A 72089-nucleotide genomic window follows, 5' to 3' on the forward strand; every position below is an offset into this window, starting at 1 on the left:
TGAATTATTAAAATACCCAGTTTTTAAATTGAAACATGAGGTGATTTACGCTGTATTTGGTTAAAAAAAATTGCGAAGGAATTTAAAAAAAGAAAAATATATATATATATAATTAAGTAAAATATAAATATAATTTATTTATCTATCGCTTATCATTTTCTTTTTTATTTTAAATTTTCTTTTCTAAATTTTCCAATCAAACTTAAGAAGCGCAACATTATGTTGACGCAAAAGGAAATCCATGTTTACTTAGTTGATGAATGTGGATTGCGTGGGCCGTGTGAGTTGGAAAAGTGAATGAAGATTGATATAATGATTTGTCCTTTATTCAAATAATCAAAACTACTCGTTCTGCGACAAATGAATTTGAATTATTAAAATACCTAGTTTTTAAATTGAAACATGATGTGATTTACGCTGTATTTGGTTAAAAAAATTGCGAAGGAATTTTAAAAAAGAACGAAAAAATATGTACAATTAAATATATTTTATTTACCTATCGTTTATCATTTTCTTTTTTATTTTAATTTTTTTCTCTAAATTTCCCAACCAAACTTAAGAAGCGCAACATTATGCTGAGGCAAAAGGAAATCCACGTTTGCTTAGTTGTTGAATGTAGATTGTGTGGGCCATGTGAGTTGGCAAATGAATGAAGATCGATTTAATGATTTGACCTTTATTCAAACAATCAAAACTACTTGTTCTGTGACAAATCGATTTGAATTATTAAAATATCCAGTTTTTAAATTGAAACATGATGTGATTTACGCTGTATATGGTTAAAAAAATTGTGAAGGAATTTAAAAAAAGAACGAAAAAATATATACAATTAAATAAAATATAAATATATTTTGTTTACCTATCGTTTATCATTTTCTTTTTTATTTTAATTTTTTTTTCTAAATCTCCCAATCAAACTTAAGAAGTGCCACATTATGCTGAGGCAAAAGGAAATCCACGTTTGCTTAGTTAATGAATGTGGATTGTGTGGGCCATGTGAGTTGGCAAATGAATGAAGATCAATTTAATGATTTGGCCTTTATTCAAATAATCAAAACTACTTGTCCTACGACAAATTGATTTGAATTATTAAAAGAGAAAAGAGTGGTAGCTCGAATACCGTGGCTCGAAAATGGCCCAAATTTGTACACCTTTATTCATCTCTCTCTTTTTTTTTTTTTTTTTTTTTTCTTCTTCGTTCTTCCTTCCACCTCAAGCTGAAACTGATCTATGTGTTATTGATACAGCACTAAAATGTGTATCCCTCATGAATTTTGAAAGTGTTTTAAAGATGAGTCTAAATCTCATTAAGTTATTTGGCAAGGTGTTGAGCCTTGTTTTCAAACTCAAAGTTGGAAAAGACATGGGAAATGAAATGTAACATAGACTTAATGTCATGAAATCGAAATGTGATATATGTGGATGTATCTGTGTTGACCATCTATCAACTGCTAATCTTTTAGTCATTGTTCATGGCTAGTTTAGTGTATTTCTACTGGGCTGTGGCTCACCCTTTATGGGACATCATTTTCAGGTACAGGTAGCATGCCACCTCCAAGGACATAGCTTGGGAGGCTAGAGGCAGATAGACTGCTTTTGTTGTTTGCTTTCTTTTGATGTATTATATGTAAATTCAAGCCAAGGGCTTAATATGTATTAAGTTAGTACTCTTCTCTTAGTAACCAAGTGTTAACTTGGAAAGCTGTAAGCCCGTAGGGCATTTGCTTTTGTTGTTAACATGTAATACTTTTGTAAGAACTGCTCTGATTAATGGAAAGATGGTTGGTTTCTTTGTATCAATGCATGTCTAAAGAGATGGATTTTATGTAATATTTTGAGAGCGTTACAGCTTGGTATCAGAGCTTACCGGGTTCGAATACTTTGGGTACGTAGGAAGTGATTAGTATCATAATGGGTTTGTCTCCCTTGTTAGAGACTTTTGTGTGACATTATGTGTTTATTTGATAACATGTTTATGTGACTACTTGGGTATGTGATTTAGTTTCTAGGATGTTGATTGGATCTTTGGGTTCCTATGAGTCTTGTTGGAAAAGCACTTGATCAATGCTGTTTCTAACTGGAACTCTAGTAACGCCTCGGGACTATCATTATCCGGAAATGAAATTCGTAAGTGCTTATGTGTTTATGTGCTTACGTGGAGTGAATTACAGTTGTCCATGTATTAGGACGCGAGTGTTTAGTTTTGGCACATTTATGAATGTGCTAACATTCTTCGTTACCTTTATTAGGATGTCAGGACGAGGACGTGGTAGACGTGGCAGACGTGGTAGGCAGGAGATGCCTTTACCGGATGATATTCCGGCACAGCAGGAGGGGGTTGGTCAGGCCAATGTGGCCGAGCCAGCAGGTCAGGAAGTTATGGGCGCTTTAGCCCGAGGAATAGCCGATGCTTTGAGGGAGTCTATGGGAATTCTCAGAGCTGAGAATCCAGTTCAGGCTCCAGTTCAGGCCCAGGTTGTTGAGGTAGGGCCTTCCTTCTTGAAAAGAGAGTTTTTTCGGTCCAACCCGGACGAGTTTATTGGGGATCCGAAGGAGCCACTGAAGGCTGACGAGTAGTTAGAACAAATGAGTAAGACGTTCGAGATGCTTGGCATCGAGGACGAAGCGTTAAAAGTGACCTTGGCATCCTTCCAGCTTAAAGGAGGTGCGGGTCAGTGGCGGAAATACATGAGGGGCCGTATTGCTGGCACGTGGGAGGCTTTTGTAGAGACTTTTTAGGAGAAGTATTTGTCTCTAGCAGTCAGGGAAAAGCTGAGAGACCAATTCTGTCAGCTTTTGTAGTTGAGTTCTTCAGTAGCCGAGTATGAGGCTGCTTTCACTAGCTTGTCCAGGTTTGCACCTGAACTTGTGGCGTCCGAGGAACGCCACTGTATCGAGTTCGAGAAGAGGTTGAGGCGCGGCCTCAAGATGAGGGTTGGAGGTTCGATGATCCGAGACTATGGGCGCTTGGTTGATGCTGCAGCCCATATGGAGATCATGATGCAGGAAAAGGAGGGACAGAGAGGCTCCAAGAGGAGCCAAGATGGTCAGGGTGATGGCAGGAGACAGAGGGGTGCTAAACCTTAGCAATGTCAGGGTGGTGTTGCTAGGTCGACCTTTCCAGTGCCGAGTGCAGGCTCGGGGAGAGGTAATTAGGGGGAGTTCACCTGTTACAAGTGTGGTCAGTTGGGCCACAAGGCTTTAGTTTGCCCACAGAGGGGAGGAGGCCAGAGAGCTGCTTCATCTTCAGCTAGACCGCAGAGCTAGAGTCAGGGCAGGGGTCAGTCCTTGTCTTGTTATCAGTGTGGTCAGCCTAGGCACCTAAAGAGGTTTTGCCCACAGTTGAGTGCCACTTCGGGCGCGTCTGGTTCTAGGCAGACGCAGGGTTTTCAGCCAGCTCAGTCTGTGCAGGCCTCGAGGGCCAATCCGGGAGCCTCGTCGTCTCAGTCAGTGCATCAGTCGTTTGCTCCGAGGGGTGAGCAGTTGGATCAGGGGCCTACAGGGCGTGTGTATGTTGTTACCGCGCAAGACCTAGTACCGGCTTCATCAGTAGTGAGAGGTACCTTTCTGTTTTACAACTCGGTTGCTAGTGTATTGATTGATACGGGTGCATCTCATTCTTTTGTATCTGCTGCATTTGCATCTGTTTTAGAATTGGAGTTGGCACAGTTAACATCTTCTATATGTGTAGTATCGCCTGTTGGTGGTGAGTTGATCTTGAAACAAGGTGTTAGAGGTTGTGATATAGAGGTCACCGATCATAGGCTTCCTTTTCCTTTTGTTGTCATGCCCATGAAGGGTTTTGATGTTATTTTGGGTATGGACTGGCTATCATCATACCGGACTGTTATTGATTGCTACCGCCAGAGGGTCACAATTTGTACCTTGAGCGGGGAGTGTTTCCATTTCTTGGGGGATTGGGTTGGTAGTGTGTTACCACCGATGTATGATCTGCGAGGACGGAATAAGCTTAGTGGTCTACTTGCTAGCTTTATGAGTGGCGAGTGTGATGAGACCTAGATTGTATTGCCGAGGGTGGTTTGTGAGTACTCAGATGTTTTTCCCGAGGATCTCGTTAGTTTGCTACCTCACCGAGAGATAGAGTTCTCTATTGATTTAGTGCCCGGCACAGCGCCGATTTCTATGGCACCTTATCATTTTTCCCCAGTCGAGTTTAGTGAGTTGAAGATTCAGCTCCAGGAATTGCTAGATAAGGGTTTTGTTCGCCCTAGTGTTTCGCCGTGGAGAGCACCGACCCTCTTTGCTAAAAAGAAAGATGGTGCCTTGAGATTGTGTATCGACTATCGAAAGTTGAATCGGGCTACGGTTAAGAATAAGTACCCTATGCCCCGTATAGATGATCTGTTTGACCAGTTGAAGGATTCTCGTTGTTTCTCTAAGATAGACTTGAGATCGGGTTACCACCAGTTGAGGGTTAGGGAGGAAGATATTCCGAAGACGGCATTCCGTACGCGGTATGGCCATTATGAGTTTCTGGTGATGCCATTCGGGCTTACCAATGCACCGGCAATTTTTATGGACTTGATGAACCGGATCTTCCGGGAATTCTTGGATAGATTTGTAGTCGTTTTCGTGGACGACATTCTTATCTATTCGCCTTCTGAGGAGGAGCACGAGGAACACTTGAGAGTAGTGCTTGAGTTGCTTAGAGCCCATAGACTGTATGCCAAGTTTGGGAAGTGTGAGTTCTGGCTAGGAGAGGTCAAATTCTTAGGCCATGTGGTATCTGGGGAAGGGGTGTCTATTGATACATCCAAGGTAGAGACAGTGCAAGATTGGGCACAGCCTAAGAGTGTGTTTGAGATCCGCAGTTTTCTGGGATTAACTGGGTATTACCGTCGGTTTGTGAAAGATTTCTCCAGGCTAGCTTCGCCGTTGACTAGATTGACGTAAAAAGGGATCAAGTTTGTGTGGAGTGAGACTTGCAAAAAGTCGTTCCAAGAGTTGAAGGTTAGATTGACCACCACTCCGGTCTTGATTATTCCGGAGAGAGGGTTGGGTTATGTAGTTTATTGTGATGCCTCACGAGAGGGTTTGGGTTGTGTGTTGATGCAAGAAGGGAAAGTGGTAGCTTATGGCTCATGCCAGTTGAAAATACACGAGAAACATTACCCTACACACGACCTAGAGTTAGCAGTAGTGATCTTCGCCTTGAAGATTTGGAGGCAATACCTTTATGGTGAGAGGTTCGAGGTGTTCTCGGACCACAAGAGTTTGAAGTATCTGTATACACAGTGGGACTTGAATTTGAGGCAGATGAGGTGGATGAAGTTCATTGAGGACTATGATTTTGAGTTGCACTATCATCCGGGGAAGGCCAATGTTGTGGCCGATGCCCTTAGTAGGAAATCCATTAGTGATGTAGCTTGTATAGCCATCCGGGAATGGGAGATGTTGGGTGCACTTGGCGAGTTTGATTTGCTTCTGGGCGAATCTGTTGAGGCTGAGGCCTTGTTTTCTGTTGTTGCTCAGCCTACACTTGTGACCCGAGTGTTAGAGGCACAGAGAGGTGACCTTGAGGTAGAGTCCCTCCAAGAGAAGATCTCCAGCGGGAAGGTTGAGAAAGGTTTGACGGTGTATCCCGACCCGATTGTGAGATTCCGAGACCGTTTGTTTGTGCCAGAGTCTTGCCAAGAGGAAGTACTCCGAGAGTTTCATCATTCGCGCCTTGCGGTGTATCCGGGAGGCACTAAGATGTATCGGGATTTGGGTCGCCAGTTTTGGTGGCGGGGTATGAAGAGAGATGTGGCGATTTTCGTATCAAAGTGCCTTACTTGCCAACAAGTGAAGGCCGAGCATCAGAGGCCAGCGGGTTTGTTGCAACCCTTGCCTATTGCCGAGTGGAAGTGGGAGCACGTCACTATGGACATCGTTGTAGGTCTTCCGAGGACTCAGCAAGGTAGTGATGCCATTTGGGTAGTTGTAGACCGGTTGACTAAGTCAGCGCACTTCATTCCTATGCGCCTGAGAGATTCGGTAGATCATCTCGCTGACTTGTACATTCGGGACATAGTGAGATTGCACGGGGTCCCAGTGACGATCGTCTCAGATAGAGATCCTCATTTTACTGCTAGGTTGTGGCAGAGTTTGCAGAGTGCTTTGGGCACTAAGTTGACCTTTAGTACGGCTAATCATCCTCAGACTGACGGGCAGTCCGAGCGTACTATTCAGATCCTTGAGGATATGCTTCAAGGTTGTGTCCTTGACTTTAGTGGGACGTGAGAGAGGCACTTGCCCTTGGTGGACTTTGCCTACAACAACAGTTTTCAGTCTAGCATCGGTATGGCACCGTTTGAGGCCTTGTATGGCCGACCGTGTAGGTCTCCAGTGTGTTGGGCCGAGGTGGGTGATGCACCTTTGTTGGGTCTGGAGTTGGTTAGGGAGACGACGGAGAAAGTTGAGCTTATCCGTAGGAGGCTTGTTACAGCCCAAAGTCGTCAGAAATCTTACGCCGATCGCAGGAGGTGACCTTTGGTATTTGAGGTGGGTGATCATGTCTTTCTGAAGATATCACCTAGGCGGGGATTGATAAGGTTTGGGAAGAGTGGAAAGTTGTCCCCTCGGTTTATTGGCCCTTTTGAGATCCTTGAGAGGATTGGCGATGTTGCCTATCGTTTAGCTTTGCCGCTGCAGTTGCCCGGAGTTCATGACGTGTTTCATGTGAGTATGCTTCGGAAGTATGAGCCGGATCCATCGCATGTGTTGGATTGGACCAACTTAGAGATTGATGAGGATACCTCGTATGAGGAGAGACCGGTTCGAGTCTTGGATAGGCGGGATCAAGTCTTGCGTGGCAAGACCATTCCCTTGGTAAAAGTCTTGTGGAAACATCACGGAGTGGAGGAAGCCACTTGGGAACGTGAGTTGGGGTCCGAGAGAGATATCCGGATCTATTTATGGATGTTTGAGCATGTATTGTATATTTTGCAGTATTGTTGAACCTTAAGAGTATTGAATATATCTTAAGTTGTAAAACATGGTTTATGTTTTGATTTAATGGAAGTATTTTCAAACTTGCCTCAAAATGGAAGTTTAATGTAACATTGCATATGTTGGATGTATTGTAGAAATGGAAATATATCATGAATACTGAATATGATATAGAATTGTGGAATGTAGTATTGAAATTTGTGAAATTTTAGGGAATGCATGACTATAATGCATGTTGTGGAAAATGTTGTAAACTGCCTCTTGAAAAGAGATGAGATGACCGGTAATGGGTCGAGTTGTTAAAATTCGCATTGTGATAATGTTGGGAATTGAGAAAATCTTGTTTTTGAAAAACTTGTATTTAATTTCGGGGACGAAATTCTTTAAAAGGGGGAGGTTATAGCGATCCCGGTTGTCCCTTTACTGTTCTGTTGTATTCCGGACTCGGTTCCGTGGAGTTGGTAGTTGTATCTATCTTGTTGTCGTCCTTTAATTCCATTTGTTTGAGTTTTAGGATGTGTTGGACATGTTTCGAACAGGTGGGTTGAACCTTGGTCTAAAATCTTGTTGCCAGGTTTTTGGTCGTTCCGCTCGAGCGGGCCTTGTTGCGCTTGAGCGGAGATTGCACACTCCCAGTATTTCTTGTCTCTGCAAAACTTCTGCAGGTGTGATTTTTACGCTCGAGCGGGTTTCTTTACACTTGAGTGGTCACGCTTGAGCGGGTACTCTGGCGCTCGAGCGGGTAGTACTTTTTAGTGTAAGTTCTGGGAGGGAAAATCCACGCTCGAGCGGACTGGTTTTCGCGCTCGAGCAGATGTACTTTATTCTTGTGTCTTGGCGCTCGAGCGGGCCTTCTTGCGCTCGAGCATACCTAGTTTTTTGTTCTTGACGCTCGAGCGTTGTGCTCTCCGCTCGAGCGGGAATGTCGTATATCAATCACTTTCTACATTCTCTCTCTTTCTCTCTTACTTTCTAAAAAGATATTTGAGAGCTCCTCTCTCTAGAAACTCCCTTCTCTCTAGGGTTTGATCTAATTAGAGTGTCTCACTATCCTCCGGTCTTTGTAAAAAGTGTGTTGATCGTCAAGGGCTTCGTTTTGATCCGAGAATCGTGGTGTTTGGAGCATTTTCACTTTCTTCTCCTTCTCCGTTAGAGCTCTAATTTCGAGGTAGGGATACCCTACTCCTCTTTATGAGCTTTGTCTTTGAATTTTAGCATTTAGATATGTTGGGGGTTGTTGGGTAATTTTGAGAAAGTTTGGGTCTTTGTGTAATTTTACAAAAGATAGGGTTTCATTTATAATTAAACCTATATGCATGTTTGGCATAGAGAAATGATATAGATGATGAACTATGGATGAAAGTGGAACCTTAGGGTTGTTATGTTAATTATGGGAAAATGCCCTAATTAGTTGGATAAATTAATTTGTATATTTAATTTTGAGAAATGAAGAATTGAATTGATAGTATTCAAATTGAAAAGATTATGGGATTAACGGGTGTGGTTGGATTCATTTAATCGCTCACCCAGGTTGAATGTTGATGATATATCCATTTGGTGCATTTATTGTCGGTTTAGAAATAACTGCTTTGGGTTATCGGTGGAGGATAGTCTTGATTGTTGTAGACAATGCATGATGATTAGGCAAACTAAAACTAATCAATTAAGTAAGCCATTGAATATGGTGGTCAGTACAATACAACACTAAAATGTGTGTTGATAGATTGAATTTGTATATGATAATTGTTTACATACATTGTATTGTGTGGGAGGAGAAAGGGGCTGTACTCCACGGTTTATTGGAAGAAAGGGGTTGGACCTCTAAATCGAATTTTGTGTGACAGTGATACAACACTACAATGTGTATCAGGCTGCGAATTAGAAGTGTTTTTGTTTCATTAATACAGCACTACAATGTGTATTATTTGAGACTTATGGAAGTGTTTGAATTGATTTGATATAGCACTAAAATGTATATCGTTATCAATTGTAAGGTATAGAAGTGATTCTATGTTATGTTGATACAGCACCGAAATGTGTATCTTTCGCAAAGTGTGGGAATGGTTTATGTGTTATTGATACAGCACTAAAATGTGTATCCCTCATGAATTTTGAAAGTGTTTTAAAGATGAGTCTAAATCTCATTAAGTTATTTGGCTAGGTGTTGAGCCTTGTTTTTAAACTCAAAGTTGGAAAAGACATGGGAAATGAAATGTAACATGGACTTAATGTCATGAAATCGAAATGTGATATATGTGGATGTGTCTGTGTTGACCATCTATCAACTGCTAATCTTTTAGTCATTGTTCATGGCTAGTTTAGTGTATTTCTACTGGGATGTGGCTCACCCTTTATGATACATCATTTTCAGGTACAGGTAGCATGCCACCTCCAAGGACATAGCTTGGGAGGCTAGAGGCAGACAGACTGCTTTTGTTGTTTGCTTTCTTTTGATATATTACATGTAAATTCAAGCCAATGGCTTAATATGTATTGAGTTAATACTCTTCTCTTTGTAACCAAGTGTTAATTTGGAAAGCTGTAAGCCCGTAGGGCATTTGCTTTTGTTGTTAACATGTAATACTTTTGTAAGAACTGCTCTGATTAATGGAAAGATGGTTGGTTTCTTTGTATCAATGCATGTTTAAAGAGATGGATTTTATGTATTATTTTGAGGGCGTTACAACTTCTCACTTTCTTTTTTATTTTAAATTTTTTTTGTAAATCTACCAATCATACTTAAGAAGCGCATCATTATGCTGAGGCAAAAGAAATCCGCGTTTGCTTAGTTGATGAATGTGGATTGCGTGGGCCATGTGAGTTGGCAAGTGAATGAAGATTGACTTAATGATTTGTCTCTTATTAAAATAATCAAAACTACTCGTTCTATGACAAATGGATTTGAATTATTAAAATCCCCAGTATTTAAATTGAAACATGATGTGATTTAAGCAGTACTTGGTTAAAAAAATTGCGAAGGAATTTTAAAAAAGAAAGAAAAAAAAAATATAAATATATTTTATTTCTCTATCGCTTATCATTTTCTTTTTATATTAAATTTTTTTTCTAAATCTCTCAATCAAACTTAAGAAGTGCAGCATTATGCCGAGGCAAAAGGAAATCCACGTTTGCCTAGTTGATGAATGTGGGTTGCGCAGGCCATGTGAGTTGGTAAGTGAATGAAGATTGATTCAATGATTTGGCCTTTATTCAAATAATCAAAACTACTCATTCTGAGACAAATCGATTTGAATTATTAAAACACCCAGTTTTTAAATTGAAACATAATGTGATTTACGTTATATTTGATTAAAAAAATTGCGAAGGAATTTAAAAAAGAAAGAAAAAAAATATAAAATTAAATAAAATATAAATATACTTTATTTATCTATCGCTTATCATTGTATTTTTTATTTTAAATTTGTTTTCTAAATCTCCTAATCAAACTTAAGAAGCACCGTATTATATTGACGCAAAAGGAAATCCGTGTTTGCTCAGTTGATGAATGTGGTTTGCATGGGCCATGTGAGTTGGCAAGTTAATGAAGATTGATTTAATGATTTGGCCTTTATTCAAATAACCAAAATAACTCGTTCTGCGACAAATGGATTTGAATTATTAAAATACCTAGTTTATAAATTGAAACATGATGTGATTTACGCTGTATTTAGTTAAAAAAATTGCAAAGTAATTTAAAAAAGGAAAGAAAAATATATATAATTAAAGAAAGAAAAAATATATAAAATTAAATAAAATATAAACATATTTTATTTATCTATCGCATATCATTTTCTTTTTTATTTAAATTTTTTTTTTCTAAATCTCCCAATCAAACTTAAGAAGCGCAGCATCATGCTGAGTCAAAAGGAAATCCGCCTTTGCTTAGTTGATGAATGTGGATTGCGTGGACCATGTGAGTTGGCAAGTGAATAAAGATCAGTTTAATGATTTGGCCTTTATTCAAATAATCAAAACAACTCGTTCTGCGACAAATTGATTTGAATTATTAAAATATTCAGTTTTTAAATTGAAACATGATGTGATTTACGTTGTATTTGGTTAAAAAAATCGCGAGGGAGTTTAAAAAAAAAGAAAAAAATATAAAATTAAATAAAATGTAAATATATTGTATTTATCTATCGCTTATCATTTTCTTTTTTATTTTAATTTTTTTTTTCTTCTAAATCTCCTAATCAAACTTAAGAAGCGTAGCATTATGCTGAGGCAAAAGGAAATCCACGTTTGCTTAGCTGATGAATGTGGATTGCGTGGACCATGTGAGTTGGCACGTGAATGAAGATTGAATTAATGATTTGGCCATTATTCAAATAATCAAAGCTACTCATTCTGCGACAAATCGATTTGAATTATTACAATACCCAATTTTTAAATTGAAACATGATGTGATTTACGCTGTATTTGGTTAAAAAAATTGCGAAGGAATTTAAAAAAATAAAGAAAAAATATATTAAATTAAATAAAATATAAATATATTTTATTTATCTATCACTTATCAATTTCTTTTTTATTTTCATTTTTTTTTTGAATCTACCAATCATACTTAAGAAGCGCAACATTATGCTAAGGCAAAAAGAAATCCGCGTTTGCTTAGTCGATAAATGTGGATTGCGTTGGCCATGTGAGTTGGCAATTGAATGAAGATTGATTTAATGATTTGGCCTTTATTCAAATAACTAAAACTACTCGTTCTGCGACAAATTGATTTGAATTATTAAAATACACAATTTTAAATTTGAAACATGATATGATTTACACTGTATTTGGTTAAAAAAATTGCAAAGGAATTTTAAAAAAGCAAGAAAAAATATATAAATATATTTTATTTATCAATCGTTTACCATTTTCTTTTTTATTTAATTTTTTTTTCTACATCTCCCAATCAAACTTAAGAAGCACAACATTATGCTGATGCAAAAAGAAATCCGCGTTTGTTTAGTTTATGAATGTGGATTGCGTGCGCCATCTGAGTTGGCAAGTGAATGAAAATTAATTTAATGGTTTGGCCTTTATTCAAATAATCAAAACAACTCGTTCTGCGACAAATGAATTTGAATTATTAAAATACTCAGTTTTTAAACTGAAACATGATTTGATTTACGCGGTATTTGGTTAAAAAAATTGCGAAGGAATTTAAAAAAAGAAAGAAAAATACATAAAATTAAATAAAATATAAAAATATTTTATTTATCTATCGCTTATCATTTCTTTTTTATTTTAATTTTTTTTTTCTAAATTTCCCAATCAAACTTAAGAAATGCACCATTATGTTGACGCAAAAAGAAATCCACGTTTACTTAGTTGATGAATGTGGATTGCGTGGGCCATGTGCCTTGGCAAGTGAATGAAGATCGATATAATGATTTGGCCTTTATTCCAATAATCAAAACTGCTTGTTCTTTTTCAAATGGATTTGAATTATTAAAATACCCAGTTTTTAAATTGAAACATGATGTGATTTACGCTGCATTTGGTTAAAAAAGTTGCAAAGGAATTTGAAAAGAAAACGAAAAATATATACAATTAAATAAAATATATTTATATTTTATTTATCTATCGCATATCATTTTCTTTTTTATTTTAATTTTTTTTTTCTAAATCTCGCAACCAAACTTAAGAAGCACAGCCTTATGCTAAGGCAAAAGGAAATTCGTGTTTGCTTAGTTGATGAATGTGGATTTTGTGGGCCATGTGAGTTGGCAAGTTAATGAAGATCGATTTAATGATTTGGCCTTTATTCAAATAATCAAAACTACTGGTTCTACGACAAATTGATTTGAATTATTAAAATACCTAGTTTTTAAATTGGAACATGATGTGATTTACGCTGTATTTGGTTAAAAAAATTGCAAAGGAATTTTTAAAAAAAAGAAAAAAATATACAAAATTTAATAAAATATAAATATATTGTATTTATCTATCGCTTATCATTTTCTTTTTTATTTTAATTTTTTTTTCTAAACCTACCAATCATACTTTAGAAGCGTAGCATTATGCTGAGGCAAAAGGAAATCTGCGTTTGCTTAGTTGATGAATGCGGATTGAGCGGGCCAGGTGAGTTGGTAAGTGAATGAAGATTGGATTAATGATTTGGCCTATATTAAAAAAATCAAAACTACTCGTTCTATGACAAATGGATTTGAATTATTAAAATACCTAGTTTTTAAATTGAAACATGATGTGATTTATGCTATATTTGGTGAAAAAAATTGCGAAGAAATTTAAAAAAAGAAAAAAAAAATAAAAAAAAATAAAATATAAATGTATTTTATTTATCTATCGCTTATCATTTTCTTTTTATTTAATTTTTTTTTTTCTAAATCTCCCAATCAAACTTAAGAAGCGCAACATTATGCTGAGGCAAAAGGAAATCCATGTTTGCTTAGTGGATGGATGTGGATTGCGTGGGCCATGTGAGTTGGCAAGTGAATAAAGATCGATTTAATGATTTGACTTGTATTCAAATAATCAAAAATACTCGTTCTGAGACAAATCGATTTGAATTATTAAAATATCCTATTTTTAAATTGAAACATGATGTGATTTACTCTGTATTTGGTTAAAAAAAGTGCGAAAGAATTTTAAAAAAAATAGAAAAGATATATATAATTAAATAAAATATAAATATATTGTATTTATCTATCGCTTATCATTTTCTTTTTTATTTTAATTTTTTTTTCTTCTAAATCTCCCAAGCAAACTTAAGAAGCACAGCATTATGCTGAGTCAAAAGGAAATCCGCGTTTGCTTAGTTGATGAATGTGGATTGCATGGGCCATATGAGTTGGCAAGTGAATGAAGATTGACTTAATGATTTAGCCATTAGTCAAATAATCAAAACTGCTCGTTCCGCTACAAATTGATTTGAATTATTAAAATATCCAATTTTTAAATTGAAACATGATGTAATTTACGCTGTATTTGGTTAAAAAAATTGCAAAGGAATTTAAAAAAAGAAAGAAAAAATATATAAAATTAAATAAAATATAAATATATATTTTTTATCTATCGCGTATCATTTTCTTTTTTATTTTGAATTTTTTTTTCTAAATCTCCTAATCAAACTTAAGAAGCGCAGCATTATGTTGAAGCAAAAGGGAATCCACGTTTGCTTTGTTGATTAATGTAGATTACGTGGGCCATGTGAGTAGGCATGTGAATGCAGATCAATTTAATGATTTGGCATTTATTCAAATAATCAAAACGACTCGTTCTACTACAAATGGATTTGAATTATTAAAATACCTAATTTTTAAATTGAAACATGATTTAATTTACGTTATATTTGGTTAAAAAAATTATGAAACAATTTAAAAAAAGTGAGAAAAATATATAAAATTAAATAAAATATAAATATATTTTATTTGCAAATCGCTTATCATTTTCTTTTTTATTTTAATTTTTTTTTTCAATCTCCTAATCAAACTTAAGGAGCGCAGCATCATACTGAGGCAAAAGGAAATCCGCCTTTGCTTAGTTGATGAATGTGGATTGCGTGGACCATGTGAGTTGGCAAGTGAATGAATATCGATTTAATGATTTGGCCTTTATTCAAATAATCAAAACAACTCATTCTGCGACAAATTGATTTGAATTATTAAAATATCCAGTTTTTAAATTGAAACATGATGTGATTTACGTTGTATTTGGTTAAAAAAATCGCGAGGGAATTTAAAAAAAAAAGAAAAAATATATAAAATTAAATAAAATATAAATATATTTTATTTATCTATCGCTTATCATTTTCTTTTTTATTTGAATTTTTTTTCTTCCAAATCTCCTAATCAAACTTAAGAAGCGCAGCACTATGCTGAGGCAAAAGGAAATCCACGTTTGCTTAGCTGATGAATGTGGATTGCGTGGACCATGTGAGTTGGCAAGTGAATGAAGATTGACTTAATGATTTGGCCTTTATTCAAATAATCAAAGCTACTCGTTCTGCGACAAATCGATTTGAATTATTACAATACCCAATTTTTAAATTGAAACATGATGTGGTTTACACTGTATTTGGTTAAAAAAATTGCGAAGGAATTTAAAAAAATAAAGAAAAAATATATTAAATTAAATAAAATATATAAATATATTTTATTTATCTACCGCTTATCAATTTCTTTTTTATTTTAATTTTTTTTTTTTGAATCTACCAATCATACTTAAGAAGCACAGCATTATGCTGAGGCAAAAAGAAATCCGCGTTTGCTTAGTCGACAAATGTGGATTGCGTTGGCCATGTGAGTTGGCAATTGAATGAAGATTGATTTAATGATATGGCCTTTATTCAAATAATCAAAACTACTCGTTCTGCGATAAATTGATTTGAATTATTAAAATACACAAGTTTAAATTTGAAACATGATATGATTCACACTGTATTTGGTTAAAAAAAATTGCAAAGGAATTTTAAAAATGAAAGAAAAAATATATAAAATAAAATATAAATATATTGTATTTATCTATCGCTTACCATTTTCTTTTTTATTTAATTTTTTTTTCTACATCTCCCAATCAAACTTAAGAAGCACAGCATTATGCTGACGCAAAAAGAAATCCGCGTTTGTTTAGTTTATGAATGTGGATTGCGTGGGCCATCTGAGTTGGCAAGTGAATGAAAATTAATTTAATGATTTGGCCTTTATTCAAATCGTCAAAACAACTCGTTCTGCGACAAATGGATTTGAATTATTAAAATACTCAGTTTTTAAATTGAAACATGATGTGATTTACGCGATATTTGGCTAAAAAAATTGCGAAGGAATTTAAAAAAAGAAAGAAAAATACATAAAATTAAATAAAATATAAAAATATTTTATTTATCTATTGCTTATCATTTTCTTTTTTATTTTAATTTTTTTTTCTAAATTTCCCTATCAAACTTAAGAAACGCACCATTATGTTGACGCTAAAAGAAATCCACGTTTACTTAGTTGATGGATGTGGATTGCATGGGCCATGTGCCTTGGCAAGTGAATGAAGATCGATATAATGATTTGGCCTTTATTCCAATAATCAAAACTGCTTGATCTTTTACAAATGGATTTGAATTATTAAAATACCCAGTTTTTAAATTGAAACATGACGTGATTTACACTGTATTTGGTTAAAAAAGTTGCAAAGGAATTTGAAAAGAAAACGAAAAATATATACAATTAAATAAAATATAAATATATTTTATATATCTATCGCGTATCATTTTCTTTTTTATTTTAATTTTTTTTTCTAAATCTCGCAACCGAACTTAAGAAGCACAGCTTTATGCTAAGGCAAAAGGAAATTTGCGTTTGCTTAGTTGATGAATGTGGATTTTGTGGGCCATGTGAGTTGGCAAGTTAATGAAGATCGATTTAATGATTTGGCCTTTATTCAAATAATCAAAACTACTGGTTTTGCGACAAATTAATTTGAATTAATAAAATACCCAATTTTTAAATTGGAACATGATGTGATTTACGCTGTATTTGGTTAAAAAAATTGCAAAGGAATTTGAAAAAAAAAGAAAAAATATATAAAATAAAATAAAATATAAATATATTGTATTTATCTATCGCTTACCATTTCTTTTTTATTTTAAATTTTTTTTCTAAACCTACCAATCATACTTAAGAAGCGCAGCATTATGCTGAGGCAAAAGGAAATCTGCGTTTGCTTAGTTGATGAATGTGGAATGACTGGGCCATGTGAGTTGGTAAGTGAATGAAGATTGACTTAATGATTTAGCCTATATTAAAATAATGAAAACTACTTGTTCTATGACAAATGGATTTGAATTATTAAAATACCTAGTTTTTAAATTGAAACATGATGTGATTTATGCTATATTTGGTGAAAAAAAATTGCGAAGAAATTTAAAAAAAGAAAAAAAAGAAATAAAAACAAATAAAATATAAATGTATTTTATTTATCTATCGCTTATCATTTTCTTTTTATTTAATTTTTTTTTCTAAATCTCCCAATCAAACTTAAGAAGCGCAACATTATGCCGAGGCAAAAGGAAATCCATATTTGCTCAGTGTATGAATGTGGATTGCGTGGGCCATGTGAGTTGGCAAGTGAATGAAGATCGATTTAATGATTTGACTTTTATTCGAATAATCAAAACTACTCGTTCTGAGACAAATCGATTTGAATTATTAAAATATCCTATTTTTAAATTGAAACATGATGTGATTTACTCTGTATTTGGTTTAAAAAAGTGCGAAAGAATTTAAAAAAAAGAAAAGATATATATAATTAAATAAAATATATTTTATTTCTCTATCGCTTATCATTTTCTTTTTTTTTTTAATTTTATTTTTCTAAATCTCCCAAGCAAACTTATGAAGCACAACATTATGCTGAGGCAAAAGGAAATCCGCGTTTGCTTAGTTGATGAATGTGGATTGCGTGGCCATGTGAGTTGGCAAGTGAATGAAGATCAATTTAATGATTTGGCCTTTATTCAAATAATCAAAACTACTTGTTCTGCGACAAATCGATTTGAATTATTAAAATACCAAGTTTTTAAATTGAAGCATGATGTGATTTACGCTGTATTTGGTTAAAAAAATTGCAAAGGAATTTAAAAAAAGAAAGAAAAAATATATAAAATTAAATAAAATACAAATATATTTTATTTATCTATAGATTATCATTTTATTTTTTATTTTTAATTTTTTTTTTCCTGAATCTCCCAATCGAACTTAAGAAGCATAGTATTATGCTGACGCAAAAGGAAATCGACGATTGCTTAGTTGATGAATGAGAATTACATGAGCCATGTGAGTTGGCAAGTGAATGAATATCGATTTAATGATTTGACTTTTATTCAAATAATCAAAACTACTCGTTGTGCAACAAATCGGTTTGTATTATAAAATACCTAGTTTTTTAACTGAAACATTATGTGATTTACGTTGTATTTGGTTAAAAAAATTGCAAAGAAATTTAAGAAAGAAAGAAAAAATAGATAAAATTGAATAAAAATAAATATATTTTATTTATCTGTCGCTTATCATTTTCTTTTTTATGTTAATTTTTTTTTTTCTAAATCTCCCAATCAAACTTAAGAAGCACATCATTATGCTGATGCAAAAGGAAATCCGCGTTTTGCTTAGTTGATGAATGTGGATTGCGTGGGCCATGTGAGTTGGCAAGTGAAAGAAAATCGATTTAATGATTTGGCCTTTATCCAAATAATCAAAACTACTCGTTCTGCGACAAATTTATTTGAATTATTAAAATATCCAGTTTTTAAATATTAACATGATGTGATTTACATTATATTTGGTTAAAAAAATTGTTAAGGAATTTAAAAAAAGAAAGAAAATAATATATAAAATTATAGAAAATATAAATATATTTTATTTATCTATCGCTTATCATTTTCTTTTTTATTTTTAATTTTTTTTTCTAAATCTCCCAATCAAACTTAAGAAGCACAGCATCATGCTGAGGCAAAAGGAAATCCATGTTTGCTTAGTTGATGAATGCGGATTGCGTGGGCCATGTGAGTTGGCAAGTGAATGAAGATCGATTTAATGATTTGGCCTTTTTTCAAATAATCAGAACTACTTGTTTTATGGCAAACTGATTTGAATTATTAAAATATTCAGTTTTTAAATTGAAACATAATGTGATTTACGTTATATTTGGTTAAAAAAATTGCGAAGGATTTTAAAAAGGAAAGAAAAAATATATAAAATGAAATGAAATATAAATATATTTTATTTATCTATCGCTTATCATTTTTTTTTTATTAAAATATTTTTTGTCCAAATTTCCCAATCAAACTTAAGAAGCACAGCATTATGCTGACGCAAAAGGAAATCCGTGTTTGCTTAGTTGGTGAATGTAGATTGCTTGGGCCATGTGAGTTGGCAAGTGAATGAAGATGGATTTAATGATTTGACCTTTATTCAAATAATCAAAACTACTCGTTGTGCAAAAAATCGGTTTGAATTATTAAAATACCTAGTTTTTAATTGAAACATTATGTTATTTACGTTGTATTTGGTTAAAAAAATTGCAAAGAAATTTATAAAAGAAAGAAAAAATAGATAAAATTAAATAAAATATAAATATATTTTATTTATCTGTCGCTTATCATTTTCTTTTTTATGTTAAATTTTTTTTCTAAATCTCCCAATCAAACTTAAGAAGCGCAGCATTATGCTGACGCAAAAGGAAATCCGCGTTTGCTTAGTTGATGAATGTGGATTGCGTGGGCCTTGTGAGTTGGCAAGTGAAAGAAAATCGATTTAATGATTTGGCCTTTATTCAAATAATCAAAACTACTCGTTCTGCGACAAATTAATTTGAATTATTAAAATACCTAGTTTTTAAATTGAAACATGATGTGATTTACGTTATATTTGGTTAAAAAAATTACGAAGGAATTTAAAAAAAGAAAGAAAGAATATATAAATTAAATAAAATATATTTATATTTTATTTATCGATCGCTTATCATTTTCTTTTTTATTTTAATTTTTTTTTTAAATCTCTCAATCAAACTTAAGAAGCGCAGCATCATGTTGAGGCAAAATGAAATCTGCCTTTGCTTAGTTGATGAATGTGGATTGCGTGGGCCATGTGAGTTGGCAAGTGAATGAAGGTCGATTTAATGATTTGACCTTTATTTAAATAATCGAAACTACTTGTTCTGCGACAAATCGATTTGAATTATTAAAATACCCAGTTTTTAAATTGAAGCATGATGTGATTCACGCTGTATTTGGTTAAAAAAAGTTGCGAAGGAGTTTAAAAAAAGAAAGAAAAAATATGTAAAATTAAATAAAATATAAATATATTTTATTTATCTATAGATTATCATTTTCTTTTTTATTTTAAATTTTTTTTCCTGAATCTCCCAATCGAACTTAAGAAGCACAACGTTATGCTGCCGCAAAAGGAAATCCACGTTTGCCTAGTTGATGAATGAGAATTGCGTGGGCCATGTGAGTTGGCAAGTGAATGAATATCGATTTAATGATTTGACTTTTATTCAAATAATCAAAACTACTCGTTGTGCAACAAATTGGTTTGAATTATTAAAATACCTAGTTTTTTAATTGAAACATTATGTGATTTACGTCGTATTTGGTTAAAAAAATTGCAAAGGAATTTAAAAAAGAAAGAAAAAATAGATAAAATTAAATAAATTATAAATATATTTTATTTATCTGTCGCTTATCATTTTCTTTTTTAAATTTTTTTTTTTTTCTAAATCTCCCAATCAAACTTAAGAAGCGCAACATTATGCTGACGTAAAAGGAAATTCGCGTTTGCTTAGTTGATGAATGTGGCAGGGCCATGTGAGTCGGCAAGTGAAAGAAAATCAATTTAAGGATTTGGCTTTTATTTAAATAATCAAAACTACTCGTTCTGCGATAAATTAATTTGAATTATTAAAATACCCAGTTTTTAAATTGAAACATGATGTGATTTACGTTATATTTGGTTAAAAAAATTGCGAAGAAATTTAAAAAAAGAAAGAAAAAATATGTGAAATTAAATTAAATATAAATATATTTTATTTATCTATTGCTTATCATTTTCTTTTGTATTTTAATTTTTTTTTTTTAAATCTCCCAATCAAACTTAAGAAGCGCAACATCATGTTGAAGCAAAAGGAAATCAGCCTTTGCTTAGTTGATGAATGTGGATTGTGTGGGCCATGTGAGTTGGCAAGTGAATGAAGATCGATTTAATGATTTGGCCTTTATTCAAAAAATCAAAACTACTTGTTCTGCAACAAATTGATTTGAATTATTAAAATACCAAGTTTTTAAATTGAAGCATGATGTGATTTACGCTGTATTTGGTTAAAAAAATTGTGAAGGAATTTAAAAAAGGAAAGAAAAAATATATAAAATTAAATAAAATATAAATATATTTTATTTATCTATAGATTATCATTTTCTTTTTTGTTTTAAATTTTTTTTTCCTGAATCTCCCAATCGAACTTAAGAAGCACAGCGTTATGCTGACGCAAAAGGAAATCCACGTTTGCTTAGTTGATGAATGAGAATTGCGTGGGCCATGTGAGTTGGCAAGTGAATGAATATCGATTTAATGATTTGACTTTTATTCAAATAATCAAAAACTACTCGTTGTACAACAAATCGGTTTGAATTATTAAAATACCTAGTTTTTTAATTGAAACATTATCTGATTTACGTTGTATTTGGTTAAAAAAATTGCAAAGAAATTTAAAAAAGAAAGAAAAAATAGATAAAATTAAATAAAATATAAATATATCTTATTTATCTGTCGCTTATCATTTTCTTTTTTATGTTAAATTTTTTTTTTTTAAATCTCCCAATCAAACTTAAGAAGCACAGCATTATGCTGACGCAAAAGGAAATCCGCGTTTTGCTTAGTTGATGAATGTGGATTGCGTGGGCCATATGAGTTGGCAAGTGAAAGAAAAACGATTTAATGATTTGGCCTTTATTCAAATAATCAAAACTACTCGTTCTGCGACAAATTTATTTGAATTATTAAAATATCCAGTTTTTAAATATTAACATGATGTGATTTACATTATATTTGGTTAAAAAAATTGCGAAGGAATTTAAAAAAAGAAAGAAAAAAAAATATAAAATTATAGAAAATATAAATATATTTTATTTATCTATCGCTTATCATTTTCTTTTTTATTTTAAATTTTTTTTTTCTAAATCTCCCAATCAAACTTAAGAAGCACAACATCATGCTGAGGCAACAGGAAATCCGCGTTTGCTTAGTTGATGAATGTAGATTACATGGGCCATGTGAGTTGGCAAGTGAATGAAGATCGATCCTTTATTCAAATTATCAAAACTACTTGTTTTACGGCAGATTGATTTGAATTATTAAAATACTCAGTTTTTAAATTGAAACATAATGTGATTTACGTTGTTTTTGGTTAAAAAAATTGGGAAGTATTTTAAAAAAGAAAGAAAAAATATATAAAATTAAATAAAATATAAATATATTTTATTTATCTGTCGCTTATCATTTTTTTTTATTTAATTTTTTTTGTCTAAATTTCCCAATCAAACTTAAGAAGCACAGCATTATGCTGACGCAAAAGGAAATCTGCGTTTGCTTAGTTGGTGAATGTAGATTGTGTGGGCCATGTGAGTTGGCAAGTGAACGAAGATCGATTTAATGATTTGGCCTTTATTTAAATAATCAAAACTACTCATTTTGCGACAAATTGATTTGAATTATTAAAATATCCAATTTTTAAATCGAAATATACTGTGATTTATGTTGTATTTGGTTAAAAAAATTGTGAAGGATTTTAAAAAAGGAAGAAAAAATATATAAAATAAGATAATATATAAATAAAAGAAAGAAAAAATATATAAAATAAAATTATATTTAAATATATTTTATTTATTTATCACTTATTATTTTTATTTTATTTTAATTTTTTTTTTAAATGTTTCAATCAAACTTACGAAACGCAGCGTTATGCTGACCCAAAAGGAAATCCGGCGCTAAAATTTCCCCGGCAGCCGACTTATAAAAACATGGAACAGGTATTAAATGGGATACAGTAGTCTCTCAGTGCCAATAAAAACACCTTAAATAACAAATCAAACATAAAACAATTCCCACAAATAACAACATTTTTTAATTTTTTGTCTTTCTCTAGAAAGTGAAAAGTTTCTCTCTCTCTCTCTCTACGCTATGCCCTGCAGGCCCAAATCGCAGCACTTGGTCGGTCGGTCATAAAAGGACGCCTTTGCTTCCAGAATTTAGTAAAAGAATTTCAATTCGAACTTGGGACTCGTTCCAGTCAACCATAAATACCCCTTTTTTCCCCTCTCCCGATTGAAGCCCCCCACAACCCCCTCACTTCTAAAACCCAAAGCACCTCTCTCTCTCTCTCTCTAAAAACCCTCTCTCTCTCTCTCTCTCTCCTCTCTCTCTCAAAACCCATAACTTTGACATGTATACTCCATTGGTGACCGAAAATTCACCATCCAAACTACAAGAAAATCCAGAGGTCCTCCACAAAACCCATCTCTCTCAAGCCCTCACAGAATCAAAATGCATAGCCAACATAGCTCTACCGATGGTACTAACAGGCCTTTTACTATACTCTCGCTCCATGATCTCCATGCTCTTCCTCGGCCGCCTCGGCGACGACCTCTCCTTAGCCGGTGGCTCTCTCGCTATCGGCTTCGCTAACATCACCGGTTACTCCATCCTCTCCGGCCTTGCCATGGGCATGGAACCCATTTGCGGCCAAGCCTTCGGTGCTCAAAGACACAAACTCCTCGGCCTCACCCTCCAAAGAACTATTCTTTTGCTTCTCTTGACTTCAATTCCCATTTCTTTACTTTGGCTCAACATGAAGACAATTCTTCTCTTTTGTGGCCAAGATGATGATATTGCAACCCAAGCTCAATCCTACATTCTTTTTTCTCTCCCTGACCTCTTTTCTCAATCTCTTCTTCACCCTCTTCGTATCTATCTCCGAACACAATCCATAACTCTTCCTCTAACATATTGCGCAACTTTCGCTATTCTTCTTCACATACCCATCAATTATTTCCTCGTTTCGGTCCTCAAATTAGGAATTAAAGGTGTCGCGATAAGCGGTGTTTGGACTAATTTAAATCTTGTAACATCGTTGATCGTCTACGTTGTAATCTCCGGCGTATACAAGAAAACTTGGAGTGGTCTGTCATCGGAGTGCTTGAAAGATTGGAAGACTCTCATTAACTTAGCTGTTCCGAGCTGCATTTCGGTGTGTCTCGAATGGTGGTGGTATGAAATCATGATTTTACTATGTGGATTGTTAATAAATCCTCGTGCCACGGTAGCTTCCATGGGGGTTTTGATTCAAACCACATCTTTAATCTACATTTTACCATCTTCCTTGAGCTTTGGAGTGTCAACAAGGGTTGGGAATGAATTGGGAGCTAACCAGCCCAAGAAAGCGAAACTCGCAGCCATTGTAGGCCTCTCCACAAGCTTCATATTGGGATTTTCAGCACTGTTTTTTGCTATTATGGTGAGGAATGTTTGGGCAACCATGTTCACACACGACGCGGACATTATTAAGTTAACATCAATGGTTTTACCCATAATTGGACTTTGTGAGCTCGGAAACTGCCCTCAGACAACCGGGTGTGGAGTGTTGAGAGGGACTGCAAGGCCGAAAATGGGTGCGAATATCAATCTCGGGTGCTTTTACTTGGTGGGAATGCCCGTGGCGGTGTGGCTGAGTTTCTATGCCGGGTTCGACTTCAGAGGACTGTGGCTAGGCCTTTTGGCAGCCCAGGGCTCGTGTGTTGTGACCATGTTGTTCTTTTTAAGTCGAACAGATTGGGAATGTCAAGCTCAGAGAGCCCAAGTGCTTACTGGAACAAACGCTCATAACAATGGATCAGATCAAGAAAAAACTGATTCATTAGATAAGATGAAGATTGATAATTCAGATTCACCAGTTTGATTTTTAGTGCATCTTGATTGAAATATATTTTTTGTATGTAAAATAGACTTAGATTGGAATGTAGGGTCTGTTTTTTTTTTAGATCATTGTTTAGATATTCACAAAATATGCACTTTAATTTTAATTTAACACTCCAATGATTAAATTCTCAAGAGCACTGAAGCTCAAACAAAATCGTTTTGTTGAGTTCTTATTGGTTCTTGGTATGAGTTGAAAATCAGCATTAATTAAATCAGCTTTGGTGTCTCCTTAAACATTATTTTAACTTTTTTTTGAATGTTTAATACATGAATTAATACATTATCCAAACACTGAATTTGGTAAGTCGGAAAACTACAAGGGTGGAAATAGACATACTATGGTTAATGGGACGGTTGTTAATATTGGACTCGGATGATATGGAAGACGTGGCAGGTGCGAATTGGGTGGGACCAGTCAAGATTTGCGACTGCCGACTGCGTGGACAAGTAAACTAATTCTAAAAATCCTCAAGTGTTCAAACATTCTATTTGTCGCTGTTCTTCTATTAACATTTTAAGAATTGTTTGATAATTGACTTTTTTTTTTTTTAATTAGTTTTTAATTTTTTATTAAAAAAAGTATTTTATAGTAATTTTTTTTTAATAAAAGAATGAGTTGATGCTTTATAGTAATTTTTTTAATTTTTTAAACTAAAATATTCATTAAGGTCCTAATTGTAAAACCTGAAATAAAATTGCAATTCACTGGCCCCGCTCCAGTATGAACATCCGCTGTTACCAACTGTTATTTAGACACGTTTTTTTTTTTTTCTTTTTTAATTTTTGATTTGTAAAATTTGTATTTTTTTTCACTATTAGATTTTAAACTTTGGTGTTTTTATTTTATTTTTTTGTGAAAGCAATTGTAGCATTCTAGTAAAATAAAATGTAAAATGAAAAAAAAATTATTGAAAGACAAAATAAGCCAATTAAAAGTTGATAAAAAAACCTTTGTCAAATTGCCACTCATGAAGATTAATATTTTACAAAATGTATAAAATAACAGTACATAATACATTTACGCTAAATTATAATTATGGTAGGAATTTTTTTTGATAAAATTAAAAAAATTAAGTGAATCCAAAACTCAAACCCATAATAATGTGACCTTTCACATATGATCTCTCTCTCTCTCTCTTCTTTCTCTCCCTCCCTCCCTCTAGGCTTCTAACTAAGCAATGCATGGGATGTGTAACTGTCTATACACCTGAAGGTTTGGTAGGAGTGTGTACCTGAATTTGGCATTTTCATATGTAGCTGCTATACTCATATGTCATCACCAAACTAACACTGCACATGTGTCTATTGTCACCCCCCATCAGTCTTGTATTCTTGCTCAACTTGCGTACCTTGCTGTTCATATCTACCCAGTCAAAGTCCATTGGTTTTGTTTCACTTGTCAATTCATTTAGAGACATGCTATACTTGAAATCTGCCCGACCTAAAGCGTGTGAATAAAACACAAATTTCTATTGGCTCAAAATAGTGAAGTTTACAATTTTAAATGCCATCAATATACTTTTTTTTTTTTTTTTTATGAACTTACTGTTTTTGACCAACCACAATATGTGTGTTGAATTCATCTTTTGAAATCTGCCAATTATTAGCAGGTCAAATGGCTTTACTTCAATACTATCATATGTAAAGTTGATGATTCAAGTCTTGAGAATAAATTTTTTGTGCAATGGTAACACCACACCATTTTTACATAATGTGACCAATTAATAAAAACCCACAAATTGGATTAAATAGGTATTTCTTATCTCTCATTGACCTGACCATGTAATTTTCACCATGTCATTGTGAGATCTCTCATTAGTTTATAAACTACATCGCATGATATTATCGTCATACTTGGTATTTATACCCGATAATCGTGAATAACTTCTCCTACTCGAAACTTTCCATCATATTTTGTTTTTTAGTTTCTTAGGCCCTGTTTGATTCCAGGATATAAAGAGTAAGATTAGATATTATATTCTGTGAGGTCTATACATCCCATGTTTGCAATTTTTTTTCAAAGAGTATATAATATCCCTTGGGATTGTATATCCCCCAAAAGTAGAGGATATACAATACCACCTCCCCCATTATATCATATCCCCTTGGTTGGGATATGATTTAAAAAATCCAATTTGCCCTTTTGTCTATCTAACATAATATAATTTAATATATTTTTTGAATTTAATATAATATAACTATTGAATTTAATTTAATATTATTGAATTTAATATAATATAATATAATATTATTGAATTGAATTTAATATTATATAATTTAATATAAATTTTGAATTTAATATAATATAATATTATTGAATTTAATTTAATATAATATAATTTAATATAAAATTTTGAATTTAATATAATATAATTGTTGAATTTAATTTAATATAATATAATATAATATAATATAAAATTTTGAATTTAATTTAATATAATTTAATATAATATTATGAGGGCAATCTTGGAAATTACTTGTTTGTATCCCACAATATATTTTGTAAAACAAACATGGATAATATATATCCAATCTTATATATCAAGTTAACAAACATGAATTGGGAGATATATTATCCAATACCTATATCCTATTCATTCACTACAAGAAATGTCACTTTTGGCTACCAAAATATTGGTCGCCAAAAGTCACTTATTTAGTCGCCAAAATGAATTAGCGACCAAAATTTTTCGTCGCTAAGCTCGTCGCCTTTACCCTGTCGGCGATAGTATTGGCGACTAAAATCTGTTTGGTCGCCGAAAGTGTACACATTTGGCTACTAAATTGGCTTTAGTCGCCAAAAGGTATGTTTCCCCTACTAAAATAATTGGTCGCCGATAATCACCATTTGGCTACGACTTTGAGTTTAGTCGGCAAAAGGTCTGTTTCTGCCACTAAAGAATTGGTCGCAGAATTAGGCTTTTTGGCTACCAACCTGTGGTGGTCGGGGAAGGTTCACTTTTAGCTACAAAAAAATTGGTCGCCGAAAGTGCATATTTGGCTACTACTTTGAGTTTAGTCGGCAAAAGGTCTGTTTCTGCCACTAAAGTATTAGTCACTAAAAGTGCTACCATAATTTAAGAATAACTATTATAGACCAAACATTTTTGTCACCAATAGAATACATATTTTTAGTGACTAAGCAATTTTTGTCATTGTTACTTTTGCCCACTAAAAGTTTTGTAGCCAAAAGCCTGCTCACATTTACTTCTTCATTTTTTGCCACCAAACGTTTTAGTCGCCAAATGACACCATATTTTTTCCGTGACTAAAACATTTAGTAGCCAATACTTTCTTTATCTCTTTCTCAATTGTTTTAGCTACTAATTATTTGGTCACAAAAAATTAATGGGTTATGTTTTTGCTACTAAATTCTTAGTCACCAAAATATTTGATTACATATTTAGCTACCAAAATATTTGGTGGCCAAATATGTTAACATTTTTTTTTTAATTAAAATATTTGGTGCACCTGTATCCATTATTAATCAGCATTCCTGTATCCATCAACAGTAAATATGTTATGAAGCATTCAATAACAATTACACACATTTCAGTTCCAACCATCCAAAAAATTAATATTGAACATCCACTTATATATATATATATTACAAATTTCATAAGAACCAAGTCTAAGCCCACGTCAATAATTTAATTCAATACATAATACTGGAATAACCAAATTCTTTGTGCACCTACAACTTTTGTACCACAACAAAAATTATATTGTGTACCACGTGCTATGTTAATTGCTACCACCAAAATTTTTTTACAAACCACTATATATACGGATAGAGATATGAACAAAATGCCCTCCCGTACTTGTCAACAAAAACATATCCACATTTGTATGTCCAAAAACATCTGCAAAAAAGGGGGAAAAAATCATTAGTTCGGTTCATGTAATGGCACTTCTGGACGACATATATATATCGTAATAATTTCAAACATTAAAAGACAAAGACAGTGATATCTATTAACTAATGCAAGACATCCAAACATGAACCCATCACGAGTTCTTGTTCTAGCTTTTTTATCTCTAAATCTATCGAAGTAAATTTTAGTACTTAAATGTGAAAGTAAATTGTGTAGGTATTATGAAATTACCAAAATTTTGGGTGTACTTACCATTTAATCCAAAAATTATTTGGTATAAAAATGTAAGAAAACCCATCATTACAGTTTGTCTGGTATCCATAAAACTCACTATGCTTATGCTTTTGTGACCTCCACGAAGCTTCCAGTTACGTTAGTTCAGTGTTTTTCTGACCTCCACGGATGGAAATTAATATGGTCTTTTTCTTCATAAAAGATTCTAATTTTCTCAATATAATCATTGAAATTTTGGAAACACTTTCCTTAAAGAATAAACTAATTAGTGGGTTTATAGATGTAGATATGCTTCTGTTTGTGAATGAGTAATGCCTTGGGTTCTTTATAGGCTTATGGGGACGAGCTATATAAGATTATGCTTAACTATTCTTCCATTACACTATCTAATTTTGATACGTACCTTCAATACTTAGCTTCTTTAGTCCTAAGTTCCCTATTCTGTTGCTGAGGAATTATCCTCCCTTCAGCCAAATCTTGAGGCCATGTTATGTATATGAACTATCTATTGTTCAACTGTTGCACATTTTGTAGTGGTGATAGTTAAACTTATCAAATACACAATTGCGCCTAAACCTTAGCTGAACTTTACAAATCCTTTGTTCCAATTTCCAAAGGACTACGTCAACAGGATATATCATTCGTCACATTTAGTTCTTGTCCTAATTACGTATTGTGGACACCTACATGTCACATTTATCACCGGGAACCTTCCTATTACGGAAAAACAGTGGCTCGGGGGCTGTTTTGCATTTTCGGCCCCCGAACCCCTTTTTTCGACAAAGTTTATGACATTTTCAACTCTAATTCCCAAAGTAGCTGTCCTATTTATGTACCGTCTGTCCATAGATGTCACATTTATCACCGGGAAGCTTCCCGTTACCAGAAAATAAAATTTTGGGGGCTGCTTTGCATTTTCGCCCCTCGAACCCCTATTTTCGACTAAGTTTATGACATTTTCAACTCTAATTCCCAACGTAGGCATGCTATTTACGTACCGTCTGTCCCTACATGTCACATTTATCACCGGGAAGCTTCCCGTTACCAGAAAATAAAATTTTGGGGGCTGCTTTGCATTTTCGCCCCTCGAACCCCTATTTTCGACTAAGTTTATGACATTTTCAACTCTAATTCCCAACGTAGGCGTGCTATTTACGTACCGTCTGTCCCTACATGTCACATTTATCACCGGGAAGCTTCCCGTTATCAGAAAACAGTGTTTTGGGGGATGCTTTGCATTTTCGCCCCCCGAACCCCTTTTTCCGACTAAGTTTATGACATTTTCAACTCTAATTCCCAACGTAGGCGTGCTATTTACGTACCGTCTGTCCCTACATGTCACATTTATCACCGGGAAGCTTCCCGTTATGAGAAAATAGTGTTTCGGGGGCTATTTCGCATTTTCGCCCCCCGAACCCCTTTTTTCGTCTAAGTTTATGACTTTTTCAACTCTAACTCCCAACGTATGTGTCCTATTTACGTACCGTCTGTCCCAACGTGTCACTTTTGTCACCGGGAAGGTTACTATTACTTTTAAACACATATTCGAGTTACTATTCAAAATACCACTGTTGAAGTTTACATGTTACTGTAAACGAAGATTGAAATTCGCTATGTTTTTTTAACATGTTTCTACTATAGTTAATCTTAATCAAGTACATATTTTAAATACAAGTTCATTGTTAAGAAAACTCAATACCAAACTCTAGTAACTACACAAGAAATCATTAACCCCAAATAACTCACAAATTGATGACATTTTCAACTCTTCAAGCGAACATATTTAAACAAAGTAAGTGTGACATTAATGAAATTGTTCTTACCAAAAAACAAACGTCGGATGCCCAACTTAGATTCCCAAGAGTTGTGACAGTTTGGCGACTACGTTATTGAGATGCTCGACCTTTGTATTTGTCTCGTCCCTTGCCTTTTGTCCCTCCTCCCGCTCTTTCAACATCTCATTGGATAATTGAATGCGCTCCTCTCGTTCTTTCAACAACTCATTGTAACATCTCTCGCGCTCCTCTCGCTCTTTCATTAACTCGTCATGATCCTTTTGCCGCTCCTCACGAAGTGCCTCCACCTCAGCTCGCATTGCCTCCATGTCCTTATCGTGTGCTCGTGTTGCAAATATGGTAGACGGTTGTGGGCCACTCCCAAATCCAAGCAAGTACCTTTTCTTCTGTCCAAGCACTTGCCTTGAAATATCCTCTTGTGTCAATGGCGTCCCCGACTCGATGGCAGCCGCTTGTACATTGACCATCTCTTGCTGTCATTTCAAATAAATAAGGGTTAAAAAACTTTGGCAACATATATGTATTATTGGGTACTAAGTACAAGAAAATATTGAATACATATATTTCCTTGTCACATACTTACATGCAGCTCATGGCATTTCGGATGGATCCAGTCATTCGTTTTCTTTGAAGTGTGGCTGTCCTCATAGAACTTTGGGAAATCCAACTCTCCATCTTTTGCTACCTGTTAACACATCAATGTATAAATCAATGACACTTTATGCACCAAACAGACAAATTTCCATGAACAGATTTTTAAACAAATTGCTGGACAGATTGGGAGACAGATTTGGAGACAAATTTTAAGACAGATTTTCTGCCAGATTTGAAGCCAGATTCGTATTCAATTTTAAAAATAAATTAAAATTGCTCTAAACACCAAACATGTAGGTTATTACCTAAATGGGATTGAATATGTGTACTTGTTGCAGTCCATCATTGATTTTTAAATATGCGATATTGATATTTTAAGGATGAGCCCCAACCTAGCCTTAATGGGGAGTACGGTGCTAGGACTTTCATGGTGAATCATTTTGATCGGCACTATTGTGGCAAGTGTGGCTTCACCTATGTTTATCAGAAGTCTGGTGGTGATTAATCCTTTGATTTCAACTTTGAATTACTGTTTGTGTTTTTGTTTTAGTGCAGAAGGTTATGGATTTGTGTTAAAGTTTGAATTTTGATGGCTTATTTCTATTCTACTGCTTTAGTTGTTAAACATGAGATGGATTCTTCTTAAATTAAACGAATCTTTGACATATGGTGTGGTATTATTTCTATTGGCCTTTTTTTGGTTTGTTGATGATTTATGCCCAAACTTTGTTTTCATCTATTTGATGCATATGTGTGAGTTGTCCTGAAACTTATGAAAAAAACTAATGAGAATGAAGTGGGTGTTTCTAAACTTTTTATGACAAATCAATTGATTAGATACTGATATCAAATGAATATTATTGTGGTTTTAGATTATACAACACACAATTCTTTAATAGATGTATCAAAAAAATGAATCCTCTACGCTGACACACTTTTCCTTTTCCAAATCCTTCAACCAACATAGTGGCAGTGAATTATAGGTGGAAATTGGTAGTATGACAACAGTTGGAAGTCCTATTTTGTATTTAAATAAATAAAAAAAAAACCTAGAGAAAATATTTAGATGATCTTTTCCTTACTAGACTAATGATTGGGTGTTATTCTTAAGTATGAGATGATCTTTTCCTTATGCGCCAATTAAGTATAAGATATTTAGACTGTAGTACTTAGCACCAAAGTTTGTCTTTCTCACTAAGAATTTTCCATCCCAGATTAATGAGAAGGGATGCATTGTCATCTTTAGCTTTTCTAATACCTAGTCCCCCTTCAACTTTTCTTTTACACACATTATCCCAACACACCAAATGAACTTTCTTCCTGCTATCAGTGTCCCTCTAGAGAAAATTTATGTTCAATCTGTCAATATCATTACAAAGGCTCCTACGAAGTTCCATAGTTTGCATGTTGTAACTGGGAATAATTGAGGTCACAGATTGAATGAGAGTGGTACTGCCAGCAAGAGATAGATTTCTAGCTTTCCACCCTGAGAGTCTACTCTTCATCTTTTCTATGATCTCATTGAACATTGGCTTGTTAACTCTCAATTGGAGAAGTAGGGATCCCAGGTATTTACCAAGATCTTACGTCAGGGGGATCCTACTTTGAAAGCTTAGGTCATAGCTTTATGTCTAGGAAGGTTAGAAGAGGCAAAAAGTTTAGATTTAGCATGGTTGACTTTCTGCCCAGACACATCACAAAATTCAATGAGAACATCCATGATAATTTCACAGTTGGGTTGATCAGCTTTGGCAAAGAGTATGAGGTCATCAGCAAAGAACAAGTGAGAAAGTGGGGGACTATTTCTAGAGGCTTTAATGCCCTTCCAAGTGCGATCTTTAACTTTCGAAGTGATCATGTTTGAGAGTCTTTCCATATAGAGTACAAAGAGGTAAGGTAAGGTAAGATTGGGTCACCTTCCCTTACGCCCCTTTCATTATGGATACCATTAATCACTTCTCCATTCCAAAGTATGGAGGAGTGGCTATTAGTAAAGGCGCTCATAATCAAATTAACCCAATCCTCATTGATTTTAAATTCAAACAGATTATGTCCACCAGATTTACATGAGCTATGTTACTAGAGATTATCAAACAGAATTTCTCAAACAGATTATGTCCAACAGATTTTGGCACATAGCCACTTATAATCACTTCAGATTATGTGTATTATAACATGTGTATGTACAGGAATATCTGTTTTTTGTGAATGTATTAACTTAAATCTAAAACACATAGCTACAAGACTAATGATCTTAAGTGAAAAACAGAGTATAGTTTAGATCTTGGGCTGTATATATAGTTCAGATTGTGTATGAATTAGTGTAGACAGATTTAGTAAAACTATTGTGTCTACTGTATTATAGTGTAGCATAGTGTACACAGATTTATAAATCTAAACTATACACAATATGTATTATAGTTTAGACAGATTTTTAGAGTATAGTTTACATTTTGTAGTATAGTGCAGTATATATTGTTCAGATTGGCTTTGATTTTTGCTGATCTGTTGGTTCTGAGTGGACTGCACTAATTTTGGTTTTCAGCTGCTGATCTGTCTGTTTTGCTGATCTGTTTTGAGGTATCCTTGGAAGGCTTCAGTTTGGTTCTGAGTGGATGCAGGGTTGGGCTCTGGAAATGAGATGGGTGAGGCTTGCAATCAGCTGGGCTGCTTCTTCATTCTGCTTCTGCGTTGAGCTGGTATTGTTTTGCATTCTATCAGATCTCAGCAGAGGTGTGGTCTACAGCAACAGAGAAACTATCTGCTTTTTCTGGCTTTTTCTCTGTTTTGTATGCTCGTTGGCTTCTCACCAACTAGGAGGTTGGAGCTTGTTTTTAGCTCCAAGCTCCTCTTTATTGATGTAAATTTTCCTCTTCCATCAATAAAGTTTTTTTTGCCGTTCAAAAAAAAAAAAAAATATTGTTCAGATTGTGTATTATAGTGTAGACAGATTTATATATACTGTATTATAGTGTTGACAGCTTGTGTATTATAGTGTATTATAGTGTAAACATAGTATAGTTTAGATTTTGTGAGACAGATTTCGAAAGAAAGACAGAGTATAGTGTAGGCAGATTTAGAATGCAAACATGTGGCAAGGGTAGATTTAACAGATTTTTTCCAGACGGATTTTTTGCAGACAGTACATGTTTACTAACAGAGTTTAAAATATATATATATATATATATATATATGTGTGTGTGTGTGTGTGTGTAGGAGAACATAACATTTTTCAAATCCAAACATCATATAATGGATTCAAGTTTAAAAAAAATCGAACTCACCATAGCAGCCATTGCGATAGGAAATGAGCGAGACCCATTGGTATGATTGTACGGCAATTGACTCCTATTACTCTTGCCAGCTTTTGACCGTTTCTAAAAATAAGTCAAGCAGATAAACAATATTTTTTGTCAATATTAAGGCATATCACATTTTCACATAGATGTATGTACTCTATCTAGTCTATTATTTTACCTGGTGAGATGCATCTTGCCATGCCACATCGATCAAATGCTTCCAATTATCTAAACTCACCCCTACGGGCGGATGACCATAGATCTCATCACGTGGAAGTCCTTCTAACAATTCGAACTCTTGCTTCAAGGTGTACCTCCAATCTTTGTACAACCCATAGGCCTTCTTATTCACAATCTCCTGTGCTTGTAAGTCATTGTGGAAATCGTCTCCAATTTGAAACTTGTCCTACATGCAAAACAAATTGAAATAGTAATCATTACATATTAGTCTTTCTTATTACTCACATAATACAATTACATATTGTGGACAAGTAATATTAGTTACAAGAACTCCTTGGATGACGGCAGCTTTAGTAGTCTCATCAAGATCCAGCCATGACTTCACATCTTTCAAAGGGCACAAGGTTCTAATTTGAATTCCTAACTCGTTAGTTGCTGGAGTGGCATACTTTCCAGTCATTGCATTCAACCCACGATCGATGTGAACATAACATTTTTCCCCTTTGTTGGCTCTAATTATTTTTTGTATGCCCTTGCCAAGTGTCGGTCCACGTACACGTAGGGGCTTCGAAGTCCCTGTTAACAACATAACATCATGAAAATTGCCTAAAATTTGGCTACAAAAAAACAATGGCAATGGCATGTGGTAATTGACAAATTTTATACACTTCATTCTTACCTACGCCACTCGGCTGCGTTTCGGATGGGGCTTGTGTCTCATCAGAATCATCCATTGGTTGGCTAGTGACATGATGAGATGGTCCCACATTTGATCGGACGGGTACAACAGGAGACGGAGCAACGGGTGATCCTAAAGGAATAGCAGCCGGCGAGTCTGTTTCTGGCTGCGTGAGTGTCTTCTTCCGAAGCCGACCAGTCTTTAAGCCAGGAACCATTTTCCAATCTGCAATAACATAAGTAACACTATATACATGAACTAGACAAAAATAAGTCCGCTTGATTATTGCAGACAAAAATAATACATGAACTAGACAAAAATAACACAATAACAAAAATAATACATGAACTACACCATTTTCCATTTTCCTATATACATGAACTACACAAAAATAAGTCCGCTTGGTTCATGCATATAGCAATAAAGAACTGTTTGTAGTTCAAGCACGTGTCCGTTAGTGGTTCATCAGAGGTGCTTGAGCTCTGCACCCAGCTTTGATGACAGTGGGAAATTTTACTGCCCTTTTTGTGCATATTCTCATGCAATTTTGAAGTACTTTGAAGTCAAGAAAAAGGCGTCTTTAGCTAGGAAAGATCTCGCTGCTTTCATTGGATTGGAGAATGGACATCGGGCAAACAAACTTTGTAAGAGATTTCTTAGATCAGAGCAAAATCAGTTGAGACGAGATGACAACGTGAATGGAAACAATCAAACAAACTACAATGGAAACCATGTAGATGAAGTCAATAGTTCTCAATACAGAGAAAATGTAGAAGCTAAGCAACAAGCAGAACCTTCAGTATCAGGCTTTAATGGCAATCTATCTTGTCGAGAAGGTGGTGTGACCATAAATGATGGAACACTTGCGGAGACACAACAGATTGATGAACGCTCTGGTTCTAAGCTTCATGAAGATAATCCATCTTGCAGAGACGCAGAGATTGTCGATGTGACCAAGATACTTGCTGGAGATAGAAAGCAACAGGAAGTTTTACAACAACCGATTACTGATTCAACCCAAAAAGCTGCATGTCCACCGAATGCTGACGCAGAGGAAAGTTCTGAAGAAGAAAATGATTAGTATTAAATTGGTATTAAAATGATTAGTTCTGAAGAAGAAAATGATTAGTATTAAATTGGTATTAAAGTTCTGAAGAAGAAAATGATTAGTATTAAAATGCTGCATGTCCACCGAATGCTGCATGAAAAACGTACAAATCTCGGGCTCTATCAAATTAGTATTAAATTGATTATATACCATGTGTTGCTTACTGTTACTTGGCACCAAAGGACACGAGAAACCGTTGCAAAAGCACTTCAAATAGGATATCGTCCTACAAATCAACAGTAGACAAGTGTTTAAATGGATGTAATGGACATATTTTGTGTATTCTATTATGTAATTTGAATGTAGTGTTTGAACGAATCTGTTTTATTATGGATTGAACAATCATAACCTGGAGCATTTTATTATGAATCTGTTTGAATGGATCTGGAGCATGACAGATTGAGCTTTTAGGCAGATGCACAGAATGGATTTGTTTGAATGGATCTGTTAAAAATCTGGAGCATAACAGAATGAGCATTCAGGCAGATTCACAGAAGGGATTTGTTTGAATGGATCTGTTCAAAATCTGGAGCATAACAGATTGAGCATTCAGGCAGATTCACAGAATGGATCTGTTTGAATGGAGCATTCAAGCATACAAAATCTGGAGCATTCAAGCATTCAAATTCACAGACATACAAAATCTGTTATGCTTGAATGCTCATTCAACATACAGATTCAGCATTCAAAATCTGGCCCATTCAAAGACATTCAAAACCTGGAGCATTCAAGCAGATTCATAGACATACAAAACCTAGAGCATTCAGGCAGATTCATAGATTCATAGACATACATTCAAAACCTGGAATATTACCATAAAATATAACCTGGAGCATAACAGATATATACATTTCAGCATTCAAAATCTGGCTCATTCAGTCACATTTACACACATAATCTGAACCAAAACCTGGAGCATTCAAGCAGATTCATAGACATACAAATTGAGCATTTAAATCTGGCCCATTCATAGACATACAATGACAGCAGCTCCTCTTCGTGAAAAAATGACATCTTTATTTAAATACTTTAACATCTCCATTACATCCCAACCTTCACCAATCAAAACATCTCATATCTAGAATTAGCCCCCTCAGAAAACATTCTACTTCACACAGTAAGCAGCAGTTAGATACCAAAGCTACACCATAAACTTCACTACCAAAGATACACCAAAAATGCCTCCCACTACATTGTGGACAGCAAAGGCAGGGCAGAGATAAACCAGAGGAAAAAAACATAGAATGGCAGAGAACAAAAACATGAGTCCAGGGACTGCACTTCTGCACTGAGTGGGTACACCCACAGCAAAACTCCACCCATTTCAGTTTCGATTAGCTGCCTTAAACACACATTGATTTCTGAGTTTATTGACATTGACGAAGACAGATCCCCCTTCATTATTTTGAGTTTCCTTTGCATTTGTGCACCAATTGAACATTCACATTGCTCAAATTATGGCATGAACTAAAGCACGACCAAATTCAAGATTCTACATCAACATCTGTATCAAAATCACTTTGTAGGTCATATTCTTCGTCTGTGTCGTCACCCTCCCTCATCAATCCATCTTCATCATCACAGATGAAGGCATCATCTGTAACACCCTTGGCTTCTACCCCTCTGACAGATTGCAAAACTTCCAAGGGAATAATTTCAGAATCAATATCATCTCGACGCAAAGCCACATCATCATCAATAGCCATAGTAGGTACGACCTCGGTGGTTTCTTCTTGTTGGAACGCATCATCAGGTTGTACGACATCCATCTCCGGCACATCCCAAATTCCTCGATGTTCAAACTTTTCAACGACTCTCCAACTGGTACCTAATTTGGTGTCATTAACATAGAATACTTGTTCAACTTGACTTGGTAATACAAATGAGTCATCTTTGTACCAATGACTTGTTACATCAACTGTTGTGAAATGTGGCTCTACATGCATAGTTCTACTACTACCGCTGTTAAACCATTCACATTGGAACAATACAATCCGACGTGTGAACAAATAGTTCAGTTCCCACACTCTGCACAAGTGTCCATAGAAGTGTATCAATTGCCCTTCATGCTCCCCTTCCACGAGTAATCCACTATTCTGACTTTTCCGACGGTTGTCACGGTCGATAGTATGATAACGGACACCATTACAAATACATCCTGAATATGTGTTCACTAAGCCACTAGGACCATTGGCTAATGACCACATATCATCAGTTGCTTCGGGGGAATGTTGGCTCCGCAATTCATTCATCTACATGAAGAACATGTGTCATGTTACTAGCATGCGTAACATTTACGTAATGTACGATCTATGGTAGGATATGAGAATACTAGCTTACATGATCTTTGAACCATTTAGGAAATTCTTTTCGATGTCTGTTTTCGATGTCGAACGCACCGGCTCTTTGGTGTAACAAGTTCTTGTGCTCCCTAGTTACAAGAAATGCGATTCAAAAACTATTTACTAAGATAAAGACAAATCAATTTACAACAAAAACATTATAAATACGTATGAAGGATTCATACTCTACGTGTTTATCCACTTCTGTGCTGTTGTGTAGGACAAACCAATGAGCCAACTCGCGTTCAGCTACGGACACATCGGACGCCCTTGTCATTAGACCAAAGGGACGTACAGTTTGAGTGAATACCGCCAACCCTAGGCCACGGTCACCCATGTCATAATTCCTTTCTGGGCGGTTAAACAATGTTTCAACTCCATCCAAATACATTGAACAAAATGTTGTACATTCTTTGGAAATGTAAGCCTCGGCAATAGAACCTTCAGGATGAGCTTTGTTGGCCACAAACCCTTTTAGACGGCCAAGCAACCTAATTTTGCAAGCATCATAACAATGTTATACTGCAATATTTATATCAGCAGTAAAGCATTAACTTAAATTTGACAGTAATATGAGGGCTGAGTTAATACCTCTCAATTGGGTACATCCATCGATATTGCACTGGGCCTCCAAGCATAGCCTCTCGAGGCAAGTGAATTGCCAAGTGGACCATGACATCGAAGAAAGCCGGCGGGAAAAGCATCTCAAGCTTACAAAGTATGAGTACGATTTGTTCATCCAATTTATGCAAATCTGAACGCCTCAATGTCTTTGAACACAATTGTTTGAAGAAATTTCCCAACTCAAAAAGTGTCGTTCCAATTTCCTTATTCAGGTAGCCACGCATCCCAATTGGAAGAAGTCGTTGTATAAGGACATGATTGTCATGACTTTTGAGTCCAGATAATTTTCCAGCTTGAGCGTTTACACAATTGGAGATATTTGCTGCATAGCCATCAGGGTACTTTATTGATTTCAAGAAATCACAAAAGCCTTCCCTCTCTTTCACCGACAATGTGAACAATGCGGGATGCTTCTCAAAGGACCCATTAGAACGCCTCTTCAAATGTAACTCTTTACGTATTTTCATGTCCTCCAAATCTAAGCGTGCTTTGTCCGTGTCCTTGTTCTTTCCATCTACGCTCAAAAGTGTCCCAACGACATTGTCACATATGTTCTTCTCAATATGCATGACATCAAGGTTGTGTCGAAGCTTCAACGTCTTCCAATAGGGCAAGTCAAACATAATGCTTCTCTTGCTCCAATTCAAATTTTGATGTTCATTCCTTTGTCGTTTTCGATTTTGTGGGTGCTTCCCATACGGCTTGTAAGTCCCAGAATCAATTTGCTCTAGTATTTGGTCCCCCGATAACTCCAAAGGTTTGGACCTATGCTCCGTTTGACCATTGAAGAGCTTACTTGTTCGCCAAGTGTGGTTCTCAGGCAAGTGGCGACGAGCACCCATATACCCTATTTTACTTCGTAATCCCTGAGACGATGCATTATTGTTACAATTAGGGCAAGCCAAGCAACCCTTTGTACTCCACCCTGACATGTTACCGTACGCAGGGAAGTCATTTATGGTCCACATTACCGCCGCATGCATTCTAAAAATTTGCCCGTTCGATGCATCATATGTTTGCACACCATGCTCCCACAAATTCTTCAATTCTTCTATTAGTGGTTGCAAGTAAACATCAATGTCTCTTCCAGGAGCCGATCGTCCGGGAATAAGCAATGGCATCATGCAATATGGCTCTTTCATGCACTTCCACGGTGGGAGATTGTAAGGCATTAAGATTACGGGCCACATGCTATACGATGTGCTCATATTCCCAAATGGATTGAAACCATCTGTTGCCAGCCCTAGCCTTACATTTCGACAGTCATCAGAAAACGTCGGATGTTGCTTATCAAAGTCCTTCCATGCTTCACCATCGGCCGGGTGCCTTAATATGTCATCATCCACACGCTTCTCATTGTGCCATCTCATATCTGCGGCTGTTTTTTTGGACATATACAGTCGTTTCAACCTCGGTGTCAAAGGAAAGTACCGCAATACCTTGTGTGGAATCTTTTTACCACCATCATCGTTCAACTTGTATCTACACGCGTCACATGTAGGGCATTTCTCCAAATTAGCACTCTCCTTCCAAAATAGTGCACAATCATTCTTGCACGAATGAATTGTTTCATATCCCAACCCCAAGTCACGTAAGAACTTCTTAACATCATAGAGTGTCCATGGAACTGTTGGATCACATTCTGGTAGAATGTCCTTGAATACCTGCATAACCATATCGAATGACTTGTTGCTCCATTTGTTGTACACCTTCACATGAAGCATCTTAATGACGAATGATAACACAGAAAACTTTTCACATGTCGGGTGAACTTTGCGTTGTGCATCTTCGAATAACCTAGTGAACTTATGCAAATCCTCCCTCTCCAAACCATTAGGTTCCTCGTCGGTATGATCATCCATAAGACCACTCACATAAATTTCTTCCAACATAATAGGCAATTCATCCATGGGCGGATCATCGATATCTGTCATACATTCGCCACTACCTCCATATTGGTCATTTGATACACTAGGACGAGACACGGGAACATGTTCCCCGTGATGCACCCAAGTTAGATACGAAGATGCCATGCCTCTTCGGATCAAGTGCATCCACACAACTTGTCTGCTATATTTTGTGCCATTAATGCAATCGACACACGGACACCTAATTTCATCCTCTACGCCTAAATTTGCCGTAGCAAAATCAAGGAATGACTTCACCCCTTGTTGATACTCTTTACTTGTCAACCGATTATTTATCGTCATCTAACTCTTGTCCATTTTGTCACCTACAACTCACACAAACATTAACCGAGGAAGCCATGAGAACACGCATTTCAAGTTGAGATAGATTAGGTTGTTTTTCATTCACTGTTTGGCTTGTCACATAAATCTCTTTTAGGGTGGAACTTTATGACACGATTAGTTCTAAAACAAGTTAATTTAAGAAATGACCCGTAATTTTGGACCACTACATAGCATAACTAGTAGAGCACTAGTACTAGTGAAACTATATGGTCAATGATAGAATGATATATCAAAATAATGAAAACCATGTCATGCTCTTATTACAATGAAACAGGTTAAGAGTTAAGCATGACTTTTATACCACTTAAACTCAGATTTGTTTTCTTAACAAGAGAAGAATGTCAAAGCCATAGGCTTTTTGACGCTCACAAATCAGAATAGCGAGGGAGGGCCAATTGGAGAAGATGATGGATGAAGGAGGCTGCAATGGTTGACGACAAGGCTATAAAGGTGACGGAGCATTTTACAAATAGCATACTTACCGTGGGAAGTTAAAACTCCAAAATCCTATACATGCAAGTTTAAGTACTACTAGTCCTGCACTAACAGTGGCCACAAACATATATTATAATATGTGACCTAAAGCAGCTAATAATTAATATCCATTAAAAAAAAAAAAAAACCAACCTGAATGACAATCCTGTGCTACAGGATTACCATTACGGGTAACTCCACAGAGTAGACCAGCAAGCTCTAGCAAGCAGCCTGGTTTTGGGTAGTTGGCAATGATGTATTTACCGACAATGAGAAAAGCGAGTGCAAACACCATAGAAAAGAAATTTTTAATTAACAAAGTTAAAATCCCTCATCTTGTTGGACAATACAGGTTTGTAGGAAAGACTTGGATGTGAAACAAAAGTAAGAGGATGTCAACTTCGGGTACAAATCAATTGAGCCAAAGAGTTGTTTGGTGCAGAAAATCCCTATTCATAAGTCCAAGATAAGCATCCCTTGTACAGTAATATGATTATATAAGTATATTTCAAATTACCACGTTGTCATGCAAAATGAAATGTTCCATTCTTCACACCTAACTGTTGGTATTAATATAAAAAACTACCCATGGTACATATCAGCGGTTCACCCCTAACTGTTAGTGTTAACATAAAAAATACCCAAGCTACATAATAGCAGCTGATCAGAGGATGACTGGATCTTCACTAGCAAACAATTTCCTTTAGCAATCAATATGCCTTAGTTAGTTGAAGAATTTATGTTAGAAAAGCAAACTAACCTCACATTGCCTACAACAGAAAACATTATTGTCATGTAAGATTGATGATCCACCATTTAACCAATAGAAAAATGCATTGCCACAGTCCAAACCAAATTAAAATTAAGGCTTGTATCCTATTCAAGTGAGATAGACTACATAAATCATTTTTCACTATTCTACTCTATCAATGTTTGTATACTTGATTAATTATACAAATTCACATGGATTACATAATATGCCAAAAGTACTCTTTCACTTGAGCTAACATATGTTAAAAAATGCCATATGTTAAAAAATGGGTAATACTAGAATGAAGATGCCAAAAGTACTCTTTGCCCTAGTTTATGTAGCAAATGGGTTGATTCACCCCAAGCATTGCCCTAATTTTTCATTTGAAACACATTTCAATAACAATGCCCTAATTGAGGGCATTTCGTACTTCATATTCTGTGTGTTTTGACACACACACACACACACACACACATATATATATATATATGTAGATATATATATATATATATATATGTATATATGCATATATATATATATATATGTATGTATGTGTGTGTGTGTAAACAGAGACAGATAGAAACTGAGGCAAATCGAGAGGGAGATACAGAGAGAGGGAGAGACAGATGCGAAATTCAAACATACCTGGGAGGGAGTTCGGGGGATGATCCAGTTCGGGGGAGTTCGGGCGATGGAGACTATTCCTGTACAGAAAAGGGCAGAGGCGTGAGTGTACATATGATTTGTGAAAATAATCCAGTATATATGGAATCAATGTTGTGAATATATGATTCGTGTGTGTGTGTAAACAGAGAGAGAGAGAGAAAGAGGGAAACCGAAAGGCCGTGTGAGATGTTTAAGAAATGGAGAGGGAGATACAGAGAGAGAGAGGGAGATACCTGTACAGCAACTCTTGCGATGGAGACAGAGCAGTGATAGAGGCAGGAGTGCGAGAGGGAGGGAACTGGGATCCTTTTGCAATGCAAATAGAAGAAGTAATATTCCCTCCACAATTTCGTGGGACGTTTGGCGACCAAAATGAAATTAGTCGCCGAAACTAATTAATTCTAAAGCAACCTTTTGGCGACCAAAATTTTGGTCGCGAAAGGTATAAAAGTGAAATTTTTTTTTTTCTTTTCATTCGACAAAACAAATCAAAAAATTATAATTTTGTTCTAAAATTTCAAAAAAAATTCGGTAAAGATAAAAAATAACAAAAACAAATAGTAAATAAAAATAGTAAAATCGAACCAATGAGCAAATCGAACCGTAACATAACAAATATATTAAAATTATATTTAAATAAAAATATAAGTAATAAAATTTTAAATTATAAATATTAAATTATCTTAAATATTTGTCCTAATATTTTTTTCAAAATACAAAATTTAAAATTTTTTTCAAATACATAATTTAAAAATTTTCCCTATAATTCAATATTGTAAATATTTTTTTAAAAGACTAATACTATACAAATAGAAAAATTTATTGTGAATTTCTTATTTTAAAATAAATTAATATAAAAAACAAATTTATTTATAATAATCATATTATCGCATTATTGTCAAAATTTATTTATTAATTTTAAATTTTTTTTTGGGTGGTATGAATTAGAATAGAGATGAGATTGAGAAGTTTTTTTTCTTCCACAGGACTAATAAAAAAATAAAAGAAATCAAACACAAACTCAAACACAGGGAAGCCTTCAAATTGGTCCCAGATTTGAAACGGTCAACTGTGATCAAGATTTTGTCTGCTTTTGTCTTTCCAACTCTGTAATTCACTTCTTTCCAATACATAGGTCGATTGATATATACATATATACATATATATATATATATACACATTTCCAGAGACACATGATTTTCATTTTTCTTCTTTTTTCTCTTCTCCAGGATCCCCAAATTCCTTATATATATACACACACATTTGCAGAGATATATTAATAGTGAAACTCACAACTGTTATGTTGCTGATAAAATCCACCCTTGTTCTGAGAGGCTTTATGAAATGCTGCATGAACTCTTTCTACTGATGATGGGAGACACTAATTTTACAGATTTTGAATATTTTATGTAATCAGTACACTGCATTGTGCCTAAGTTATGTGGTGGTGCAACGGACGGAGTGAATTCAAATATAAGAATATTTGAGATTAAAGAAAATTGACTTATTATCTTCTTTAATTCAAGCTGTCATCATCAAAATTAAGGTCAATTAACTGTCATAATATTATCATCAGGATTGCCTCTAGTCTATAAAAGTGGATCAGGCATGCAGTGTTGCTATAGACTAAATTTGTTTTGGTAGTCAAAACTGGTCGCCAAAAATGTGTTTTCTTGTAGTGTTGTTATATAACTATTTTCCCAACTTTGAAAATATTTGTAGAAATGGTGTGGTGCAACCACAGTAGTAGTAGTTGTGGTGGTGGTGATGTGATGATAGTTATGAGGTGGTTTGATGATGTGATGCGGTGATGGTGATAGGATAGTGGTGACATAGACGGTGGTAGCATTGGGAATGATAGTGAATCTTCATCTACTAAGGCCTCTTTTGTGAAGACTAAAAAAATCAAAAATTCAGTTTTTAATCTATTTTCGGTCGCATCATTCTCTTTATTTTTAATCTACTAAGGCCTCACGGTAGTAGTAGTTGTGGTGGTGGTGATGTGATGATAAAAGTCAGATAAAGAAGAGAGATAGAGAGAGAGAGACAGAGATAGAGTGATGAGCGAGAGAGAGAGATAGACAACGTGGCTGCTAAAAGTGTATTTTCTTATAGTGGATTGATAAATCGAGAAGGAGCTCGATAAATTAAATTCATCAGACTGACCTGTAACTATGCCTTTAAATTTTTGCAATGTAAAACTATCGACAAACAGCCAATAACAAGTTGCCCATTTTAGCATACCTTTCGCGTGAGGGCCCAATTATTAAAAGATGTGTTCAACCATCAAATGAAAGCTGTCTACTTCTTCCATCTAAAAATAATAATCTATTTTCAGAATTTAATTTCTTTTTATAATACAATTATTACATTTTAAAAATATTAATTTTTCAAAATTACCTTTTGATAGTGTATTTTTTTAGACATATCAATTGTCATAATTGTACTTTTTGTATTATTAATGGACTAGCGTATGCCCGTGCCTGAAGGCACGGTATAAATAATGTTAGGACTATAATATAATTATAATCGCAACACTATTTAAATTTAAGATTAAAATACAATTATAAAAATATATTTAATAGACTATACTCTACAATTCCAAACAAATCAAATATTAAAAAAATTAAATATCAAATAATGCACACCTTTCAATAATTTTTTTGTTGGTAAACCATAACAGTAATAATTTTTCTCTGAATTTTATTTGTCATTTTTTTTTAGTCTGTTGCAATTTGTTTCAACAATTTAAAAAAATTTAAAAAAAGAGGAGGAATTTGCTTGAATCTGAGCCTTGAACACATATATGAGCTCAAATCTTTTTTTTTTCTTTTATAAAAATTAAAAAAAAAATAAAAAAAGGCCTCAGATCTATCTTACTCTCTTTCTCTCTTATCTGTTGAAAATATCTAAGCAGCAAATAAAAAAATGATAAAAGAGAGGACCTCTCCTGTGAAGCAATTCATCAAGCATTTAGTAGACAAAGGAGAATAAGGTATATGTTGATCCAACTTACCAATTACCAATATTGCTTAACTAAACAAATTAAAATCACAAATCTAATAGAGAAGCAGCAATAAATTGTAAGCAACGTAAAATTAATTTTTATTGATACAATAGTCAAAAATAAACAATTTCTCTAAAAAGAATATTACTATATAACATTCTAATAATTTAATATAAGACTTATTCCACACTATATAAACAACGTAAAATTTATTATTTAAACTAATATATTAATTATTTGATTTTTTTTTTAAAGATAAGGATAAATGGATTTATTTTTTTCCCACAATTTACATTACTTATTTATTCATATGTATAAAAACTTATTATTTCATATTTTCTCAATCATATATTATTTTCAATTTTTATTTTCGAGTCATTAAATTTCTAATTGATGCATATTTAAAAAATACAGGTTAATATATCTTACATAATTACAAAAATGTAAAAATAAATAAATATAGAAGTAAAAAAATCAAAATAAAAAATCTAATGGCCTTCCAATAAATTACAATTTTTGATAGAGAATGAAAGATTAAGAAATCATTTGACAATAATAAACAATTCAAACAATCTCTCATTTATTACACCTAAAATTAAAATTAATCTTTACTTGAATGGAGAAATTATTATACTAATATAGTTGATGATTTGACAAATATTTTTCTGATACAGTAGAAGAGGCATGATCCACCATAAAGCTACATGACTCTGATAAGTCAAGATCAATGTTTTCAACTCCATTTGTGATTGCAGAACTGATCCACTGATCAATGTGAAGAGCAGAATCCTTGATCAAGGGAAATTGGACAGCAAAAGAGCCCACTTTTGTGCCTTTGCATCATTGGTGCATAAAGTGATTGACCCGCTTTATAAACTTACACCTCTGCAGTTTCCTATCCAACTCGGATTGACAATTAGATATGCTATTGGAGTAAACAATGCTCCCAAGTATATTAGCAGAATCAAAATAGAGGTCAGCATGATCAATCCAAATGAACTGCCATCGTTCTGATAGGACGCTAGTTCTCACAGCCTCTTTCAATGGCAGCATAGAAATGATTTTGGAAAGAATCCCATCTGGTAGTTGAATTTGGACACACATAAGTTAAAAAAATAAGCATACATCTGTAATTTTACTTAAGCATACATCTGTAAAAAAATCAATATCAGTACAGATTTGGGTTTTGAATTTGGACACACAAAAATTACAGATGCTTGCTTAACACATATATTACTTAAGCCAAATTCAAATACCCAAATCTTTTTATAACATATGTTTGTCATTATAAAAATTCAAAATTCCCAAAGCATGTTTTACTTCTTAAAAATGGATTCTGCACTCCATTTTTACTTCTTTAAGCATGTTTTTTATAAACAAATGTTTTTTACTTCTTATAAACAGATGTTTTTTACTTCTTATAAAATGGAGTATTTTTGTTCGAAAAAATCTGCTCATTATAGAGATATTACGTTCCGTAATATTACTTCTTATGGATTGATGCTCATTATAAAGATGATTTGGGATTAGTAATATTTTATAAAGATTCAAAAACAGATTCAAATATTACTTATCACCACCTTTATCTGCATAAGCAATCAACAATGAGAACTAAGAACAAAGAGAACAATGGCAATACCAGAAAACCCGAACCAGAAAACCCAGAAAACCCAGCAGCACAAACCCATGAAATGGACAGCTCAAGAAAACCCAACTGTCGATTCAGTTAAAAAATGGAACAACCTCTCAGACCCATTCAAACAAACACTTAATGGGTGTGAAGCCCTGGACTGAAAAAGAAGATTAGAATCAAAATGATAAAAAGAAAATCTGAAAGCAAGAAGAGATAGCAAGAATTAATCAGAACTAACCCATGAAATGGACAGCTCAAGAAAACCCAACTGTCGATTCAGTTAAAAAATGGAACAACCTTTCAAACCCATTCAAACAAACACTTATTGGGTGTGAAGCCCTGGACTGAAAAAGAAGATTAGAATAAGAGAAAGAGAAGCAAAATGATAATCAGAAAATCTGAAAGCAAGAACAGATAGCAAGAATTAATCAGAAGTGATAATTGAAGATCGCAAGAACAATTGAAAAGTGATAATCAAACAACAGAGCAATTGAAGCAATGGGTACAGAGAGAAAATAATAATTAAAAAATTTGAAAAATCAAACAACAGAGTGATAGAGACCACATTTATTTATGATCGCAAGAACAATTGAAAAGTGATAATCAAACAATAGAGCAATTGAAAAGTGATCTTACCTGGAGAGCAGAAGAAGAAGAACAGGGCTGGAGAGCAGAGAGATAAAAGAGGGAATGGGGTGGGTGAGAACAAAGAGGGGAATAGATAAAGATTAATAGAGTGATCTTAAAGATAGAAGGAGATGAGACGTGGGTGAGTAGAATGGAGATGAGATGTGGGTGAGCAGGTACTTTAGTGTTTGGGCGGGAAGGGGATTGATATAAACTTAAGGGGGTTATTTGAGCCGTCCATGTGAATATACAAATGAATCATGACCCTTAAAATGTCCTAGTAGGACAAATGTCTCTAGGATAAATTCAAAATCCGTTCTACTTTATTATATAGATTTTAAAAAAGGACAAAATAAGAAATTCATATTATTTTAATAATTAATTTTTTCAAAAAATTTATATTTTGAGATAATAAAAAAAAAAGATATTAATATTTTTGGATGGTGGGTGTACAACCTCTTAATAAAAATAAAAAAAATAATTAATTTTCTTATTTTCATTCGGCTACCAAACAATTTAGTAGCCGAAAGTAGAGGTACAGCGACTAAAAGAAATTTTGTCGCGGAAAGTTGACATTTGGCGACCAAAAGTTTGGTCGGGAAAGATTAAAAATCAATTTTTTTATTTTCATTCGGCTACCAAACAATTTAGTAGCCGAAAGTAGATATACAGCGACTAAAATAAATTTTGTCGCGGAAAGTTGACATTTGGCGACCAAAAGTTTGGTCGGGAAAGATTAAAAATCAATTTTTTTATTTTCATTCGGCTACCAAACAATTTAGTAGCTAAAGGTACCTCTACGGCTACTAAATTTTTGTTTAGTCGCCAATTGTCATATGTTTAGCTACTAAAAATTGTTTTAGTCACCAATTGTAATATCTTTAGCTACTAAATTTTTTTTAGTAGCCAATAATCAACATTCCCCTACTAAAAAAAATTAGTAGCTAAAAATCTGACTTTTGCCGACTAATATTATTTTTGGTAGCCAATTCCGTGACTTTTGGCGACTAAATTAGTTTTGGTAGCTAAAAGTGGTCGGCAAAAATGCTTTTTCTTGTAGTGATTATATATCCTAACTAAATTTCACATCATATTATATCCTCCATTTTATATCCAGTGAAACAAACAGGGCCTTAGAGTATTAAGCCTATGTTTGGCAAGTGGGTTTGCAGGCTTTTTTGGTTATTTTAGCCACAAAAAACAAAATAGGCTATTTTAGCCATAACAAACAAAACATCACATCCAACCCATAATCATTACATTCTTCTCTCACAAAAAAACTCAAAAAAGTCAAAAAGTCAAAAAGCCCTTCCCAAACCAAGCTTTTAAGCCCAAGCTAAAATAGCCAAAAAAGCCAAAAAGCCAAAAAGTCAACCCACTTCCCAAACGGAGGCTTACAATGGTTTACCAGAATTTTCATCAAATTTGAGTAAAAAAATGACGAATTCCTCTATTTGATATCGCTTGTTCCAACGAAAGAATTTGAGTTTTTAACAAATCATCGGTCGACCGATCAATGCCAAAAATAAAAAAACAACAGTATAAGCAGAGAAGAGATGGTGGATGAATTCATGGTATGTGTTGATGGACTAATAGCATCAGCACGTTTTGAGTCTGTTAATGAGAGAGAAAGACTCTTGAGAGGTGCTAGTGGTGTTGGTGGTGGTGGTGAAGTAGTAATTAATAATGATCTCTTGTCCACTGTTAATAATAGTGGAGTGGTCTTTGCTAAGAACAGCAATTGTGGAGGTGTGGGTTGTTCAGAAAAGGTTGTGAGAGAATGTAGGATTTGTCAGGAGGAAGTTGAAGAGCATCAGGAAGATTAAGAACAGCAATTGTGGTAGACTTGTTGAGTAGATATGGACATATCAAGGAAGCAGAGCAATTAATTGTTGGAGGTCGACCTCTCAGTGTAAAATTTTCACAAAATTTTGCTTGAGGTGGTCATCCGAGAGGATGTCCTGCCGAACGTTCGGCCAGTCGTCCGATAGTCCACACTCAACGACTATACATAGTAAATTGCTGAAAGGTGCAAGCGATCCTTAGTTTGGTGAAACGTTCGATATTTTCTCAATTTGATACCGTTTTAGTGAAACCGTTGGAACACAAAAAGTACATGTTTTTCACCAAATTTGAATTTGATGATGAATTTAGTGAACGATTGGAGATGGTCTTAGTAGGGGAGTGTGAGAGACTAAAGGTACATTACTTGATTTTTATCGTAGGGAGTTGAAATAACAATTTGGCTATGACATATATAACTATTCAAAATTTACTTTGCAGATATAGGTTCAAAAAATCTTAAATCCTCCTAATAAAACCAATAATTTATGTTAGCAGCATATTGCATATAACATTTTCTCACTTCAAGACACAATTGAGTACATGGGCTCCGTTGCTTTGTGTATGGATGAGAAAATGAGATGAGATATGAGATTATGGTTTTGTTTGGGAAGTTGGTTCTTTTAATAGGGTATTTTAGTTTTTTGACTATTTTATTAGGCTAAATTTTTTGTGTTTGGGAAGATTGTTAGATTTTTTTTATAGTTGGATGTGATGTTTGTGAGAGTAAAAGTGAAATGATTATGGATTTGATGTGACATTTTGTCTTATTAACTATTTTAACCTATTTTGTCTTTTTGTGAATTTTAGCCTAAACCCACCAATTGTAGCCTTGCCAAACAAGGCCTATATAGTATTTTTCTTTACAGATAAAGAGCAATGCTAATGACCCAAATGAATTATTAAATATTTGCAAAATACTCACATGGGTACAAGGCCTACATACATGAGTTCTACATCCATATGAACATTTATTAGAATATTTTATAATTTGTTTGAAATTTTTAGTATTTTTTATAGATAAAATTATAAAATGAGCTATGACATACATAATAACATCAACTAAACATGTAGTCTTTTTATAATAAACAAATTTTAATTTTTTTTTTTATATTGAATTCATGAATTAAGGCTCCAAATAAACAAAATTTTTTAAAAAATGATTAGGGAAACTATTGATGATAATGCCATATTGGTTTTTGGGCTTTGCACGTACACCATTGGTTGATGGGGAATGGGTCTTATCTTTGAAGACATTTGTGTCTCATATGTAGCAACCTCTATCCTATCTTGGGAAGCAACTTTTTCCATTGGATTTCTATCATTCTCCCCAATATATAGAAAATTCATAATACTGTTTCTAAAGAAAATTCAACAAATATCTTTTTTTTTTTTTTTTTTTTTTTTTTTTTTTCATATTTGATTTGAACTTGTTTGACCACGTGAGAAATTAAATTGATACATGTACAGGATTTAGAGTGGCTGCTGTGTTCCTTGCATAATAATTATTATTGTGCAGTTAAATGAGTCTATTTCGATGATTCAAATAATTGATATTTTAAAGTATATTGAGTAGAATATACTTGTAAAAAATCAATTTAATTAGATATAGTTAACATTTTCATCTACTCACATTTGTATTTATTTTAATGTTTTAAATTACAATTATCATTTATTTTTGTATATACAAATGTGAGTGGATGAAAGGATTAACAATATCTGATTAACTTGATTTTTTTACAAGTATATTCTACTCAATATACTCTAAAATGTGAACGGTTCGGATCATCCAAATGAGTCCTGAAATGGGCTCATTGGGCTGCACAACAATGACTATTGTGCTCTTTACACACTGTTGTGCCATTTGCCTAGCAACCACTCCAAATCCAAATAATTTATCAAATTTTTCACTAAACCTCTTATATGGGTGTGAAACTTATACAAATCTACATGTGTGTGAATCTCATACCCATATAAAAAATTTGATAAAAAATTTAATAAATTATTTAGAATTCCTAACATTGCAAATATATATGCACCGAAGTAATTGAATCATACTTGTGACATCACACAAGACGTAATTCAAAACTATGATTATATTTTGATTAGTGACATACAACTCATTTTAATTTTTTTTTGGGGTAAAACGTGTATGAGTTTTTTAATAACTGGTCTCAACCAAAGATTTACCATAAATAAATAGGATAAATTACACATTGTCCTTTACATTTGTCTACTTTTTTTATTTTGACATTTTAAGTTTATTTTTTCTCACTTTGATTTTTTATATTTTAAAATTTTTCCACTTTAAAGCTAATTTCGGTTCAAAATTAGATAGAAAATGTCACAATAACTGTCACATAATATAAAAATATAATATTATATTAGAACTTAAGTTTATGTTAGAAGTACGAGTCATATATAATAAAATATTTTTATGTTATGTAACTAACAATGTGTCATTTTCCATCTATTTTTTTAACAGAAATTAGTTTTAGGAGTAAAGTGGAAAAAGCTTGAAACATAAAGGGTCAATATGGAAAAAATAAGCTTGAAGGGAAAAAATGGAAAAGTGGCTAAACAACAAAGGGGGCAAAGTGTAATTTACCTAAATAAATAATAAATTTATTTTTAGTTCAATCTCAAATATTACAAGAGATTTGGAGCATAAGTTTCATCTAAAAAATATAATGTCATATAAGTGGTGATATAAAATGGTGGAAGAAGTGATATATAGCGGTCCTCTTTTAATAAACATATTCTTTTGATTTGATTTTTTTTTTTTTTTAATGCATATAAATAAAGTACTATAAAGCCACAAGAATATTAAAACAAAGAAAATATGATAATTGACTGAACAATAATGAAAGAGATTAATATTTTGTATTCACAAATACATCTATATTGATATAATAAAGATAGTGAATACCGTATAATTGAATGTATAATTAATTAAAAAATAATATTTATCAAATCATATCATTGTATATTAAGGTCTAGTTTGGGAAGACTAAATAAGTGCACTTTTTGACTTTTTATGAAATATGTGTTGGGTTTGGGTTGGATTTAAAGTGATGTGTTAGAGAGGTGATGTGACTTAAATAAGATGATGTGACTTAAATAAGATAGCGACTTTTTGACTTTTTATCTTTTTTCAATCAATTCATACTTGACCTTAATAGTGAAAAGTGGAACATTTTCCTTGACTGAAACATGAGCATTTACACATTATAGAACTTACTTTTATTTGGCACTAAATTTTACAAGTGGAATCTCACCCCTAAATTAAACTAATATTAAAAAAGGAATATATGGTCAATCCATTTCTGGATCCAAACACAGAAATCAACTTGTGTTTTTCTTAGCTGATATCATTTTTTTTAGGTCGGCCTTGACAATATTGACCTTGTCATTTCTTTCTCTCTTTTTTAATTTTAATTTTTATTATTTCTATACATATTAATAATTTTATTAAAAATATAAAGCTAAATTTGATTTGTTATATATATATATATATATAAAAAGCAATGATATTTAAATACTATATTTGGACATATATATTTTTAGTAAGATTGTTTGTTAGTAAGAGTTTAAGCAAATATGATATTGCCCACTTTGTTTTTTAATGTTTGTAATTAAAAATTGACCTGATTTATAATTTCTTGTCATGGAACATATCAACAAAATCAGATTAAATGTACACGAGGGAACGTATAAAAAATAAAAATTTAAAAAATATAAATAAAAAATGAACCCTACTTAGCTAACAAATTTTAGGACACACAAAAAAAATGGCATAAAGAATAGAAAGAATAGATTAACCTAACTTGCCTTCACCACATGGGCTGCGAGGGTCCAGTCGACAAAGAGGATTTCACCGCCGGCATGCGGTGGTCTTGCTACGCTGGCTCACCCACCCGCCGATTTTGTCTTTTTTGAACTACTACTCTACCTTAAAATTATTATAAACTAATCCTGTTTTTTTTTCAAAATAAAATGTTAGTCAAGTTGAGATCAATATGATATGTATGTACACGTACATCTTAAACAATAGATGAGAGAGAGAGAGATAGATATTAAAAATAATATATTTAAATATATAAAAAAATGTATAAATATATATTGAGATTATAAATATTTTGATATTGTACGATATTTATTGACAATATTTAAAACCGCTGGCCAAGTACATAATTATTATTATATTTTAGGAAGATGGCCTTACCTATGGGTACGATGAATAGATAGCATTGAACATTCACTAATTAAAAGATCAAATGGGACAATCAAGTAAAGTTAGTGTAGATGAAACAATTAGTTATTCTTTGAACCAAGATAAGATAGATATTCAAAATTCATCGGTACCGTTGTTGGACTCATCTCAAATCAAATAAATATATGTGGATTCTCTCTCCAATCTTTTAAAGTGGACTAGATTGTCTTGTTCAGCCTATTAAGCTAATCACGATTTCTATTTTGATGATTTATTTTGTTTATTTTTTAAATTTCTGTGGGTAAATTATTCATAAAATAACATATTAATGTTATAATTATAGCCGCATGGATTCATTATCTTTTTATTCAAAAAATTTGTCAGTTTTATATTCAAAAAATTGTATTTGGCATCCATTTTTTAAAATGCAGAGATGATAAAATTATATTTATATAGTTTGTCGAATGAAATCTAATTTTTTTTTTTAATATAAAAATTCTACATATAAAGAACTAAAAATTGAATGGAATAAATTATCCGAATAATTGCTTGTAGTGGGGTTCACCAGTTAGACTGGACTGTCTAACCCACTTTAGTGGACAAAATCTAAATTCAATTAATTTAGTGAGAAAAAAAAAATCAAAAAAATCAAATATGCATATTAAATTTATTTCCAATGTGACTCGCTTTACACTAAATTTAAATTTACATCATATTTTAGTTTCAAGGCATTTTTCTGACTCATTTATTTTTTAATGAAAAATAATCCATACAACCAAAAAAAAAAAAATGAAAAAAATTAATATTCTGTTTGTCGTAGTTGTGTTGGGGCTGAACAAGCCTAACATTTCTGTTGTCATATTATCCAACATGAATCCAAGCATATGTTGCCTACAACCCCCCACAAAACCTTAATATAAAATTCTTCTGATTTGGTACTTAATTTATTATTAAGCATTTTATGCTCATTTGTTTTTAACAACATTCCAATTCAATGTTCTTAGCCTTCTCTGTCTTTTATTTAAATATGATTAGGTAAGTTCTTCACAAAGCATGACGTGTATTTTGCCCGTCCTACGTGGACCTCACTCACCACTAATACAATCTTATCCTAATTTCATCACATACTTATTATTATTCAAAATTTAATCCTTCTTCAATCTTTTTAAAAAAAAAAAAAAAAATTGAACTAGAGGCGGTTCAAGTTCATTTAAGGGTAAATTACAAATACACTTATTAAAATTTGTTTAAAATACGAATTGCTTTCTGTGGTTTGAAAAATTACAAATGCCTCACTGTCAGAATTTTTTATTTAACAAAATTAATTGAAAAAGTGAAATTTCTAACTATTTACCTATACAATAATAAAATTATCTAAATTATTAATTGAAATAAAATTTTAACATTATTAAAAATTATTAATTAACTTGATGATTTTTTATTTAACAAAATTAATTGAAAAAGTGAAATTTCTAACTATTTACCTATACAATAATAAAATTATCTAAATTATTAATTGAAATAAAATTTTAACATTATTAAAAATTATTAATTAACTTGATGATTTATTAACAAAATGGCCCATTTGTTATGAAATAGAAACCTTAGAGGCATAATGTAATTTCTAGAACCACATGAAATAATTTGTAATTTAAGTAAACCTCAGGAGGTGTGTTTGTAATTTACCCTTTATTTAAAGTCATCACAAAGGATTTTTTTTTTATTATAATTTTTTAAAGTTTAGTTTTTGTTTTTATTTAAAATATATAACTTTCACAATCAAAATAATTTTATTTATTTTTATTTGTGTGAGTGACCCAAAATGCCCAATATCCCTAACCTTTACATAATTAATAATCAAAAAATAAGAATCATATAAGATACACAAGGGAGAATAACTTTGATCAAATAATTTAAAAAAAATAAATAAAAAATTAAATCTTAAATTATCAAGACACTTCATCACTTAGGTTTTCATGTAAGGATAAGTCTCTTTTTGTATTCAGCAAGAGAAGTGATATTTTTTTTACAATTGAATATTTAATTATTCTTTATTTATTTTCATAGAGATTTTGAAAGGCTTTCTCTGATTCTAAAAATTGTTTTGATTGGTGATTATATATATACACATATTATATAACAAAGATATAATAAGTGGGATCCTCTTCTAAATCCTAAATAATGTGGGTCATTTGTTTTCTCTCATCAATAGCAGGATTGGATTAAGATTAATGTGGGTCCTATTCACAACATTTTTGGGTGTGAAATTAACAACCGGATTAATAATCCAATTAGCAGTGGAACTAGCATAGCTGGGAGAGACATGGGATTGAGAAATGACTCCCATGAATTAGTGTTTTAAAGACAGTTCAGACCTTAGCCAATGCCTTTTTGGTATAGCAGTGTTACAGTGGTACTAGTTATATTTATTTTGTGGTTAAAAAAAATGGAAGAAGATAGAAGAAGATGAAGTAGTAATTTTTTTAATTGATTTTTTTAAGAAGAGTATTTATGAATTTTTATATATTAATCTTATCTAAAGATGACAAAACAAATAACAAATTGTCATGCTATTACTAATTCAGTGATGTATAAACAAACACTATGTATTCTCCATCTTCAACTTAATACCACCTCATTATTAATCTTATCGTTCAATTCTACTGTATTACTAATCTCATCTAATCTAATCTAACAAACAAATGAGTCCTTAATTATTTACCGCGTGAACGGTTATTGATTCAAATTATGAGTTGGTATCCCAATGCCCATACCATTGGGGCAAGCCACACTATTAGAGCATCTCCAATGAATTTTCTAAGATTCTCTATTAAATTAAATGTATATGAGGCCATCTCCATCTCATACTAATTTTTTTTATCTAAATTCAGTAGAATATTTACTTATGAAGAATTTCACCGGACAAACTCAAATTTAAGAATAAATTTGGGTAGAGTAGTAAATTTGAAAGTTACAAAATGACCTTGAAAATTTTGAGTTTACATTTGAGTTTGATTTGCTTAAAAAAAAAAGGTTGGTAAAACTCAATTAATTAATACAAGTTTGAGTTAAAATATGGAGAGGCGTTTTAAGTGATTGTTACTCAAATTTAAATTTGATATAGGTTTGAGTCAATAGTTTGTTTTTTTGATTGGGTTTGAGTCAATAGTTGGCGATGCCCTTTTATGACAAAAGGTTATAAAGTGTTGTCCAATTTAGTGTGTTAAATATTTATTAATTTAGAGAGTGAGTTGGTGCTTTAACGGTATAGTTTTTTTTTTTTTTTTTTTTTGAACGTGGTAAAATCCATTAAGGAGAAGCTAAACGGCACTTACAAATAGACTCCATGCCAAAATAGATAGAGCTTACACTAATCAAAGGAAAAATGAGAAAATAAGCACACAGGTAAAGCTAAAATAGCATCAAAGACATGATCAAAACACGATCCTAACCCGTACTGTAATGCAGAAGCGATTATAAGAGATCAACGCTAGGGCTAGTCAGAGATACCACAAAAGCATTCACCCCAGAGAGGGTAAGCTACCAATGAACACATTCATGGAGTCCAAATAACATAAACAAACTGAAAAAACAAACAAACTGAAAAAAAATAAAAATAAAATAAAGCTCAAAAAAACAAAACCGAAGTCGTCGATCTGGGGGGTGGAAGTTATCAGATCTCGTGGAGGATGGCCGCGGTGTGGAGATGGTGGCTTCGGCGGCAAGAGAAGGCGAATGGTGGTACAGATCTGGAGGAAGGGAGGGAGTTAGCAGATCTGGAGGAAGGGAGGGAGTTAGCAGATCTGGTGGAGGATGTTCGTGGCGGGGGGATGGTGGCTGCTGCGGCGAGAAATGGCGAAGGGTTATAGAACCGGCGACGAGAAACAGCAGATCGTGCTTTGGCACGAAGGGGGAGGAGGAAACTCAAAAAAACTACTCGAAGGGGAAGAAGCACCTCAAAAAGAGGGAGAGATTGGGAAGACAGAGCTCCCAAAGATTATTTTGTAGAAAATAAAAGAGAAAAAGGGGGGGGAGAGAAGAGAGAGGTGGCCGGAGGGAGGCCGGAACCCCCCTCCCCCTCTCAAGCGGCGCACTCTGAAAAAACCCTAAGATAGAAAACTTAGAGAGAGAGAAAAAAGGGTCTTTAGTGATGATAGTTGTAAAGTGAATGTTACATAAGAGCACTTAAATGTATATATGAACAAAAATAGTAATTAAAGTATTATAAAAACTTAATACAAAAAAATATGATTTGGTGACATTAATATAGTGTCATTTTGTTAAAAAAATGTCATGAAAATATCATCTAATGGCTTGTTATGGTTCGGTGGCATTAATCTAGTGTCATCTTTTCATGAAGTGCCACAAAAATATTATCTAGTGGCATATTTAAAAAAAATGTTACAAAACAATTTACTTGTAATGGGATTTCATTAGATTATCGGTTTTTAGATATGTCATTAGATTACTCTAAATCTAATATATATATATCAGTTTTAAGAGAAGAGTATTGTTATTTAGGCTCACAAATTAAACTAACGGTCTTTATAATTTTGGATTTGTGTGACTTTGATCCATAATTTTTCAATTGTGACACATTTAATCCCGAATTTTGAATTTTGTTCCAAATAAGGACAATTGAAGATATCATTGCTCAATTTCGAGGGCAAAGTCGTCAATGTGATCAAATATAAACTAATTTCACAAAAATAAATGTCAAAAAAAATATTTTTGAGTTTTTAAAAATTATTTCTACCTACCAAAGATAAAATTATGTAAAATTGATAAATCTTTTACACATTTATTTATTTATTTATTTTATCAAATTAATTTTTGTTATGTGTTTGAATGATGATCATGTAATATGTGGTTATTTTTATTTCCATTAAATTAGGTTCTATTTTTTCAAAAGTCAAATATAGCAACAATTTTGATATCATTATTATATCAATCCATTTAATCAAAAATTTCAAAACTAAAAACATTTCAAATATTAAATATATCAATTACACATTAAAAGCCTAACAATCACCATTACATGATTATCATCCAAACAAATAATGAAAATTAATTTGGAAAAATAAATAAATAAATGCATAAAAGAATTATTAATTTTAAATAATTTTATCTTTGGTGGGTAGAAATAATTTTTAAAAATTAAAAATATTTTTTTAAATTTATTTTTGTCAAATTAGTTTGTATTTTATCAAATTGAGTAATGATATCTTCAATTGTCCTTATTTGGAATAATATTCAAAATTCATGGTCAAATGTGTCACAATTGAAAAGTTAGAGACTAAAGTGACACGAGCCAAAAATTATAAGGAATGTTAGTGTAATTCGCCCATTAAAATATGTAAGTCAACTTGTAGCTCGACTTTTCATGCTCCTTTCAAATACGACTAGTCCTATAGTTCGGACTTCCATGATTCTGAATCTGATTCCACAAGTGTAATGTGACATAGATAAACAAAAAAGAGTCTAAATCCGACAAATCTTTTGAAAAATCGATTTTGAATCAAAATGTCAAAAATGGACTGTTTTGCCAGATACAAAGTCGTTACCTAAATATTTTTGGAAAATTTAGAAAACCCAAGACTCGTGCCAAAGGCCACTTATCCGTCATCACCAAAGTTGTCTTGGCTCGGGAACTTAGGTACGAGAGGGGAAGGTCATGAATTGAGCACCCCACTCGTCCAATCATAGATCGGCCTCTACTAACCATGATATGGTTCTTATTTACATTATATACTCTTGTTCCGATTATTAGGCTATTGTTACTATGTGATACGCACACAAGTATAGACTAATTTGGAAAAATTGGAACACTTTGATTTCATGTTTGTTTTGAAAAAGTGTTTGAATATGTACCGCTTGAAAAAGTGATCGCATATGTACATTTACTCAAATTATTCAGATTCAAACAATTAGCTTTCATCCACAGGCATTCAAGCAAGTGTATCAATTAAGCACTTAGCCTCATGGCAAGCATGTTAGACATGGCAACAATCACACTCATACAATATGCTAAAGTACAAAAGTGTTCACCTAGTATTCCGAGGCGAGCCAAAACAAGCAAAATAATTAGAAAACATGCATGTTCCTAATTAATGCAATATGACTAATGCAATATATGCAATATGCAACTAATAGGCTCGGTTACTAATTATGACATGTGAATACATTTGATAGCATGCGTTTAAATACGTATTCATCGAAATAATAAACAACAATGCTTGTTAGAATGATAAACTGAGTCTTGATGCATGCAAGAAAAATGGACGCAAATCACGGAATATGCTAAATGAAACATGATGTTCTAAACTACCCATCATAAGCGAATAAATAAAAGGGAGAAAGACGTGGGGTTGAAAAACATACACATTATTACAAGTTTGGCCCTCGCACAAAAGCGTCCGAATAAATGCCCTAACTAACTGCTACGAATTAACTAATTATTACAAACCAAATGAAATAAATTAATTACACTAGCTAATTAACTAATCATTACAACAACAAATTTAACTAACTATTTTAGCTAATTAAATAAATATAACACAAGACTAACTAACTACTGTAACTAATTAGTTACAAATTTGCTACTCCAAGCATAACATATTACTATTACAACACCATTTCGACGGATTCCGAGAATTGAGGGATGGCTCATGCATGGATGTGATTTCCACCCGATAATGCTCTCTGTTTTGCTACCGGATTGCCTCTATTGCACAGTTAGAAAATTACACTGTTTTTTTATCTCAGCCTCTGCTCTGCTCTGTTGGAAAAATGACACTGCCTGCCTGGAAAAAGTGGCGGGCAACCCAAAAGTAGTGGCCGACAGGCCACTAAGGTTGCCGTTCAGTAAAAGTGGTCTGCCGGCCACTGATGTTGGTTCTTTCCTGCAGCAGTAGAAGACAAACAGAGCACAAACCAGAGTATTTTCAAGGGATGTTTGTCTACACTACCTCTCCTTATCAGCAAACAGGTCAAATGAGGGGTAACCTTGATTTGCAAGCCATGAATCGACGCAATCTCATTGTGTGATGACTTATGAATCAAGGAACAATATTTCAATAAATACATAACAAAAGACCAACAAAACCTCCTCCCTATCATGGATTGATCAAGGGAAGTGGTTGACCTTGAAAACCTGAACCATTTCATCACTTAACAAGTATAAAATGACTCGAGTCTCCATATGTTCAATTAACGTCCGATTGAACACAAATCCTTATTATCTTGTTCAATTTTAGTCCAAGTTTTATTACTTCATTTTAATTGCCTTCCATTCCTTAATTCATTTGAGTCCAAAAATGAAGATTAAGTCATCTAATGGAAAGAAGTACCAAACTAAATGTTGTTTTACGCATGAAAGAGATGTCATGTCGTTGGTAATGAACCCCCAAAGGGATTAAACCATTAAGCACAACAACCTCAATCTCAAGCTTAAACAAACAATCAGTTTGAAACCACTCTCAAAGCAAATAAAATGCCAAGAAAAGCGGGAGGTTGCAGAGATGATTATAGGTGAAAACAAGTATGGAAAACAAGAAATAAATGCTATCAACTCAAATAGGTTGGCGGCTAAGGCCTAAATCACCAAGCCTATGAGGACTATTACACTACAAGCATACTATACAAAGCATGAATGAAGCTAACACATAAAAATAGTCCTAAAAAGTTCTAAAATAATCCAAAAAATTGCTGGAATCAAGACAAAAACAACTACAACAACTAGCTAAAATATTGAGGAATTAAAGCTAGCACACAAGCACAATGAGGGGAGGCTAATCCCTCCACTATTGGGACTTCAAAACATGGTTTTTGCCTCTGAAAAACCTTTGAAAATTAGTGGTAAAAAGCTCAAAAAAAGTTGGTGAAAAGACGGGAAACACAAGGGCAAAGGCCTTAGAAGTAAGGTTTAAAGAAGGGTTGTCAATGCCTCTACCTTTAATGGCCTTAAACCAAAAGTTTCAGCCCAAAAATACAGGTTATAAACACCTCAAAAACAACAAGAAAAGATAGAAAACAAGTAGTGTAAAAGAACTAGGAGATATACCTCTTGAAGAGGAATGGTCCCTTGGATTTCTAAACCACGATTTCACACTCTCAAGTGCCTCAAGAGCTCAAATGTAAGCTCAAATCACCTCAGTAAGAAACTCTCTAGATTTGGTTTAGAGTGTTTAGGCAAAGGCTATGTAAGTTGCGAGAGAGAGAGAGAGAGAGAGAGAGAGAGAGAGAGAGAAATTTTTCAAAATTTTGCTCTCCAAAAATATTTTCTTACTCCTAAATTTTTCTAACCCTGGCAACAAAAGAGAGGGTCATTTATATATAGAAATATATAAGAAACCCTCGAAAATATTCTTACAAATACAGTTGGAATAGTGCATGCATCTGTAGGGACACCTGGCAAAAAATATCTGCTTTTGTTGCACTAGTGGCTAGTAGGCCACATTAGTGGATGACATGCCACACCAGTGGACGGCAGGTCCTTGGATGCTCAGGCCTAAAAAAATACTGTTTTGGTCCAAAACAAGGCACAAGGTTTGAAGGTTCAAAATTGAAGTTTCTTGCTGAGGAAGTCAAGCATTCGGCAAGTGTACACATTCATTATTGAGTGATCAAACAGTGGCGCCCAAGTCTTAAGGACCATTAAAAATGGGGTGTCTACAGTTGCTCCTCTTTAACAGAACTCGAAGTCATGACATGACGTGAGTGAATGTCAAAGCCTAAAGATGACCCGTTTTGACACGACCGTAAGACTCAGCAAACAATAAAGAAAAAAATAAAATTGGTTGAGCTCGCAAACAGCCTACGTATCCCTTTGCAGGGAATCAAACTAGTGTAGTTTTGGGGCAGGATGCAAATGATATGTATGAAAAAAACTTTGAAAGCTAGACTCACACGCTTCACGAAGCCGGCTATTTTGAAAACTCATGATCATGCAAGATTATGCACTAAGCAATAACAGATGCAATAAGCACTAACAAGATAGCAACATATGAAGGAGTTTCAAGCTTAAATCAAAATGGGTTCTATGCGGGTATAGACGCGCCAAACGTCCCGGGAAGAATCCCGTTTTGTTCATTGGGCTCACTACAATTCGGACTTGATGTCACGGTTCTGAATCTAATCTCGCGGAGTGCAATGCAAGACCGATGAATCATCAAAGAGTCCAAATCCGGCAAATCGTTTTAAAAAATTGATTTTTTAGAAAGAAGTGCCAAACATGGACTGCTTTGCCAGATACAGAGTCGCCACCTAAATATTTTATTTTGGAGGAATTTAGGAATCCCTGACTCGTGCCTAAGGCCACGTGTCCGTCATCACCAAAGTTGCTTCGACTCGGGAACTTGGGTACGATTGGGGAAGGTCACTTCGTGAGCACCCCCGCTCGCCCGATCAAAAATCGGCCTCTACTAACCATGATATCGAGTTTTGAAAACATTATACGCTCTTATTCCGGTTATTAGCCTAGAATTTCTATGTGATGCATACAACATACAAGTATAGACTAGATTGCCTAAGTTGGAATAAAGCATCGCATATCCGTTTATTTTGAAAATGGATTGAAGTTTGCTACTCGCAAGTAGGCTAAAACACGGGTTTCGACGAATTATTCCAATTCAAACAACACAACTTTCACCCACAGGCATTCAGGCAGTTATATTACATAAGCACATAGTTTCATGGCAAGCATGCTATCATGGCAGTCACCCACACGCATGCAAGGATGCTAAAGCATAAACACTTACCGAGTACTCCGAGCCAAAGAAAGAAGCTAATTAGAAATCATGCATGAATCCTAACTATACTAAGAATGCCTAATGCAACACATGCAAAAATGTAACTACGATAGGCTCGGCTATTCTAAGATGACATATGAAATGCGACAATCGATACATGTATTCAATTTGGAATTGAAATACAATGCAGTTAGCATGATGCGCCGAGCCCGGTTCATCCAAAACAGATGAATGGATGCAAATATACGAGCATAAGGATGCTAATTTAAACGTGCCCTAAAACTAACCATCATAGGCTGGTAAATAAAAGGGAGAAAGACGTGGGGTTGGAAGACATATATCACACACACGCACACTTATCACAACATTGCCCTCCTCGGAGGGTCCGAATAAATAATACACAACTGAATGAATAACGAATTATAGCTAATTATTACACAATCCTAATTAATTAACAAATTAGTAAAATAAATAAGCTAGCATGCAAAACATATGAAATGGACTGCCTCAGCTCGGTCTTGAATGATAAGGCATGCATGCATGCTCGAGTCGCCTTGCCGGAAAATCCATCGCGATGCCCCGATTTGCCTCTGTTTGCAACTGGTCCCAGAACACTGTACAAAACTCCAGAAGGCTGCTGACCAATTTTTGCTGCTGGTTTCCGGTTTGCTGCAACAGAGAGCAAGAAAGGGGCATGGCAAAGTATTTTCAACATATGTGTGCACGACCACTCTTCCCGTCATTGCATAAGCTCTAGGGAGTGTAGTCCTCAATCCTTGTGCCACCAATCACGCATCTCGATGCATGATGGCCGAGGAGTTGAATTGCATGACTCAATGTGAAATGGATGCACAAATGAACACAATAAGGTCTAAGCTCCATCATGGGTAATCAAGAGTGTCGGCAACCGGGAATCGAAGCACGTTTCGTCACTTTGAGTACGAAACATCCCTCGTTTCCCGTGTTTGGACTAAACGCTAATCCAAACACTATGCAACAACTAGAATGACATGGCATGCAAACACAATGCAACAACTAGCATGCAATGCTAAACGAAATGCAACTAAGACATGCAAACATGCGAGGAATGATATGCAAAGGTGTAACTAGCATACGCAATGCTATGAACTACGAATGACATACTCAATGCACATGACGCTATATGGCATACACAACGCACATATGACAATAGACATACACAAAGGCATAATCAATGCATACACAATGCGACGATCAAGCATGCAACAACATGGACATGGCATACACAATGCAAGATGGACTTAAACTAAAATGAATGGGCCTCAGCGACACTCAAATCAGTGGCCATACATGATGAAAATCAAGCAACAACACACATGCAAACTTGCAGAAATGCAACGGACCAAACCTAAGGCACAAAGTGCAACTCTACCAAAGCATGGTAAGTATGAAATATGGCATACAATCACATATTTTCCAGCTCTGAAATGACATGCAAGATGGTCTCGAATCATGTAAACACTTCACACAATGCATGCTAGATGGCCCAAATCCCGAAACTAGTGAAGTGGATTACACTATAGGCATACAAAGCAATACTCAAATGGCCAAACCAGCCCAAAATAGTCCCTATGCAGGCCAAAACAGTAGCAAACATGGACCAAAATGATGGCTCACAAAGCATGGAAATGAAGCTTATGTAATGGTCCAAAAATGAGATATTCATGCACAACTCTCAAACACATTTAAAGAGTGGAAAACATGAGAATATGACATACATATAAGCTCTGAAATATGATTCTCAATGATGCCAAAACATGGAAACATCTCAAAATACGCATGCAATAGGCTTCAAAACTCAAAGCTAGGCAAGGGTATTGAACTACAACCATGCATAGAAAACATCATTCGACCATGAGGCCCAAAAACAGAGCTAAGGCAGTCCAAAACATGCACAAAATCAGTTTAAAGCATGGCCAAAAAGTGCTAGAATCAAAGGCCAAAATAGCATGCAATGTAAGCTAGTAAAGAGGATTTGCACTACAAGCAAGTGAGGCAATCAAGAGGACACTAAACCAGCAAAAGCTAGAGGTATGACATGCCAAATAAAGCCCAAAAATCCACTGAAACATGGTTAATGCATGCAATAATGAGATGCTCATTTGATATGCTATAAGAGGGGTTATTCTACACATGCAAGGGACACACCCAAGGTGACAAAACCAACTCTGGATAGAGCCTAGGCAGGCCCTAAAAGTCATAGAAAAGGGCCTGAAATAAGGCTTGGAGGTGTGCAAATATAGGCTCCTTTGTAAGGCCAAAAATGCTAGTAAACAAGACAACAAGAGAGAGGGTCAGCCCTCTTTGATTTTGGCCCTCAAAACTACATCCCAACCACTGAAAATCCGCTGGATTTCAGTGGCTAAAGGGCCAAGCAAAGCTCAATACAAAAGCCTTAGGGCATGGCTCAAAATAAGGCAAAATGAAGCATGAAAGGGGGTAGATGACCGCCAACAGAAAAATGATCTTAAACAAACATGTTAAGGGCCTCAAAATAAGAATTTTTTTTTTTAGTTTACACCAAAGCTCAAATATTCTTGCAAGTATGGCTAAAAGACGGAGCAAAATAATGCTTAAAAGAGGGAAAATGTGTGTTACCCTTGAAGCTCAACAAGGCAGCAACTTTGAGGCCAAAAACTCAGACCTTCAACCTCTGAAAATGACCTCCAAGGACCTCAAAGCAATGGTGGAAGTGTATGGCTATGAGGTGTAGTGTAAAAGGGTCAAGAATCAAGCACTTTTGAAGCCAAAATGGAGAGATATAGAAGGAGATATATGTTTTGCCTTCAAACAAAATCTGAACCCTAACCAAGGGAGAAGAGGGACTCTCTTATAGCCAAAAGAGACCAAAGCTTCTCCAAGAAGCTTCAAACCAAGGTGGAAGATCCTCCATACACGTGTATAGAGGATCTAGTCTGTGCCTCCCAACTGGCACAGCTGGAATCAACTCACTGAGACAAGACAGGAGGAAAGGGGCCGACCAGTTCAGGTGGTCGGCCAGCCAGTTCAAAAAGTCAACTCAAAGATAGGTGGTCGGCCAGCCCATTTGGTGGTCTCCCAATTGAATGCAAGCTAGTGGTGTGGTGAGAGACCAGCAATTGTGGCCCAAAAACCAAGGAGACCAGCTTCCTGTCAAGAAAACCGGCCGACAAAGAGAAAGGTGGTCTCCAAGGAGAAAAGGTGGTCTCCCACCCTTGTACCACCTTCCAAATAGTGAAAATAGGGTCCATGCCAAAAATGAACCAAGACGGATGCAAAACGCGGGTTCAGGGGCCAAAACGCGCAGCCGGGTGCCTCGAAAACTGATTGTTAAGCATCGAAAGTGGCGTGCGGCCACGAAGGTGGTCTCCCGGGCCACAGTGTCCCTCTAGAGAGAGGAAACAAGGTGTGTGCCAAAAATCGGAGCAAACGGAGAAAGTTAAGCTGTCCCGAACCGAGGCGCACAGCCGACGGCTCCGAAAACCGAAAACTAGTCTCCAAACGGGATCAGTGGTCTACGACCACGAAAAGTAGCCTACGGCCACTGAAAGATGGTCTACGAGACCTCTCCCTCCCTTCAGGAAGAGAAAACAGAACTTGGTTCACAAACCGAGGCAAAGCACAAAAGAGTCCCGAAATCCGGAGGCAAGGCTCTCAGCTGAGACTCCGTAACCTCAGAATGAGCACAACATGCGCAATCACCGAGCGCTCAATCGATGACGTCTGAGTCTTAAGGTCGGTCAAAAATGGGGTGTCTACAGTTGCCCCTCTTTGACAAAACTCGAAAGTCATAAGTGACGGGAGTGAATGTTAAAGCCCAGAGACGACCCATTTTTGACAAGGCCAAAGACTTAGACAAGCAGGCAAGATAATCAAAGAAATGTGCCCGTAGGCGGGGGCAAGATGCAAAAGACATGCACGAGACCAAACATAACTTGTGATCATGCGAAGAAAGCTGTAATGAAGCAAATATATACAATAAATGCAACAACTTTAAGCAAGAATGCAAATCAAACTACATTTTATGCAGTAAGAATGTAAGAGAATTATACAATTCTCGCTATGTCTCAGAGAATACAATACCTGTCCGGTTCGTCTGGTCGCACCAGCTTCGAATGAACCGTACATACAATATCGTGCCTGAAAGAGGAAGAAACTCAACAGGTACAATATTGTTAGAAACAATGCGTGGCAATGTAAGCGAAAAGTGCGTAACAACGCAAGTCGAGGGACGCATGACAATGCAACCTAAGTGTGACGCATAACAATGTGGAATACAATGCAATGCACTAACCAGTGCTGATAAGATGCACAAGATAGCGCGATGCAATGCACTAATAAGTGCAGGTAAGGGTGTGCAAAATAGCGCGAGCAATGCAAAATGATATGCAATATTATGAAAATAATGCAAATGATATGCAATGCATTTGAGATGATCAAACCACAAGCAGTACAAAACCACGCAAATATCATGAAGTGATGGAGATGCAAGATTGAACTTTGTGCCTACCATAGTAAAGGTGCCGACACCCTCAAACCACAATCTCCTTAGTGGAATAGGTGCGTACACATGCGGAACTATGTGTGCCGTAGACAGAACACAAAATACAAGTAGGTGGGTAGCATGATATAAGTGAGGAATGATCTGCTGAGGAAAGATTGTGATCCTAAATGCTGGACGCAACAGACTAAAATACAATGCAATGGATGCAATGGATGAATTGAATAAGGCATGCGGCCAAACCATACCTTGCCTACAAAAAGCATAGACATAAACAAACCGCGTCTAACACAGAAATGGTACCGTCACCCTCAAACCGCAATTCCCTTAGTGGAATAGGCGCGTGCACATAATCTCATAACCGTGTTTTATCATGAAAAGTATGGACACATGCCAAACTAAGCTTAACATGGAAAGGATGCAGGCGATACAATGGATATGCAGCGAATGCATGCGATAAATGCTATGTAAAATGCAATGGACGTAATAGATATACAAAATGCAATATAGCTGGGAAGTGAAAGTACCTTGCAGGGGCAATTGGTGATGACTCACCTTATGCTGCTGGGAATCTTTTGCTTCTTTTTGGTTGAACCACAGGTACTAATTTTCTCCCTGACTATGGTCGCAGCTTTCCCTATTCTCCAACAGGGTGACAGACTAGGTTGGTTCAGTATCCAGAATTGAGGCGCATACACATGCTATCTCAATCTATGGGGCTGCCATACAGATTTCAAGCCGAGGATATACCCCTGGGTATTCAAACCAGACTTTAGTCTCGGAAATCCAGAACCTTTGCGTTCTAGGCATGAGCCATTCGAACTCTAGTTTTCACCGTCTCAGTTGGTCTCCTAGGAACTTGCCGCAAACACAGGCAGGTGGCTATACCAGACCACTGGAAGTCGTTCGGGCACGACAAACACCAAAGGAATTGCAACTTTAGAGGATTTAAGGTCTCCTAGACCAGAATAAAACAGATATGATGCAATGGATGTAACAGATAGAGCAATAGATGCAAATGGGGTAACACACTCCAACCACACTGGAATCGTGAGAGGAGGAGGAACAAAGAAAACCAATCAGGAGCGCATTCCATGCAACTAGAGATAAATTCCAAACACGCTGAAATCATGTGAGGAAGGGAACACTCTAACCACGTTGAAATCGTGAGAAGAGGCCTGAAAATAACCGCCTAGATGCATACACAACATAACCTGAGATGAATTCCAAGCACGCTGAAATCGTGTGAGGAAAAGAACATTCAAACCACGCTGAAATCGTGAGAGGAGGTCGAAAACAAAACGCCCAAGCGCGTACACGACGCGACCTGGGATAAATTCCAAACACGTTGAAATCGTGTGAGGAAAGGGACACTCAAACCATGCTGAAATCGTGAGAGGAGGTCGAAAACAAACCGCCCAGGTGCGTACACGACGCGACCTGAGATAAATTCCAAACACGCTAAAATCGTGTGAGGAAACGGACACTCAAACCACGCTGAAATTGTGAGAGGAGGTCCGAAAACAAACAGCCCAGGTGCGTACACGACGCGACCTGAGATAAATTCCAAACATGCTGAAATCGTGTGAGGAAACGGATACTCAAACCACGCTGAAATCGTGAGAGGAGGTCTGAAACAAACTATCAGGCGCGTGCTCGGCGCAACCTAAGAAAGTCCTGGAGGACAACGATCCTAAACGCAGCTCGGCGTAAAAGGATAAATGATATAAGATAACACAAGATGCAAATAAACGCAATAAGTGCGATGATACAGTACATGTTACAAGCAATGTAGAGCATGATATTTAGGGAATGCAATAAACAGACAAAGCGGCACTTTAGAAAGCACCTCATGGAGTGAGTGGCAATAAACCGCTTTACTCTGACGGGGATCTCCTCTTGTATTCTTCGAATACTTACCTTCAACTCACAGTATAAAAGTTCTGAAATGTTGACAAGGAGCAACATCTGCATGTAGAAACCACAAATGCCGTTTTCCGTCCTGATCATATTCATAACTTTCCCTTATTGTAAACATAGCCAAGATAACTTTGACGGGGAATGGTACTCAGGGAGAGCACTTCTGATCGCCATTCTGGTCTGAAATAGTGAAACAGTGAAACAGTCAACACAGTATTTTGTTCATTTTTAACACATAGCTCGAATCAGCACACTGCTCATTCTGAACACGCAGCTCATAACATAGTATTCAGTTTATTCGGCACACAGCTCATAACACAATACTTTGTTTGGCACGCGGCTCACAACACAATATTCTGTTCATTCGGCACGCAGCTTGAAACACAACACTCTGTTTATCTGGGCACACAGCTCTTTTGGGCACATAGCTCATTTCAGGCACGCAGCTCATTTTGGGGCACATGGCACATTTCGGGCACATAGCTCGTTTCGGGCACATGGCTCATTTTTCGAGCACACAGCTCATTTCGGGCACATGGCTCATTTTAGGGCACACAGCACATTTCGGGCACACAACACATTTTGGGGGCACACAGCTCATTTTTCGGGCACATGGCTCATTTCACGCACACGGCTCATTTTTCGAGCACACAGCTCATTTTGGGGACACACAGCTCATTTTAGGGCACACAGCACATTTCGGGCACATAGCTCATTTTTCGGGCACACGGCTCATTTCGGACACACGGCTCATTTTAGGGCACACAGCACATTTCGGGCACACAACACATTTTAGGGGCACATAGCTCATTTTTCGGGCACACAGCTCATTTCGGGCACACGGCTCATTTTTCGAGCACACAGCTCATTTTGGGGGCACACAGCTCATTTTAGGGCACACAGCACATTTCGGGCACACAGCACATTTTGGGGCACACAGCTTATTCTGAACACACAGTTCATTTCGGGCGCACAGCATATTTCGGGCACACGGCTCATTTTTCGAGCACACAGCTCATTTCGGGCACACGGCTTATTTTGGGGCACACGGCTTATTCTGAACACACAGTTCATTTCGGGCGCACAACACATTTCGGGGCACATAGCACATTTGGGGCACGCAGCTCATTCTGAACACAGTTTATTTCGGGCACACAGCTCCTTTCGGGCGTACGACTCATTTTTCGGTCACACGGCTCGTTTTGGGCACACGGAAGATCTCGGGCACACGGAAGATCTCGGGCACACAGCTTGTCATGGGGGCACACAGCTCATTTACTAGG

At 34.8% G+C, this 72089-nt stretch overlaps 3 protein-coding genes and 1 long non-coding RNA gene across 4 annotated transcripts; 1 reads left to right on the plus strand and 3 right to left on the minus strand.

Annotated features, from left to right (window-relative positions):
- The first annotated feature begins 22545 nt into the window (after positions 1-22545).
- On the plus strand, positions 22546-24576 carry LOC114298182 (protein DETOXIFICATION 49). Its single transcript, XM_028242714.2, has one exon. It carries the CDS (start codon positions 22891-22893, stop codon positions 24400-24402), a length of 1512 nt encoding a protein of 503 aa, XP_028098515.1. The 5' UTR covers positions 22546-22890; the 3' UTR covers positions 24403-24576.
- Positions 24577-30898: 6322 nt separating this feature from the next.
- Positions 30899-35296, minus strand: LOC145805459 (uncharacterized). The gene is made up of 5 exons (XM_082900595.1): positions 35080-35296; positions 34726-34976; positions 34399-34626; positions 34206-34298; positions 30899-31012 (listed from the first exon to the last, which is right to left on the minus strand). Exons 1-5 carry the CDS (start codon positions 35294-35296, stop codon positions 30899-30901), a joined length of 903 nt encoding a protein of 300 aa, XP_082756721.1.
- A 2375-nt stretch (positions 35297-37671) lies between these two features.
- Positions 37672-41363, minus strand: LOC145805460 (uncharacterized). The gene is made up of 5 exons (XM_082900596.1): positions 40227-41363; positions 39121-40019; positions 38757-39020; positions 38528-38618; positions 37672-38439 (listed from the first exon to the last, which is right to left on the minus strand). The coding sequence occupies exons 1-5, from the start codon at positions 41361-41363 to the stop codon at positions 37672-37674; spliced, it is 3159 nt and encodes a 1052-aa protein (XP_082756722.1).
- A 5474-nt stretch (positions 41364-46837) lies between these two features.
- LOC145806196 (uncharacterized) lies at positions 46838-48069 on the minus strand. The gene is made up of 2 exons (XR_014348948.1): positions 47943-48069; positions 46838-47382 (listed from the first exon to the last, which is right to left on the minus strand). It is a non-coding gene; the product is annotated as an uncharacterized LOC145806196 (long non-coding RNA).
- Between the last annotated feature and the right edge of the window lie 24020 nt (positions 48070-72089).

Source organism: Camellia sinensis, chromosome 13 (assembly GCF_055761805.1).
Source record: "Camellia sinensis isolate YWXY chromosome 13, ASM5576180v1, whole genome shotgun sequence".
NCBI lineage: Eukaryota > Viridiplantae > Streptophyta > Magnoliopsida > Ericales > Theaceae > Camellia > Camellia sinensis.

Bases quoted from the DNA above. Each gene is read 5' to 3' on its own strand.
- LOC114298182 (XM_028242714.2), top strand. From the start codon at position 22,891: ATGTATACTCCATTGGTGACCGAAAATTCACCATCCAAACTACAAGAA.
- LOC145805459 (XM_082900595.1), bottom strand. From the start codon at position 35,296: ATGGTTCCTGGCTTAAAGACTGGTCGGCTTCGGAAGAAGACACTCACG. The intron at 34,977-35,079 runs GTAAGAATGAAG...TGTTGTTAACAG, and splicing joins AACGCAGCCGAGTGGCGTAG to GGACTTCGAAGCCCCTACGT. The intron at 34,299-34,398 runs GTAAAATAATAG...ACTTATTTTTAG, and splicing joins GGCAAGATGCATCTCACCAG to AAACGGTCAAAAGCTGGCAA.
- LOC145805460 (XM_082900596.1), bottom strand. From the start codon at position 41,363: ATGACGATAAATAATCGGTTGACAAGTAAAGAGTATCAACAAGGGGTG. The intron at 38,619-38,756 runs GTTTGTCCTACA...TCTTGTAACTAG, and splicing joins GAACGCGAGTTGGCTCATTG to GGAGCACAAGAACTTGTTAC. The intron at 38,440-38,527 runs GTAAGCTAGTAT...TTCTTCATGTAG, and splicing joins CTAAATGGTTCAAAGATCAT to ATGAATGAATTGCGGAGCCA.